General features: G+C 33.6%; 1 protein-coding gene across 1 annotated transcript; it reads right to left on the bottom strand.

The window, feature by feature from the left end:
* Positions 1–319: 319 nt before the first annotated feature.
* Positions 320–1,003, bottom strand: LOC140452632 (uncharacterized). Its single transcript, XM_072546951.1, has one exon. It carries the CDS (start codon positions 1,001–1,003, stop codon positions 320–322), a length of 684 nt encoding a protein of 227 aa, XP_072403052.1.
* Positions 1,004–72,089: the final 71,086 nt, after the last annotated feature.

The raw sequence follows: 72,089 nt of genomic DNA, 5'->3' as shown, positions 1-72,089 counted from the left end.
CCACCCTCAGTATCTCTTTAGCATCGGTTCTTACTTCGTGTATCCACTGCTTCCTTGGATTTTATACTGGCCGACGTCCCATCATAGTTTCACTAAGCGTTCTAAGATCCTACTAGGTGATCTATTATTATCTAAAAGCCGCCCAAAATAAGATGGAAAGAGTAACTACTAGGGAATATATCAAAGATACTTGATGTTTATGAAACTATGTTTTCATCAACATAGACACTTCCTCTGTCAAATTAACCTAAAATAAATATAAAAAATAGAAGAGACATGGAAACCGTAGTAATAAGTTTTGACAGAAAGAAAAAGAAAATCAAATTAATAATGTCAATATGTTAAGTAATTTTGATAATTTTACAATACAATCCTCACAAGGATTGTGTCTAATTACATTTATAAGCTCAGCCTTAACCATGTCCTCGGAAAATGGAATTCCTTTTTGTCTTAACCAACTCTGCATATTTGCTTTTCTGGTGGCCATAGTTGGCAGATGTTCTACTAATCGGCTATGATAAGAAGCGTTATCCATCACTATTATCGAATTAGGCTCGACTCGTGAAAGAAGGGATTGAAACCATTTTTCAAAACGTTGGGCTTCCATGTCTTCATGGTAATCCCCCGTTTTCTTAGATAAAAAAATTAGTGCACTATCTTCTAAAAATCCACTCTCACTACCTATATGGGCGACAGTCAGTCGTTGCCCTTTACCCGTTGGTCCTCGTAACCCTCTTGATAAACCATCCACAAATGCTTGACGATAACTCGTTATAGTAGTATCTTGCCAGATCTTAGATACTGTGTGACCAGTATTTACCCACGTTTCGTCCAGATAGTAATTCTTTTTGTGGGCAGAACGAACCTCTCTAATAGAGCGAAGATCTCTTCGTCGCCATGAGACTATATCTTCTCTTTCTATTAAGACAGATTTACGGGATCTTTTGGCATATACAAATTTTAAATCTTCTTTTATTATTATCCTTAACGTCTGTTTGCTCATTTTTGGAATCAGACCATTTTCTATTACCTTTGTCCTAATGGATTCGAGGGTTGGCGCTTTATTCTCAAAAAATAAACAATGAATAGTAGAGCGTACAAAATTTTTCTAATACTCGTCCAAATTAATTGTTTTTCTACCACGACAATGTACTTTTGGAGCTTGCACAATCCCAGTTACCTTTTTTTCACTACAATGCGTTCTATTGTCGATACGGATACTCCCGTTAAAAATGAACACTGAGCTACAGCTTCTACTGTATGAAGTGTGCTTTTTCAATTTTCATACACTCTACAGACAATCTGCTTTTTTTCTACCGACATAAACTTCCGTTTTCTTTGTACATTACTTGGACCCGCTACGCCATCCATCTTAATGCTCTAAAAAGAATAAACATCAATCATAATAATCTGCTATGTATTTGTTGTTTACTTATCACAAAAACTATTTTAAAATTAATAAATAGTAAATAAATAATAATAAAGTTTATTTAAAAAATACAGGGATGAGTGCCTTAAGAACCGGCAAAATAACGCAAAAGATAGAAAACATAATACGTTGTGAAATAAAAAGAAATGAAAGTAGTAGAGGTGAGAAATTATCGATATAAACCTATAATTTACTTTACATTACATTAGATCTATCGAAAGTTTCCCACCTTTAGACGTTAGCTTATGAGCTGGTTGACTTCAGTCATAGTAATACGTATCACGTAATGTAAGTAAAAACAGTTTAAGTCTGACTATGTTTTTATCCAAAATTAAAGTAATGATCAATAATAAACTGTGATTTGAGACGTCGAATACACTCTTCTCAATACAGAATTATCATAGCTTGTTATTCTGTATTCGTCAACACAGAACTAATTATCAAATTACTACTAATTAAACTGTTTACTTACATTTGCTTTATTGCCTTCAATCAGTTTTTACTTTATGCGAAATTTAAAAAATGTTAATGTTCGACGTCATACTTGTAATATTATGACTGAAGTCAACTAGCTCATAAGCTAGTTTTGCGTTATTTTGCCGGTTCTTAAGGCACTCATCACTGTATATAAAAGAAAGTCACATGCACAAGAAACAGAACACACCCCACCTATGGACATATAAGAATGTGAAACGAATCAAATATGTCATCTCATTACTATTTTTTCCAAGGACGTAAATATATAGCCAAGCGAAATGTTGATAAGTTTACCGATGTTTTAAAATATTTAACTAAACTGGTCCAACTATACGCTCGAAAAACGAACTGGTATGCACAATTTATATTGTTACGTGGGCAAATGTTATGAAATTATTTTGTATATTTTAGTTAGGTATTTACATTGTCGAAGCATACACAATAAAAACGACCACGGTAAGATTTTTCTCCTGATATTTAGAATTGTTGCCGTTAGCTCTCAGTTAAATTTGTAAATGAGTCACCTTTAATTGAAATCTGTCCGACTATAAAAGAAACGGATGGTAAAAAGAGAAAAATCAAAGAAGCGGCTCTAATTATGCTAAATGAGACCAATTGTCCAAAGGAAAATACCAGTATTAGTAAGTCGGTAAAATATAGAGGATACATCATTTATGTTTTTTAAATACCAAACACATAAAAACAGAATTTGGTGTTTATTGAAAGTAAACTAAATGCACGACCACATACTTACCATGTCGGGATTGTATTATGAGGTTTTTTCCTGGTTTTTCCCTCATAATTTACTATGGAATCACAAACAGGAGATTTTCACTGTCATCACGGCATGTGTTTGTCTTTTTAAAGACGAATTATATGCTATGATTTTTTCTGACGGATATTCTCAAGTTAAAGTTGATTTCATGTAATCGAATGAACTATCTTACAAGTAAAGTCGTCCCAGGAACGCAACTCAACAATATTGGCAATATCATTTTAAAGTCGTCTACTTTAAAATGTATAATGTATGTCTGAATTGTCAATATAAATGAGTCAGATAAAATTAAATTATTAGAAGAATTTTTCACCAAGTAACAAAAAAACAAAATTTGTTTAATTAACTAATGTTTGTATTTTGAGAACGATTTCCGAAGTGGAAATTGAAACGTCAATAAACGTACTTTAACCTTTAATTGTGGCTTATTCCCATTTAAATAGTAATTAACTGTAAATAGGTAAAAAATCTGTTATTTGTTTTTTGATTGTTACAAGAAAACCATACCTGATAGAAAAAAAACAACAATAAAACAACTTTTGTTGAAGTATATTACTAAGAAATCACTAGTATAACAGACCAGCATATCTGTGTATGATTGACTTAAAGAAAGCATTTGAAAGATACAGGGAAAAACGAGGTATGTCAAATGACGGGCGAAAATGAGATAATTAGACCATATAGTGGCACAACCTGGATACTATTTTATGTAAAAAATTCACATTGATGAAAGAAGTTAGTCAGGATGTAACACATATTTTTATATTTGTTATACAGAGTAAAAAAGGAGGCATGTCCGAGCGCTACAGGGAAAAAAGGAAGGATGTCAATGTCAATGTGACCGACGCCGACGAAGCGGTTAATACATTTAGTTTGTACTTGGTTCAGAGGTGTTTAGAGGTTATGTATGTTTATGTACTGAACCTGAAAGGAGAGTTATCGAGTTGTAAATATGTCTAGTGATAGTGACGAATTTATGAAATGTGATGTTATGGACAAATGGGAAAATAATTGGAAGAAACGTAAAAAATAAGAACGAATTCATGAAGTAAATAAAAAATTAAATAGACAAAGCCATGTAATAGGACCGGATTGTAAGCACGTTAGGTTTAAGTGTTTTCTACAAATACTGGAACAAACAAGAATTCAAATTATTAGAAAGTTCCACCTCATGAAGTCGACAGATGCCCAAAATATATACTTATGCAGATTAATTACTGTACAAACTGTACAGCAATGAATACCACGAGTATCAGAGGACTCTGATGATGGACGTCTTCATGATGCAACATTTAGTTATAGAATCCGTTATAATGTAAATGACGATACACAAAAAGTCTAGTATGTCAGAAGGCCTTTTTGGCATTTCATGGAATTGGGAAAAAAAAGTTAGAAGTTCTACAAAACTCAATAAAATTGACAGGTCACGCTCTAAAAGATACTAGAGGAAGACATGAAAACCATCGTCATCAAGTAACAACAAACAAAACACTGTAAACTGTTTGGAAACAAAAAACTGTATAATGCAGCGTATAGGGTCTTTCAGGGGCAGAAAAAGTCAATACAGTTTGAAAGACTCGTCGAAATTATACTTATCTGAGGATTTAAATATTAACAAAATGTACACAATGTACGTAGAAAAATTTCCAGACATGCGTACTTCATACGAAATATATAGAAGTACTTTTTCAACTCAAATTTAATATTTTCTTTGGTTTTCCAAGGTCCGATACGTGTATGTTGCTATGATCCTCAGTAAAAAAGTAACGAGATCAGTAAGAGGCTTCGGAAAGAATTATAATGTTGCAGCTATTGACAACCCATGGAACAATGAACTTAATTCAGATTTATGAGCCAACTGCTGACAAAAATGATGAAGAAATAGAAAACTTTTATAGCGAACTTCAAAAAACATTACATCTCACAGCATCTAGAGATATAACAGTGATCATGGGTGATTTAAATGCAAAAATTTTCGAAGGAAAGTGCTAACCTAATGTAGGACCATATGGGCTTGGTAAACGAAACGACAGAGGAGATTGCTTAATAGAATTTTGCCAGGAGCATAATGTTATATCCGCAAATACATTTTTTTAATTACTCAAGCGACGTCTTTATACATGGAAATCGCCAGCTGACAAAGACAACAAAATCGTCAGAAATCAAATTGACTACATCCTAATAAAACACAGATATCGAAACACAATTCAGGCAGTAAAGGCATATCTAGAAGCAGACGTATCCTCTGATCACAGTCTTCTTATTGCTAGGTTTCAACTTCAACTAAAAAAGATGCAAAAAAGCCGCAACAACAATAAACTTAACATACAGAAACTAAAGTCAGAAGAAACAAAAGAAAATCTGAAACACGAAATGTACACAAATCTAGATAGAAACCCAAGAAATAATTGCAACGTAGAGCAGCAGTGGCAATTCTTCACAACCTCTATATTGGAGCCAAGTAAGAAAGTACTTACAACAACCAAATGTAAGAAAAAAGAGTGGATGACCGAGGAAATTTTAGAGTTGATGAATGAAAGGAGAAAAAACAAAACTATCAATACGATCCACTATAAACATCTTTAAAATCAAATAAGAAGAAAAATTAGGGAGGCTAAAGAAACCTACTTCTCTGAAAAATTTAAAGAAATAGAAGAACTGCAAAACAGATATGACAACTTTAATCTATATAAAAAAGTCAAAGAACTAGCCGGAGTCGGAAGTAGAAGAACCTCGAATATATTGCTCGACAAAAATGGAAATATTATATTGGAGACAGAACAAAAACTATGACGATGGAAAGAGTACATCGAGGAATTATTTTATGACCAGACAGAAGCTAGTACATCTGTAGACAGCCAAACGGGAGATGTAGGCCCAGAGATAACCAAATCCGAGGTTAGTCAGGCATTAAACTCAATGAAAACCAATAAATATGCTGGTCCAGATGAATTAGCAAGCTAGCTATTAAAGTTGGTCAACGAGAAAAACCTGGACATAATAGTAGAACTGTTCAACGCTATCTATACTACGGGAATCATCCCTAGAGAAATGTTGACATCAGCATTTGTGTGTTTGCCAAAGAAAGCGAATGCCAAAGAGTGCAGTGACTATCGAACCATAAGCTTAATGTCACTTACCTTGAAAACTCTGTTGAAAATTATCCACGCCAGAATTCACTCTAAACTGGAGCTGGATATTAGTGACACACAATATAAGTTCCGCAATGGTATGGATACCAGAGACGCACTATTCTCCTTCAACGTGCTAACGCAGAGATGTTTGGATGTTAACCGTCCTCTTTACGTATGTTTTATAGACTACAATAAAGCGTTTGATAAAGTAAAACATGACCGACTCATGGAAATTCTAAAAAATAAAAACCTAGATGAAAGAGATTTAAGGCTAATAACAAACCTTTATTACAATCAGCGAGCAATAGTACGAATTGAAAAAGAGACATCTGAAGAAATGGAAATAAAGAGAGGAGTTAGGCAAGGCTGCATACTATCACCTCTATTATTTAACGTTTATTCTGAAGAGGTAACTCGAGAAATTCTGGAAGATGAAACAGTCGGCATAAGAGTAAATGGAGTCTTAGTTAACAATATCAGATATGCAGATGATACAGTAATAATAGCCGATAATTTACAAGACCTAGAAAGACTTATAAGTAAAATAGTAATGTGTAGCAGGGAGTACGGACTCTCGTTCAATATCAAAAAGACGAAGTTTATGAAAATTTGTAAAAACAACCATAATACTAACGAAATCTTAATAGTAGAGGTCCAGCAGATTAAAAGAGTAAAAAAGTACACTTACCTAGGAACACTTATAATAGAAAATAATGACTACACTGCAGAAATAAAAGTCAGACTCGAAAAAGCACGTTGTAATTTTATGAAAATGAAAAAGGTCCTATGTGGCAAAGACTTAACATTAGCTCTTAAAGTACGCCTAACAAGATGTTACGTATACAGTGTACTATACTATGGAGTGAAATCATGGACGTTAAATCTAGACACAATGAGACGACTTAACGCCTTTGAAATGTGGACCTATAGAAGAATTTTGAGGGTTTCCTGGGTAGATAGATTTACGAACAATGAAGTACTGAGCAGAATAGGTAAAAAGAAGGAAGTTCAACTTACAATTAAAAAAAGAAAGCTACAGTATCTCGGACATGTGATGTGGGGCGAGAAGTATGGCATCCTGCGACTTCTGCAAGGAAAGATAGATGGCAGAAGAAGCATCGGAAGAAGACAAATTTTATGGCTTAAGAACCTGAGATAATCGTTTTGATGCAGCTCAAAACAACTATTTAGAGCTACTGCCTCAAAAATTAACTGCTACTGCCTCAAATTTCATGGCTTAAGAATCTGAGATAATGGTTTTGATGCAGCTCAAAACAACTATTTAGAGCTACTGCCTCAAAAATTAAAATAGCTATGATGATTACCAATCTCCGTAGCGGAGATGGCACCTGAAGGAGAAGAAGATTAGAAGGTAAAGTACTTACACTACCTGCCAAGTTTCATAAGGATATGTCAAAGAGTTTTAAAGTACTGAGTATAAAAATAGTCTTTAAATTTTTAAATAAAACACCCTGTAACTCAGTAAGGAGACACATTTTAATTAATTGGTTTGGGTTAAACCGTAGTATTTTGAGCCCAGGAATCTATATTAAAATTATTAATGAAATAGCCTATAATATATACATGACAAAAAAAAAGAAAAAAAAGCTTTTTTAATTAACAAAACAAAAACTTTTTAAGAGAGATTATGCAAGATAACAATAACTTGATTAATAAAACTGAAAGATTAAGATAAATATAAATGAACTCCGTATAATTATTACAGTGAATAAATGTTGCACTTGTATAAGTTTCTGGAACTCCAGCCTGTAAACCGTTATATTCTCTTTCCATTACAGCCACACCGTCAGAAATTTGGGCCATTAGTTTGTCCGCAAACTAATGGTGTAAATTTGTTAAAATTCTGAAGCATATACAGTTTCCCGAGGAGGCAAGGCAACTCTTACAAGATGTACTAAAATTTGCCTGTTCTGTTTTACCAATATTTACGTGCCTATATTTACCTATATTTTTGTATGTCAATTGTTTATTGGTGGAGGTGATACTTCAAAAGCACGCAAAAATGAATTCTGTCACTAATAACTAGTGTATATAAAGTGTTTGTGCACGATTTACTTTGGAATTGACCTGTCCCTGCCACTTATATTTTTCTCTATAACTAAAGATTAAATTAGTAAACACTGACCTTATCAAAAGCTCAAGTACTAATCGTCAAATATAGCTTAAGACTTGTTTCTTTATATATTAGGCTTCATCACGGATGCGCAGTGTATAGCAAAAAATCATTTTTCAAATTTTGTCAATTTATCAAATCAAAAATTATTGTTTTTTCTTTTGCTGTATTGAAACAGCTCTTATTGTGATTGATTTTAGTTTTTACATTATTAACATAAATGATTAACTAAGACTAAAAGAGATTAAAAGGATTAAAAGGCAAGGCAAAGTCTTGTCTGAACAAGCAAGGCAGTTGATGGCAAATGCAATTGTTTTTAAGCAGCAAGAACAGAAACCGCGGATCCAGAAATTTTTGTCGGGAGGGATGGGTCTTGAGAGTGATTTTGATATAGGATTTAGATTTTTGCACCTTTACGATTGATATGATTCGTGTCTTATGTGTAAGGGAACCATTTTCTCAATAATTATTTTAAGCGATATATTAAACCAATGAGAAGTTATTAAAACCCAAATAACCTACGGGTGCAAAGAAGGGTAAAACATTAAGGGGTCTTAAACTTAAATAAAAAAAAATAATTTAAATCCACATACTCTATGAGCGTAAAATCAAGTGTACAAGACTATTAAACCAAAGGAAAGTTATTAAAATATAAATAATGAAAAATCAAGGACTGTCAATTTAAACTGAGTATTTTAAATACAATTATTTAAACCCACCTATCCTATCCTAAAGTTAAGTAATTTAAATGCAATAACTCAATGTAAGTGTAAACATTAATGAATGTATCTCTATCTTATCGTTGGATATTTAACATCAATTTGTAAAAACATTAATTTATTCCTTATTGCTATACGGAGTGGAAACATATGCTCTCGGAATTACAAGTATGAGGCGTATAGAAGCCTTTGAAATGTGTGTTTTTCGAAGGATGCTGAAGATTTCGTGGACAGAGCACGTGACCAACAACGAGGTGCTGTGAGAAGAATAAGGACTGGGAGAGAACTCCTAAATATTGTAAATAACAGAAAACCGAGTTATCTAGAATATATTTACATAGAAGAAAAATATAACTTTCTACGACTCATAATGGAAGGGAAACTAGAAGGAAGAAAATGCACCTGGCTGAAGAATGTAAGAGACTGGACAGGCATGGACACACATTCGATACTAAGAACAGCTCAACATAGAGAGCAATTTGCTGTAGTTATAGCCACCCTTCCGTAATGAAGAAGTAACCTTAAGAAAAAGTGTAAACAGTATTTTATTTAAATTAGTTTATTCAACAAAAAACGTAATATAATTTAAGAATAGTTATTTCTACAATTAGGCATATTAGGCTACAACGGAGTGAAATAGGGTAACGGGTACAGTGATTGGCCACTTAAGGAATTGCCAATTGAATTAAAATTGTAAATTGGTATCTTTTAAAGTGAAATATATCTTTCCTTGCAGGAGTCGTAGGATGCCATACTTCTCGCCCCACATCACATGTCCGAGATACTGTAGCTTTCTTTTTTTAATTGTAAGTTGAACTTCCTTCTCTTTACCTATTCTGCTCAGTACTTCATTGATCGTAAATCTATCTACCCAGGAAACCCTCAAAATTCTTCTATAGGTCCACATTTCAAAGGAGTTAAGTCGTCTCATTGTGTCTAGATTTAACGTCCATGATTTCACTCCATAGTATAGTACACTGTATACGTAACATCTTGTTAGGCGTACTTTAAGAGCTAATGTTAAGTCTTTGCCACATAGGACCTTTTTCATTTTCATAAAATTACAACGTGCTTTTTCGAGTCTGACTTTTATTTCTGCAGTGTAGTCATTATTTTCTATTATAAGTGTTCCTAGGTAAGTGTACTTTTTTACTCTTTTAATCTGCTGGACCTCTACTATTAAGATTTCGTTAGTATTATGGTTGTTTTTACAAATTTTCATAAACTTCGTCTTTTTGATATTGAACGAGAGTCCGTACTCCCTGCTACACATTACTATTTTACTTATAAGTCTTTCTAGGTCTTGTAAATTATCGGCTATTATTACTGTATCATCTGCATATCTGATATTGTTAACTAAGACTCCATTTACTCTTATGCCGACTGTTTCATCTTCCAGAATTTCTCGAGTTACCTCTTCAGAATAAACGTTAAATAATAGAGGTGATAGTATGCAGCCTTGCCTAACTCCTCTCTTTATTTCCATTTCTTCAGATGTCTCTTTTTCAATTCGTACTATTGCTCGCTGATTGTAATAAAGGTTTGTTATTAGCCTTAAATCTCTTTCATCTAGGTTTTTATTTTTTAGAATTTCCATGAGTCGGTCATGTTTTACTTTATCAAACGCTTTATTGTAGTCTATAAAACATACGTAAAGAGGACGGTTAACATCCAAACATCTCTGCGTTAGCACGTTGAAGGAGAATAGTGCGTCTCTGGTATCCATACCATTGCGGAACTTATATTGTGTGTCACTAATATCCAGCTCCAGTTTAGAGTGAATTCTGGCGTGGATAATTTTCAACAGAGTTTTCAAGGTAAGTGACATTAAGCTTATGGTTCGATAGTCACTGCACTCTTTGGCATTCGCTTTCTTTGGCAAACACACAAATGCTGATGTCAACATTTCTCTAGGGATGATTCCCATAGTATAGATAGCGTTGAACAGTTCTACTTTTATGTCCAGGTTTTTCTCGTTGACCAACTTTAATAGCTAGCTTGCTAATTCATCTGGACCAGCATATTTATTGGTTTTCATTGAGTTTAATGCCTGACTAACCTCGGATTTGGTTATCTCTGGGCCTACATCTCCTGTTTGGCTGTCTACAGATGTACTAGCTTCTGTCTGGTCATAAAATAATTCCTCGATGTACTCTTTCCATCGTCATAGTTTTTGTTCTGTCTCCAATATAATATTTCCATTTTTGTCGAGCAATATATTCGAGGTTCTTCTACTTCCGACTCCGGCTAGTTCTTTGACTTTTTTATGTAGATTAAAGTTGTCATATCTGTTTTGCAGTTCTTCTATTTCTTTAAATTTTTCAGAGAAGTAGGTTTCTTTAGCCTCCCTAATTTTTCTTCTTATTTGATTTTAAAGATGTTTATAGTGGATCGTATTGATAGTTTTGTTTTTTCTCCTTTTATTCATCAACTCTAAAATTTCCTCGGTCATCCACTCTTTTTTCTTACATTTGGTTGTTGTAAGTACTTTCTTACTTGGCTCCAATATAGAGGTTGTGAAGAATTGCCACTGCTGCTCTACGTTGCAATTATTTCTTGGGTTTCTATCTAGATTTGTGTTCATTTCGTGTTTCAGATTTTCTTTTGTTTCTTCTGACTTTAGTTTCTGTATGTTAAGTTTATTGTTGTTGCGGCTTTTTTGCATCTTTTTTAGTTGAAGTTGAAACCTAGCAATAAGAAGACTGTGATCAGAGGATACGTCTGCTTCTAGATATGCCTTTACTGCCTGAATTGTGTTTCGATATCTGTGTTTTATTAGGATGTAGTCAATTTGATTTCTGACGATTTTGTTGTCTTTGTCAGCTGGCGATTTCCATGTATAAAGACGTCGCTTAAGTAATTAAAAAAATGTATTTGCGGCTATAACATTATGCTCCTGGCAAAATTCTATTAAGCGATCTCCTCTGTCGTTTCGATTACCAAGCCCATATGGTCCTACATTAGGTTAGCACTTTCCTTCGAAAATTTTTGCATTGAAATCACCCATGATCACTGTTATATCTCTAGATGCTGTGAGATGTAATGTTTTTTGAAGTTCGCTATAAAAGTTTTCTATTTCTTCATCATTTTTGTCAGCAGTTGGCTCATAAATCTGAATTAAGTTCATTGTTCCATGGGTTGTCAATAGCTGCAGCATTATAATTCTTTCCGAAGCCTCTTACTGATCTCGTTACTTTTTTACTGAGGATCATAGCAACATACACGTATCGGACCTTGGAAAACCAAAGAAAATAATAAATTTGAGTTGAAAAAGTACTTCTATATATTTCGTATGAAGTACGCATGTCTGGAAATTTTTCTACGTACATTGTGTACATTTTGTTAATATTTAAATCCTCAGATAAGTATAATTTCGACGAGTCTTTCAAACTGTATTGACTTTTTCTGCCCCTGAAAGACCCTATACGCTGCATTATACAGTTTTTTGTTTCCATAGAAACTTGATGACGATGGTTTTCATGTCTTCCTCTAGTATCTTTTAGAGCGTGACCTGTCAATTTTATTGAGTTTTGTAGAACTTCTAACTTTTTTTTCCCAATTCCATGAAATGCCAAAAAGGCCTTCTGACATACTAGACTTCTTGTGTATCGTCATTTACATTATAACGGATTCTATAACTAAATGTTGCATCATGAAGACGTCCATCATCAGAGTCCTCTGATACTCGTGGTATTCATTGCTGTACAGTTTGTACAGTAATTAATCTGCATAAGTATATATTTTGGGCATCTGTCGACTTCATGAGGTGGAACTTTCTAATAATTTGAATTCTTGTTTGTTCCAGTATTTGTAGAAAACACTTAAACCTAACGTGCTTACAATCCGGTCCTATTACATGGCTTTGTCTATTTAATTTTTTATTTACTTCATGAATTCGTTCTTATTTTTTACGTTTCTTCCAATTATTTTCCCATTTGTCCATAACATCACATTTCATAAATTCGTCACTATCACTAGACATATTTACAACTCGATAACTCTCCTTTCAGGTTCAGTACATAAACATACATAACCTCTAAACACCTCTGAACCAAGTACAAACTAAATGTATTAACCGCTTCGTCGGCGTCGGTCACATTGACATTGACATCCTTCCTTTTTTCCCTGTAGCGCTCGGACATGCCTCCTTTTTTACTCTGTATAACAAATATAAAAATATGTGTTACATCCTGACTAACTTCTTTCATCAATGTGAATTTTTTACATAAAATAGTACCCAGGTTGTGCCACTATATGGTCTAATTATCTCATTTTCGCCCGTCGTTTGACATACCTCGTTTTTCCCTGTATCTTTCAAATGCTTTCTTTAAGTCAATCATACACAGATATGCTGGTCTGTTATACTAGTGATTTCTCAGTAATATACTTAAACAAAAGTTATTTTATTGTTGTTTTTTTTCTATCAGGTATGGTTTTCTTGTAACAATCAAAAAACAAATAACAGATTTTTTACCTATTTACAGCTAATTACTATTTAAATGGGAATAAGCCACAATTAAAGGTTAAAGTACGTTTATTGACGTTTCAATTTCCACTTCGGAAATCGTTCTCAAAATACAAACATTAGTTAATTAAACAAATTTTGTTTTTTTGTTACTTGGTGAAAAATTCTTCTAATAATTTAATTTTATCTGACTCATTTATATTGACAATTCAGACATACATTATACATTTTAAAGTAGACGACTTTAAAATGATATTGCCAATATTGTTGAGTTGCGTTCCTGGGACGACTTTACTTGTAAGATAGTTCATTCGATTCCATGAAATCAACTTTAACTTGAGAATATCCGTCAGAAAAAATCATAGCATATAATTCGTCTTTAAAAAGACAAACACATGCCGTGATGACAGTGAAAATCTCCTGTTTGTGATTCCATAGTAAATTATGAGGGAAAAACCAGGAAAAAACCTCATAATACAATCCCGACATGGTAAGTATTTGGTCGTGCATTTAATTTACTTTCAATAAACACCAAATTCTGATTTTATGTGTTTGGTATTTAAAAAACATAAATGATGTATCCTCTATATTTTACCGACTTACTAATACTGGTATTTTCCTTTGGACAATTGGTCTCATTTAGCATAATTAGAGCCGCTTCTTTGATTTTTCTCTTTTTACCATCCGTTTCTTTTATAGTCGGACAGATTTCAATTAAAGGTGACTCATTTACAAATTTAACTGAGAGCTAACGGCAACAATTCTAAATATCAGGAGAAAAATCTTACCGTGGTCGTTTTTATTGTGTATGCTTCGACAATGTAAATACCTAACTAAAATATACAAAATAATTTCATAACATTTGCCCACGTAACAATATAAATTGTGCATACCAGTTCGTTTTTCGAGCGTATAGTTGGACCAGTTTAGTTAAATATTTTAAAACATCGGTAAACTTATCAACATTTCGCTTGGCTATATATTTACGTCCTTGGAAAAAATAGTAATGAGATGACATATTTGATTCGTTTCACATTCTTATATGTCCATAGGTGGGGTGTGTTCTGTTTCTTGTGCATGTGACTTTCTTTTATATACAGTGATGAGTGCCTTAAGAACCGGCAAAATAACGCAAAACTAGCTTATGAGCTAGTTGACTTCAGTCATAATATTACAAGTATGACGTCGAACATTAACATTTTTTAAATTTCGCATAAAGTAAAAACTGATTGAAGGCAATAAAGCAAATGTAAGTAAACAGTTTAATTAGTAGTAATTTGATAATTAGTTCTGTGTTGACGAATACAGAATAACAAGCTATGATAATTCTGTATTGAGACAACAAATCCCCTTCGTTGGCTCAGTGAAGATGTTCGTTCAGTTGTAATGGAAACACCAAATAATAGTAGCAGAGTTTATTGTTGAGACGTACACTATGGGTGTTGACCCGGGATTACTTTGAGTAGAGACAGATGAAGTTGATCGTTGAAGACTATCAAGTTCGTTGAGTGAATATTGATTGAATGCTTTTCTAGGCAAGAGATATTAGTTTTATATAAACTTTAATTGGGTCAATATTTTGGCGGAGATTTGATATTGGACATACTGCGGAATCGGAAAATCTGGCCCAAGTGTCAATACTCAAAGTTTACATATAAGTATTACATAACATAGTAAAATTCAAACATGATAAATTATAAATAGTTTAAGAATAATCAATAATCTTCCAACCGTACCCTAGCTATCAATGTCCGACTCTATCTCTAGATTAAAATTAGGGCAATTGGATGAAATGTGGAAAGTGGGATGTCAACTTGGGAAGTCGACGGTACATTGTTGTGCCGATTACTAACTAATACAGGCACTTCCTGTTCGTTAATCTGAGTTTGTGGATTCCCTGAACGACATAGTGGTGCAACAGGACGGTACTTCCATAACGTGAGTATCCCAATTATTACCATTATAGTAATGATCCCGGTGGCCACAAAATAATGCCAATTAGATTCGTGAATCGATCGCCACTGCGTATGCGTCATTTCTTGTTCCAGGCTCTCCTCCTCAAGTAACACATAACGTAGCTCTCCTCCTGATATGTCAAGGTAGGTGTTTAGAGGCGTGTTAAACTTGCGGGGTGTCCTCGCCACCAGTTGGGCCACGGGAGTGATTGGCGACTTCAGGTAACTCGTCACTGCTCTGTCCACCCCACTGCTAGTGGGGAGTAATGTAATATTTTTCGTTTGGGCGATACATTTGGGTGAAAGCTTCAGGAATGTGACTCGTTCCAGTACTCTTTCGCTCCGATTTCCATCGCAAATAATGGATATGTGTATCGTGACTGGCGTGATAACTAGCCAGAGGTTGGGAGTACCCATCTTACTCCATTGAGCTGTCTGTATTGTCCTGGCTACCACTGGACATGTGCTATTCTTAGATCGCTCATAAATTTCTTCAATTATGCAGTTTGGTTGGGTATCCATGTTTCTTATAGCCGTTGGTGAGCACGCTATCTGCGCCTTTGTCAACAGTAAGCACCTTTCTCTATCTTCCGCGGTCAATTCGAAGTAGTGCAGTGTGTTATAATCTACGACCAGTAGATTCCTTGGGGCGACAAATGTGCGCAACACCGACCCCTCAACGTTAAGTGGTATGGCCGTGACTTTGAGCATGCTGTACTTATTTTTCCCTGTCACTATGAAGTAGCCGATGACTGTTATATCTCTGTCGTCATGACTGACTTCTGTTTCTATAATGGGTTGTCGTCGTAATTCGACCCCTTGAGGCAGTATCTGCCCTGCTTTCCCTATTAATTTGGTTATTTCACCCGGTTTCACGATATCAATGAAGTGTCTGTGGTTATAGTGAAGGTTTAATATTCCCTCGTAAAATTGAGTATATTCGTTTATGAAGTCCATAACTTGTAATGCTATCGTTTGTATTCGTAACGTGCTATATTCGGTTTCTAGTTTTTGTGCTTTGTCTTCTACTTCGTTAAGTCCTTTAGATATTTCTTGTAGACTTGTGATTAGTGCTTTGTTAAACTTGTTCATTTGCTCGTTTATCCTGTTCTCTGTGTGATTGATTGATGTTATTGTTTCTAACATTATCTTCGCCTGGTGCTGTGATCCCTTTATTAGCTCCTTTTGGTTATTATCTAATGCTTCAATGTTACTGTAGGCTTCGTCATTGACTCCAAATACTGAGGTTAATATTGTTCCTAATATTCCTCTTCTTTCCCTTCCTTTTATTTCTACTGTCAACCCCTCGCTTACTGACTCCACCTTTCTTTGTCCTTCCTCTAACTTCTCTATTATATCCTTACAATTCACGATTTTTATCTCATGACACAGTTCTCGTACGCCTTGTATCATATTTCCTATTAGTTGGTGCTCTGTTCGAATTCTTCCTTTTTCGAGTAACACCTTTATTCGAAATGTTCCCCGGTCTATGACGACCTCTCCAAGGTCTTCTGTGAAAAATCCTGGTACCGGATTATATATTTTATACGGTTCTGCCTTTATGGGTTTTAACATCGTTAAAAACATTATAGCTTCTAGTATTTTCTTCCATCTTAGTGCTGCTGCCTTCTTCGGCTTTTCCTGTTTCTTTTCTTCCAGTCGTATTAGTTTATGTATGGGTCTTTTAGTCAGTTTCCCGTTTGCCTTTCTCACTGTTACTACTCTGGTTAATCCCTCCGCTCCAGGGTGTGTTTCTGTTACCCTCGCTAATGGCCATCTGCCTGGAGGTGTATCCTCTTCTTTAATTATAACTATTTCTTCTTCTTTTATGTTAGCGTGCGCCTTATGCCATCTATTTCTCTGTTGTAGTTGGTGCAGGTATTCCTGTTTCCAAATTTTCCAGAAGTCTCTTTTTATTTTCTCCAATAATCTCCACCTCGTCGGCATCTTCAAATAAGTCGTAAGCTCTTCTTCCCGATTTGGTGATATAATTTCTCTCCCTATAAGGAAGTGAGCTGGTGTCAGGGCTATTTTCCCTTCAGGGTCTTCTGATGACCCACATAATGGTCTCGAGTTCATACATGCTTCTATTTGTGCCAGCACCGTACTCAATTCTTCATATGTTAGAACTGTTTCCCCGATGATTCTTTTCAAGTGATATTTCATTATTCGCACTGCGCTCTCCCATAATCCTCCGAAATGTGGTGCATATGCAGATATGACATGCCACTGGGTACCTAGTGCCAGTAATCCTTGTTTTATCTCGTCATCTATTTTTTGATTTTCTTTTTTCAACAAATTTGCTGTTCCTACGAATGTGGTTCCGTTATCGCTGTATACGTTGTTGCACTGTCCTTTGCGTGCCGTAAATCTCTTGAACGCTGTGATGAATGCATCCGTAGACATATCGCTTACTACCTCAAGGTGTACTGCCTTCGTTGACAGACACACAAATACTGAGATGTAGCCCTTATAGCTCCTCTGTCCTCTGCCTCTCGTGGTACTTATTTTTATTGGCCCGGCATAATCTATCCCTGTGTTAGTAAAGGGATGACTCGGGTTCACTCTGTCTTTCGGTAGATCTCCCATTAATTGTTGTGCTGCTTGGCTTTTATACCTCCTGCACCTTAAACATTTTGCTAGATGATCTTTCACGGTTCTTCTGCCGTTGATTATCCAGTATTTCCTTTTTATGTACTGTAGTGTTTGTTGTAATCCGCTATATAGATTTCTTGCGTGACTATCTGTTATAAGTAACTTTGTTAATGCACTATCCTTTGGCAAAATTATCGGATGTTTTTCTCCGTACTTTAGATTCGTGTGTCTCAGTATTCCGGTGACTCTTAGAATTCCTTGTCTATCCAGGAATGGTACCAATGACGCTAATTTATTTTTCTTGTCTAATTGCTGTTTCTTCTTCAGCTTATTTATTTCTTGTTTGAAGTAGGCTTGCTGTGTGTGATTTATCACCTTTAATAGCGTTTCCTCTAATTCTTGGACTGTAAGCTGACTTTCTCCATTGTCCTTCTTTTTTCTGCATTTGTCTGCAAATCTCCTACAATATGAAAGTACTCTTCTCATTCTTTCTAAATTTAAGAATCTCTCGCATATGTCCTCCTTTATCGTTGTCGTGTGCACCGTTATTTTCGTTTTGACTTCCTCCTCATTTGTCTCTGGTATTTCTTCTGATTCCTGCGTTAAAGTTTTGTTACTAGTCAGCCAAGTTGGTCCCTTCCACCATAGCTCTGCTTCTAATAATTCTGATGCGGTACTTCCACGTGAGAGGATGTCCGCTGGATTTTCCTTTGTATCTACCTTATGCCAATTTTTCGGTCCTATAACGCGTCTTATTTCCTCTACTCTGTTGGCGACGAACATTTTCCACCTTTTTGATGGTCCCCTTATCCAAGCCAGGGTTATCGTTGAGTCCGACCATGCATATACCTCAATGTTTTCCCTGTTCAATGCTTGTAGGGTTTTGTTCATTAAATTTGCTAGTAGTACCGCGGCACACAGCTCGAGCCTCGGTAACGTCGTTTTCCCTTTCAATGGTGCGACTTTCGATTTTGCTATCATTAGATTCGTTTTAATTTCTGGGCCTAATACCCTTGAGTAGATTACCGCTCCATATCCTTTCATAGACGCATCTGCAAATCCATGTAGTTCTACTCTGTTTATCTTGCTTAAGTTGTTCCACCTGGGCAATGTTATTTTCTCCAGATTTACTAATTGCGCCTGGTATGTATTCCACCTGCTTTGTTGGTTGCTAGTTAATTCTTTATCCCAACTGGTCTTTTGCTCCTATAATTCCTGTATGAACATTTTCGCCTGAATTACTACAGGTGCTATCCATCCCAGTGGGTCGTATAGTTTTGCTACTTCTGACAGTACGTGTCTTTTCGTTATTTTCTTTGCCGTCGTTATCCCTATTTTGAATGTGATTATATCCTCTTTAGGTGACCAGTGTATTCCTAACGTTTTCCGTACTTCTTCTTGTTTGAATGCCTTGGAGTCTACGTTCCTCATATCCTCCGGTACGTTCTCCATTATTTTTTCTTCGTTGCTCAACCATTTTCTAAGAATGAAACCTCCTTTTCTGAACATTTGTATTAATTCCTTTTGGGCTGTTTCTGCTTCCTGCACTGTCTCAGCTCCTCCTAGTATATCGTCTACATACATGTTTTCTTTTACAATTTTCGATGCCAACGGGAACCTCGCTCCTTCGTCTTCTTGTAATTGTTGTATTGTTCTTAACGCTAAAAAGGGTGCTGCGGCCGTGCCGTATGTCACCGTCGTTAAGTTATACTCTTGTATGTGGTCCTTTGTGTCCTTTCTCCACAAAATTTTTTGATATTTTTGGTCTTCTTCTGCCATTCTGATTTGTCTAAACATTTTTTCCAGATCCGCTGAGTATGCTACCTTATTGGATCTCCATCGTAATAGTATATTTGTCAAATCTTGTTGTAATTTCGGCCCTGTGTGCATAATATCATTCAGGCTTACTGCCGATGAGCTTTTGCTTGATGCATCAAACACGGCTCTTATTTTCGTTGTAGTACTGTCCTCTTTTCTCACTGGATGATGAGGTAAGTAGTACCCATCTCCCTGGTTTTCTGCTATTACCATATGACCTTGGTTTTAATAATCTTCCATGAATTGTCTGTAATTCGCTTCTAACTGTTTGTCTTTTGCAAACTTCCTTTCTAGTTGCATCAATCTGACGAATGCTTGCTGTTTAGATTCTCCTAACTTTGCGACGTCTTCCCTAAACGGAATTTTTACTTCGTATCTCCCTTCTTCATTCCTTTTTACAGTCTGTCGATACAGTTCTTCACATTCTTGTTCTTCCACTGAGAAACTTGTGTCCTGATTTACTTCTTCTAATTCCCAGAAGTTCTTTATTTGTACGTCCATTTCTTGTCTTGATATCATACAGCATACTTCCGCTTTTATATTCTCCCTTTCTCGTGCTATTCCCGAAACTATCCATCCTAGTTTGGTGTTTTGACTCAGGAGTCCATTACTTATTCTGTGCATCCCTTCTGTCAATATGTAACTGTATTCTTTTACTCCTAGTAGTAAGTCTATCTTCCCTACCTTGTAATATCTTGGATCTGCCAGTATTGCATTTTTCTCGTTATAGTCCGGTAGAATTATATCCTGTTCCGGTAAATTCCTTGTTATCTTCGGTAGTACTAGTGCTTCTATTTCCATCTCGAAGTCACTTTCGTAATGAGTTTCGATTATAAGTTTCATACTCCAGTTGGCTGTTTTTTCTCCTGACGAGCCTATCCCGGATATGGTCGCCCGTATGGGCTTCATTGTTGTTCCTAGCGTCGTCGCAGCTTGTTCCGTTATAAATGCGCATTGTGACCCTTGGTCGATTAGTGCTCTCATTATGTGTGAATCTCCTTTCGCATCTCTTATGCGTACCACAGCTGTCGCTAGTAATGCTTCACCTTCCTTATGGCGTGCACAGTTTACTGAATTCTGCCCTCTTTGTTGGTCGTTGCTATTCCTAGGCCCATTGGTATCTTGTGTATTTTCTCGCCTTCCGTTATTTTGTTCTCTGGCGTTGTATGGATTATTATTTCCTCCTCTGTACCTATCAGCTTGGTACCCGTTTCTTCTAATGTTTGAATCTCTTCCATTTCTTTCTTGTGTTTGTTCTCCTTTCGTTCCATTGGAGTTTCTTTTGTTGCTTGTATTTCCTTTTTCATAATGCAACATATGGTGGTGGTCTCCGCCACAGTGTCTGCACCTATATTGTGAATAACATTGTTTTTCTTTTTTATGTGCTAGGCAGTTTGTACACAATCCTTTTTCTTTTATCATCCTGTTCCGGTCTCTTACATTGAGTTCCTGAAATTCTCTGCAGTTCGGTACTCCTTGATCTCCGTTGCATATCACGCAATGTGTTCTTGGTTTCCTAAGAGATCCTCCTTGCTTCTCATGTCTTTTTTCTGACTCCAGCAGTTCCAGTGTCTGAAATCTTCGCTGTAAGAATGTTTGTGTCGATTTGTACGTCGGTATCTCTCTACTTTCTCCAATGTGGTTTTCGTATAGCCTCCTAGTTTCATTGTCCCATTTCGTTATGATAATTCGGGCTATCAATGGGCTCCACGCTTCCGTGTCTGTTCCTAACCCTCCTATGGCTTCCAGACTTTCGTGGAAGGTGTCATGTAGTGATTTCAATGCTCTAGCAGAAGATTCCTTTACTTCCTGCGCTAGTAGCATCCTGTCTATTAATTTAAACAATATCATCCTTGGGTTCTCATATCTATCTTTTAGCATGTTCCAGGCTACTTCGTAGTTGGCCTCGGATATGTTTAAGTGTTGTATCATTCTGTTGGCTTCCCCTCTTACTTGAGTCTTTAGGTACTGCATTTTTTCTGCGTTTGATAACTGGTCGTTTTCATGTATTACTTTAGTAAACAGATCATGGAAAGTTCTCCACGTTTCATATCTGCCTTCATACACAGGGATTTTTACCTGCGGCAATGTCACACCGTCCCTCCTCTGTGTGCTTTCTGGCCGTTGCATTCCTGGCCTTATTTTCTTTAAAACTTCCCTGACTTTCCTCTTTAGATGATTTATTCTCTCTACTTCTCCATTATCTGTAGCGTCTAGTTCCTCATTTACTGCTGCTTCAATCATTAGTGTATTCACCTTTTCCATGTATTCTCTTAACTCTGACTGCAATTCTTCATTCTCCTGCAAGTCTTGTTAATTTTCTGGCCGTAATAATTCCTCGATTCTTTGTTTTCTTATCTGTATCTCCTTTACTTTCGGTGCTTTTCCTCTTTTCAGCACCCTTCCATATTCTTCCAACAGGGTTTTCCCCTCAATGTATAATAATAGTCCCCTTAAATACCTGATAATAGTATTTTGTGTCAAAATATTTTTCTTTCCCCCTTCTAGCAGCTTTTTGTGGTTATTTAAAAATTTTGCCCAATATTCTTCTAATTTTTCCTGTCTATCCCGGATGTATTGTTGATTTTTCCGAGATTGGGAATCCTTTTTTGTATTTGAAACGAGTTTCGTTATTTCTGTTCCTATTTCCGCTTGCTTAACGTATATACTTTCCATGATTATTTTTATAAATTTTTACATTCAGCGGTAAATATATTAGACAATACGAAATGTACGTTATTTATTAAATAAGTATACCTGTACTATAACACTTTCTTTTCTATCGGAATGTGCAATTTAGCGAAATATGAGTTTGACCTTGCCTGCTGTGCTATTCTTTGTACTGAGGTAGGTCAAGATGTAAACGACACACTCTCACAATGATATATATCAAAAGAAATGAAATTATTTGCTACGTAATTATTTTAATTTTTCGAAATAAAGTATTTAATTGAAATTAAAAGCAAGCTATATGTATGAACGTTTCTTTTTCCAAATTGTCATACAAAATTACTGTTTAGTAAATTATAGTTGTGAATGACGTTTATTTTTGTTTTATCAATTCTCTGTATTATTTAAATGGTATACATTCTAAAGTAGATTATTATACGATTGATAGAGTGGAGATTTTTGTTCTAAATTGTTAAATTGTAATAAAAAAAAAACTTGTTAAATTGTAAGATTGTAAAAGTTGGAAGATTTTGTAATTATTCAAAAACTTACGGTTTTTTGTGTTCTTAGACGTTGAGGATCCCTCGCTTCTGGTGGGTTCTGCAATTGGTCCTGTCCTTTGGCTGCTCTGCGGCTCTAGTATGGCTCTCGGCTTTGGTACTGCTCTCGGCACTAGTATGGCTCTCGGCTTTGGTACTGCTCTCGGCTCTAGTATGGCTCTCGGCTTTGGTACTGCTCTTGGCTCTAGTATGGCTCTCGGCTTTGGTACTGCTCTCGGCTCTAGTATGGCTCTCGGCTCTGGTACAGCTCTCGTTCTCCCGGGTCTAGTGGTCTCTCTCTGCTACTGAGGGTGTTGCTGGCGTGGACTGTATAGGCTCTCTCAAACTTCCTTGAAGTATTCTGTTTCTCGATAGGACCATGAACAAATCCCCTTCGTTGGCTCAGTGAAGATGTTCGTTCAGTTGTAATGGAAACACCAAATAATAGTATCAGAGTTTATTGTTGAGACGTACAATATGGGTGTTGACCCGGAATTACTTTGAGTAGAGACAAATGAAGTTGATCGTTGAAGACTATCAAGTTCGTTGAGTGAATATTGATTGAATGCTTTTCTAGGCAAGAGATATTAGTTTTATATAAACTTTAATTGGGTCAATATTTTCGCGGACCTTGCGTGACATGTGTATTTAATTTATGTAAATTGTTTAACTTTGTCAGCACTTTTGACTGATGTCCAAATTATATTATTGATAATTGACCTAATGTGTATGTAACCTAATTAACTACGTGTGTGTATTTAATAACAAATGGATTCATTCGGTCTACTGGGTGATAAAATTATACTGTCCAATTTCGGATATGAATTCTAAAGATTTGATATTGGACAAATCCTATGTTGAATTGTCAATATAAATGCGTCAGATAACATTAAATTATTAGAAGAATTTTTCACCAAATAATAAAAAAACAAAATTTGTTTAATTTACTAATGTTTGTATTTTGAAAACGATTTCTGAAGTGGAAATTGAAACGTCAATAAACGTACTTTAAACTTTAATTGTGGCTTATTCCCATTTAAATAGTAATTACGGTAACATGCTACAAGAAAATAGCTTTAAAACAATACTATTTACAGCTATAGTGAAGTCGCTTTACCCTGTCGTATTTAGGATTAATGGCCGAAAAATAATTTATGACTCTAGTTACAGTCACTCTGTTATGCTTTCCCTTTTCTACCTGCTTTGTGGTACCGAACCTCCTACTGGTCGGCTGTAGTACTTGAGGATAAATCAGCGCTACCAAAACATCTTTTTTATAAATCGTGAAAAAACGCAAATTGAATGCTTTGTGATGATAATTTATTGAAAAACTTTTATAATTTTATTTCAAATGAAATTGTCTTGAGGAGTGCATCCATTTCTTGCGGTCGCATACCTGGATAATTTTAGTTGTTATATTTGCAAAAATAGTAAACAGTCTGCGGAGTCGAGGCTCTCCATTGACCGGACTCATCGGCCAATGACCGACGCGCACTGCCACCGAGGCCCCGCCCCCTCATGTATATATTCAGAGAGCTCCGAAAAATCTCGCTATTAGTATTCAACGATCGCCGGTTTTCAATAGTGACAATGGATAACGTACAAGAAAACGATAGAACACCTAAATATAAGTTTTTATCTCCAAGTGAGCGTTGAATTGTGTTGAAAGTGGAAAATTATTTTATTTTAGAAAAAATTAACATGGGACCAATTACATCAGTACTGGCAGTCCAAAAAAGGACAAGTGCAGCTTGTGGAATTTCAGAACGAACCTTCCAAAGAGTTCGCAAAATGAGTGAGGAGGAATTAAGTAAGGAAAATAAAAGAATTCGTTTGCATCCAAAAACCCTCGACTTGCCACAAGGTATTAAAATCTCAATCAGAAATATCATTTATGACATGTACAAAGCAAAAGAACATGTTACAAGAAAGACACTTATTCAAAAAATAAAGCACAGAGAACTTTGTGATATGGGTTTGACCAGTTTATCAAAAGTATTAAAAGCTATGGGTTTTAGATACAAAAAAATCAATAATCGTAAAGTGTTGTGCGAGCTGTTCAATGTTGTTGGAAAGAGGTGGAAATTTATAAGAAACTAATTAAAAAACAAGAATTCCGAATTTGCCAGATAATTTGTGTGTCTTGACGAAACATGTATTTTTGCGAAAGGAAATAATATCAAATCATCCTGGCAAGATGATTGTACCAAATGCTATTCGAGTACTAGTGCGAGTAATGGCAAAAGATATATTATATTGCATGCAGGAAATACGGAAGGTTTTATACCCAATGCTAGTCTTATATTTTCTTCGACAAAAAAAACTGATGATTACCACGGAAATATGGACGCCGATATTTTTGAACATTGGTTTGAGGAAAAATTATTAAAAAATCTGGAAAATCCGTCATAGTAATAGACAATGCTTCGTATCACACCAGAGAGGAGGAAAAGTTTCCCACAAGCAGCTGAAAAAAAAAGACTTAACCCTGCTGTACCGTTCGAATCAACTATGCAAATGTACTGTTCGGGTCAATATGACCCAACTATGGTTTACGGTCCTTAATCAAAATAAAATAAGCTAATGGTGCTAAACAAAACTTTATTAACAAAAAATTATTATGTTGCTAATGTTAAACCTTAATACCCAAATTAAACCTTATTAACAAAAATGTAAGACATTTTTTTCTCTTTAGGCTTTTCCCAGAAAAGCCTAAGAACAAATATCTACAAAATTTAATTTTAATTTACAACTGGGACAGTAATAAAAAGAATGGGTTTTACAAATATGTTTGTGACATCCACAACATAAAATATTAGTCTTGTTATCGTTTTTAGAGCAAAATTTACAGCGTGCTCGTTTAGCAGGCGGAGTTGGATTGTTCATAGACGATTCACTAGAATTTCCATCTTATCTACTCGCTTCTGTTCGTGTTCTTTTTACCAGTTCTTGTGAGTCTTTAGTTCTTGGTAAATTTTTTCTGGAAAAGATAAGTGGTTTCAGTGTTTTTCCCAATTCCTCAAGAAAAATTCGCCGTTTTGTAAGTTTTTTGGTGTTCCAACAATCAATAAGCTGATCTAGAGTAACCACTGCTCCCTTACTGGAATTGTAATCTAAAATAATATGGGGCTTTTTTTCATTTCTGTCAGTTATAGCCTTATCATAATGCAAAGTACTCATACGAATAACATTTTTATTCTTTTTAGGAATATAGTTAACAGTGGTATCTTGCGTGAAGTAAAAAAGACGAACTATGAACTTCTTTATTCGCAATTTGTGCTGGAAGCTCTGGCTTATTTTTTCTTATAGTCCCTAGCATTGTATTTTTTCTTTTTAGAAGAAGTTGTCCTAAATTCTATGATGTAAAAAAGTTATCACAAGTAATATTGTGGCCTTTCAAATCACTACACAAGTCGCACACCACACGCATTCCCTGATTCCGTTCTGGCGCGGCACCTGGATCCTTTCCTGTATAAATCTGCAATTTTAGAACATACGAACTTTTACTGTCACATAAAGCTCAAATTTTTATGCCATATTTTGCTGGTTTGCTTGGAATGTACTGTTTGAAGGGACAGCGGCCTCTAAAGGCAACTAATTGCTCGTCGACGGTAACATTTTCATCAGGGTTAAAAAATTTTGGTAATTTTCTACCCATTATTCCCAAATTTCACGTAATGCAGCAAGTTTATCAGTACGTCTCCTATCATGTCTAGTAGTCTTGTTGTCAAAACGTATTACTTGCGAAATTTTTGTAAATACTTCCAGGGACATTGTGGCTCGAAATACACTACGACCCGTTTTTTTATTCCACAAACTTTTAGTTGATTCGCCATGGGACTTAAAAACTCCAGCTTACAATAAAGACCAATGTATGCTTGAAAACCAATTTCATCCAAGTCTTTCCAGTTGGTTTCAAAAAACGCTGTCCTTCCATGTTGCTGATGCACTCATCACTCTCTGACACGTTTGCGAGTTCGCGAAGCTCATCTTCGGTTAGCGTTCTTCGATGCGACATTATCAACATGCAAACATAGAGTGAAATTTAAAATGTAAAATGTAAGTAAATGCGCTTGGCATATCAGTGTCCTACCAGCCTGACAAACTGTTAGAAAATATATACAATACTGCCAACTAAACATACGTACACAGGTCATTTTTAACGGTTTAAATACGTGGGTCATATTGACCCGTACGAACAATTTAATTTTTATCAAAAAATTAGGAAGTTGATTTTTTATCTCGCATGCAATTGAAAGACCTCATAATAGGTAATAAAGTCACGAAACACCAAAACGTTACGCCGCGTAATAATTTGCAAAATTAGAAATAAATTTTTTTTGGGTCAAATAGACCCGAACAGGACAGCAGGGTTAAGAAAGTGGCTGTCGGAGAAAAATATAGAACACGAACATCTAGTTTTAAAAGCTGAATTATTAAATAAGTGCAAGGAACACATTACTGAGAAAAAATTTGTCGTTGACCAAATGGCACTAAAATATGGTCATAAGGTCCTAAGACTACCACTGTATCACTACCAGTACAATCCATTTGAATTGGTGTGGGGCATCACTAAAAACTACTATGATAAACATGCATGTAAGACCACCGACGAAGCCAGCGTTTTACAACTCTGGCAAGATGCACTAAACCAAGTCAATGAGGAACAATGGAGAAAATGTATTGAGCATACTGAAAAAAAAAAAAATTTAGAGTCATATGAAATAGAACAAGTTATTGATGAAGTAAGACCTTTAATTATTCGTAATTATGAAGATTCAGATGAATCGGATAGCGAGTCAAATAGTGATGATACCTGTCCATAGATTAAGACGTAGATAGAAAAATTAACACAAAAGGTTACCAACCACCAAAAAAAAAAAAACAAAAACAAAAAATAAAACAAAAACCGCATGCGGGAGAGAGCCGGAGGCACGCCGCACGACGCTCTTGAATGCAAGCACCAAAAAAATTAGATTAGCAAGTAAGGTAGATTAAGGACATGACTGGTTATTAGACGACGGATGAAAGGATTCGATGCTTGCTCGCTCTCGACTGCACTTGGTGCAGAAAAGGGAAAGTAAGTATCGGCACACACAACCATCATTAGACCGCCGAACAATTGCTTTGACCGGTAGTGATAAAGCCAAATGGGCTAACCTACCACTTAAATGTAAATACACGGAAATTTCCCATTGCCTGACGGGGGATATCGCGAAATAGTCGAGACCTGGCTCCAAAGACCAGGGGCCGGAGGAAAGCCGGGGCTGGTTGTACCGCAGGAGGACAACCTACCTCAGTGGGTTTGGGAAGGTGTGTTTGGGAAGTAGGAATAAGTCTTTGTTTTATATAGATATATGTATATATATATATATATATATATATATATATATATATATATATATATATATATATATTATAGATATATTTATAAAATATATAAAAATAAAAATATAATACAAAATTTTGAACACCCAGTATTAACATTGGCAATTTTTTTTATGCTTAAATAAAAATAGAGTTTAGTACACGCTGAAAAAGAATTTTTGTTTTTTCAGCATAAATATTAACCACAATATTAATTTTTGAAGTTGCATGTGTAATATGAAAAATTTTTCAAAAACTTTAAATATCTCAAAAACGGCTATTTTTTCCAGAATAGTATCCCAATACAAATCGATCCAGAATTTTACGTAGATTCTAAAAAAAAATAACAAAAAGCACAGTTTTTATTTAAAATAAGAAACTTAATGGCGACTTTTGGTACAACCGGAAGTGCTAGAAGAATGCAAATATTTAAAAAATGAAGAATGTTTTGCGTAACGCATTATTCCAAGTTTGCAGAAACCAGTGACGACCAGAACATTGAAAACTTTTAACCAACATGTTGCGTGAATGACCCTGTATATTTTATACTCAATGTTTATCAATTTACATTATGATATTCAATTATTATAAAACATAATACAAAGTTGTTTTATTAAAAAAATCCCTAATGTCGTATTATCAAATTAAGAAAACCGTACATTTTTAATTTGAGAACCACTGACTACCTGAGGCAAATCTGAACAGACACTTTTATTACTTATGCGACAGGCTAAAACGATCCTACTTTATACGGATATGGTTTACTAACTACATTAAAAGGTGGCTGTGACAGATTTTCTCGATTATTTTGCTTCTGGAACATCTGCTTTAATAATTGTTCCGCCACCATTCTCGAACTTCATTTTCATTGATATCGTTTTCGATAGTTAAAATATCTTGATGGAAATGCTTTCCATGTTCATCACTAAAGTCTCTTGAATTTTGTAGGAGAAGACTCTTTAAGAACCAAGAAAAAGGATTTTAAGAGATATGTTACAACCCAAATTACCATAGGCTTTCAGTATATTAAAAATAAAAGGACTAGGTTTTTGTACACACTTATCACAAATGAAAGAATAGAAAAGAAAAAAAATGATCTTTAAGTGGATTAAAATTGTATATCTGACAGTAGGGATAAAATGCACACCCATGAACATAGTGTAAACAAGTACATACAGTCTGTCTCAAACCCTTTTTTCAGTGCGTCACTAATTTTGACGTCATATAGGATTTTAAGAATGTCGAGAATTATTGCATGACATTTGAGGACAATTTTAGGTTAAATTTTTGAGGTTAAATTTGACAGTTGCAGGATCGTAATCTCTCTTTTTCTAATTTAAAATAATTTAATAATTTTAATATGAGTCTTTGTTCGTTCTCGATATATATCGGCATATTTAAAATATTTTTATGACAATAAATACAAAATTAAATTTTCACTGTAAAATGTCTGATAATACTAACCTGGAATAATAATTATCATTGTTAAACTACTGTCACGATCGAGACAATCTGTGTCAAATTATATTTATGCGCATCATTGATTGGATATCTATTTAGCGTATTCTAAACTCCAACCAATTATACATCCGTAAAGAGAATTAGCTTTACGATCAATAATTTTCTAAGTTCTATGTATAATAATCACAGACTCATGTTTTTTTCTGTCACCTCTAGCTTAATGTGTTATAGAGAGGTCGATCAACTATGACGCACTGAAAGAAGGGTTTGGGACGAACTATACATGTTTAAAGTCGCTGCACAGCGGGGGCTGCCTAGGAATCTCCGGGTCACGTCTGGAACCGGCGCTGGACGTGACAACACGTGGTATCTCTGTGATAAGGTGTTAAAGAAGTGATAAAACTAACAATTATGTTATTACTATTATTACTTGTGACCTGTTAACTTAAAAAAATATTTTTAGGACCACAGATAGAACCAAATCTGCCAGTTATTATTTGTTCAAATTATTAAATAAGCTAATTGTAACCTCATTTCCTGATAAAAGGAAACATAAGGATGAAATATTGAAATGAATTGAATCTCTAAGGCGCCTAAATATTTAAATTTTATATTTACCCTTATCATAATTGATTAACGGTGCATTAACAGATTTGAAAGGTCTGATTGGCAAAAGTTATTTTCATTGTGCTGATGCGAAAATATAATTCGAATTCATTTCAGACTTTTTACTTGAAATGTGCATTTTAATGAATTTTATTTTCGAGATCGATATTGACATCGAAATTGTATAAAATTGGGAACACTTTTAAGTTTAATAGGAATAAAACTATCTGTTTATTAAATAGAACATTTAGAAATAGCAATAGTGTAGAATATATCGATAAATAACAATGTAGTATTATTATGGGTCAAAAAAATAAATATGCACATGATAGTAAATCTAGATTGTCTATAATATTAGTGATATTAGTTATAGTTTAGTGATTGTGGTTGAGTTTACCGAAAGTAAAAGCTCATTATAGCCGCAAATGTCAAACATGGAACAAAAAATTTCGGTATAGCAGTGCTGGCATGTTTTTTAATGTAGATGCTGTATGCTTCAAATATAAAAAGATAAAGCTTTAGAAAAGTACATTTTGTTTATATTATGTTATGAATTCTGCAATTTTTGATTTATATAAAACAACAATGAGTAAATATCTGCTTTTTTGGAGATTAATCGCAGTTAATTATTAGAAATTTTCTTAGCAATTACCTTTTGATAGATTAGGGGATAGATTTGGCAATCGTCAAATCAGCAGTTGCCAGATTACAACAGATGTTTGCAATTAATATCGAAAGAGACAAATATTTACTCGTTATTGCTTCATATAAATTAAAAATTACAGAATTCATAAAATAGTATAATCAAAATGTACTTTTTAAAAGCTTTATCTCTTTATATTTGAAGTATACAACATATGCATTATACAAATATGCCAACACTGCCAAACCGAAATATGTTTGACGTTTGCTGCTATATTCAGCTTGTACTTTCGGTAAACTCAACCGTGATTGTTATTTATACAGACTACAGAGTAGTCTGTACATAAAGTCCAAATTAGAGCAGGCCTTGGTCCTATTAGTACTGTATAACATATACAGTAAGCGGAAACGCCACTCTAGTAGAAAGACACAGCGGTACCTAATTGCTAGACTTATTTGATGTACTGGGCTAATCCGGCAGTTCTCACGTGTGACTGTCAGCCGTCGGACTTTTACATATTTCTGCTGAGACTGAGAAGCACATGAGAATCGAAGCTATTCAAAATTGTTTTTTCAAACAATTTTTGAAGTTATACTTGTATACGCACGGTCGGCGTTGGAAATTTGCATGAGAGTGAATCTGTGAAACCATTACATATGTAAGATAATGAGTAAGAGAGAGACAGAAGATATATTTTCTCTCTCTTCCTCTCTCGAGAATAAAAATGTTCCTTTTGTATTTAATATTATATATATATATATATATATATATATATATATATATATATATATATATATATATATATATATATATATATATATATATATATATCATCATCATCATCATCATCATGTGCAGCTTTATCAACCGTTTCCAATTACGGTGCAGCCTCCCTTATTTCAATGTTATTCTATATTCGACGATGTCGTAGTTATACGTTGTTCTAATAATTTGCGCTCATTTGCGCCCATATTTTTCTATCTTGTGCTATTCGAGACCACGTTGTTCCTGTTAATTTTCTAATATCATAATCCCATCTGAGATTTGGGCGCCTCTTTGGTCTCTTAGCGTTCCTGGGGTACCACATAGTTGTTCTAGTGGTCCATCTGTTATCTGTTCTTCTTGCCATATGTCCTGCCCATTGCCATTTCAGGGATTTTATTCTTTGGATTACATCAGTCACCTGGGTTTGCCTCCGTATCCATTCAATTCTTTTACGATCCCTCTTTGTTATCCCTAGCATACATCTTTCCATTGCTCTTTGAGTTACTTGGAGTTTCGACGTTATTTCTCTCTTTAATATCCAAGTTTCACATCCATATGTTAAGACGGGTAATATGCATTGATCAAATACTCTCTTCTTGAGGTATAGTGGCATTTTGGACTTGAAGACTATGGAATTTCGTCCGAATGCTGACTACGCTTGTTTTATTCGTCTGTTGATTTCCGGAAGTAGTGATCCCGATTTATGTATGAGCTGTCCCAGGTATATGTATTCATCTACTACTTCTAGCGAGGTTTCATTAATTTTTATTTCCACGTTGGCGATCAGATCATTGCACATTATTTTAGTCTTTGCTAGGTTCATTTTTAGGCCTACCTCATTGCTGGCTGTATTAAGGTCATTAATTTGCAGTTGTAATTCTTCAGGACTTCTAGCAATTAGAATGATGTCATCAGCGAATCTAAGATGGTTTAGGTATTCTCCATCTATACATAGACCTTGGTTGTTCCAGTCTAATTTCCGGAAGATATTTTCTAAGGTTGCAGTGAAGAGCTTAGGGGATATGATGTCTCCTTGTCGGACTCCTTTCTGAGTGGGAAATTCTGGGGTATTTTCATATATGCTTACTCTAGCTGTGGCCTCTTTGTATATATTTGCTAGCGTTTCGACATATGGTTTATCTACTCCTTGGTCGACAAGAGCTTCTATGACTGCTCTTGGGTATACGGAGTCAAATGCTTTCTCAAAGTCTATGAATGCTAGCGCCAGTGGTAGATCATATTCTTTTGTTCTGCTCATTACTTCCCTTAATGTTTGAATATGATCCATTGTGCTGAAGCCACTTCTAAAGCCTGCTTGCTCTCGGGGTTGTGCAGCGTCAAGTGTGTTCTGTATTCTGTTGTTAATGATTTTGGTGAATACCTTGTATATCACAGGTAGCAAGCTGATCGGTCTATAATTTCTAATGTCTTCCTTGCTACCTTTCTTGTGAATAAGGATTATGTTGGCTGAATTCCACTTTTTTGGAATATGTCTCGATTTTAGGCAGTCTGTGTATATTTTTGCTAGAATTTTTCAAGTTGTTTTACCAGCAATCTTTAGAAGTTCGGCTGTAACACCGTCATTACCGTCAATCATATATATATATATATATATATATATATATATATATATATATATATATATATATATATATATATATATATATACATCTAGCGGTTAATGTAAGCTCCGTTCTAAAACGGTATTATACTAACTCCAGTAGAATATACACCGTGTATATTATTATCTGCGAAGCGCTTTATGTAGACTCCGAGCAACACGTAGGATTAAGTGAACTCTGTAATAGGTTAAAACACTTTTGGGATCCGTATGTATACCTTCGCGTACACAACTAAACTCTTGCGATGCTGCCAATAATTTGATTAGTCGTAGACTTTCAAATTTTACAGCAGGTACATTTTGATACTTCAAATTTATTTAAATATCAATCAATTTAGTCATCGAGAAATTTCACAAATACTTGGTTAATGCAGTTAAATATTTTAGAGTGGTAATTTATATTACTTGCTTTAATTATTTTTAAACTTAAGTAGTGTCTATTATAAACTTGGAAAAGGCAAGAGTTTATTTTTATTTATTAGTATTTTTTTTTAAATGCGTTGGCACTGAAATATTTATTATATAAATGAACGTTCCGATGTTTCGATTGCTACAGTTTATGACGTATAAAATATATGTTTCATGGAGTAGTAAAATCTAAATTATAACAATTTATAAATCATTCTTAAAATTCCAATTTTTTAGAGTCTTATTTCAATATTTCGATTTTTAAATGTAGGGAATTCAATATCCTATATACTATATTTTAGATACACATAAACACATGGATACTCTTATAGCAGATACTAAAAGAAGAAATATTTGGGTTCCTTAGGGTATCTTGATTCTCGGCAACATATCTATTACAATTACATATAATATGTTCGGTCTTATTGTTTTAAATGCTTTGTTGCTTGTACAAGCTATTATTATTTTCAACTTTATATAATTATGTTTTTGTATCTTTCGTTGTCAGGCATATCAAAATTTAATTTCTAATTAAGAAGTAAATGTATATATAATATTCTTTTTTCTGTCACTTAGTTTAAATATAGATCACTTATATTCTTCTTGCTTATTTATTTTTATTCGTAATACTTATTAACGTACGTAATAACGTACCTGTTTTTGTAAAAAGCAACAACGAGTACGAAAGATATCGGGTATCAGGGGTGGTATTTGTCAATCTAAATGCCACTTACGACATATTAAATAAGAGAACATTTCTCCAAAGCTGCATGACATCGCCTTGGATAAAAACATTACTTGTTTTATCCGCGTATATCTACAGAATAGAAAATTTTTCGTATCATTCAATGGTAAGATGAAGAACGCAGATGAATGGTCTCGCTTGGGGTAGCGTAATGGCACCTACACTGTATTACATTTACATAAATGATTAACCGATAACAGTAGATACTAGGACTTTCATGTAGACGATACATTGCACAACCAAAACTTTTGTTGCTGAAGTGAAAAAAAATCTAAATGATTGCTTTAAATATAATAAAATAAACTACGAATTAATTTTAAGCCAAACCCCGAAAAATCTTAGGAGCGCTCCTTCAATTTGTCTAAGACAGGCGCTTTCACAAAACTGAATATCTAATCTAATATAAATCTAATATAATCTATAGTCTAATATAAATACCTTTTTTTTAAACGCATCTACCACGCAGAGGCATTAGCGTATTAAGATTAATGTTACAGTTGATACAAATAGTGTATATACATTGGTTCATAATTAATAATAATAATATGTATGTGTATTACAATGTATGTTTTAAATTATATGAAGAAGTTGACAGTCTTTAAGATAAGAAATTATTCTTTTAGTATCTGTATTTTCTTCTAGGGCAGTCTTCTGTCTTTTATTTTTGGTTTCCAAAGATGCGGATGTTTGTTGACTTCATATAGCCTTGATGGAGTGTTGTTCCAAGTTTGTTGCCATTTTTAAATTATTTTTTGTAGTATAAGTTTATAGTTTAAATCGTTTTGTACCAATATGTTACTTTCTTCGGACATTAGGTTATTTGGTGCGTTTTTAGCTAGTTTATCTACAACTTCGTTACCTTCAATTCTGACATGAGAAAGTACCCATAAAAAATGAACTTGGATTTTCTTATTTGAAATGTTTTTATGTTCTTTTTTACTAAGAAGTAGAAGGGAGTTGTCACAGTATAATTGAGTCAGTGAGGAAAATGAATTTAGAGAATCTGTGATTATTATACATATTTCTTGGTTTTTGTTTTGTATTAACGATAGTGCTTTTAGAATTGCAAATAATTCAGCCGAAAAGATGGTTGAAATTGACGACAATTGGAAACTAACTGAGATGTCTTCCGAATAAATTGCTGCTCCAACTCTGTCTTCATTTTTTGATGCATCGGTGTATACGCTGTAGGTATTGCCATATCTGTTTAATAGTGTACGAAACTTTTGTTTAATGACGGTTGACGATATCTCTGATTTCTTAGGTTTTTTTGATGTCGATAGCCGGAACAGATATTGTCCATGGCGCAGGGTTGTGGATTGAGGAGGTATCATAAGTTTTTGAAAATTGAAAATTTAATTTGGATAAGTACGAAAGTAAAAAGGATGATCAATTTGATGTGTTTGTTAAAATTTACTTGTAAATCGATCAGCAAAAACGTAATGCACAACTGGATTATTTTGGTTTGATGACACTGCTGCTTCTTATGTTAGGCTTAGTGGAAAATATGAATTTTACTATAACGAAATATAAACAAACCATGAAAATTTGATGATTTGAAGAAAGAAAATGTCAAATTAGGCTAGAACAATAACTGAAACAAAAGAATCAAGTGGAATAATGTCAGTCATCATATATTTACTCTAAAAATAATTAACAAAAGATAGACATTAAATGAGAAGTAAAAATTAAAAGAATAATATGTCACTAAAAGACTTGATTTGTCGACGATTATCAAAATTTAATAAAAGTCACAAATGTCATCCGATTAATAACAACATTAAATCGTCTGTCAATAAAAAATGTGACGAACAATTGGACAACACATAGTTTGGATTTAGAAGTCGATTGGGAACAAAAGAGGAATTGTGCGCAATGATGGTACTATTACAAAAATGATTATAATGAAAACGTATTCATATCTAATATAGATTTTCAAAAGTATTTGACATAGTTCAACCTGGTAAGCCCTTACATGCATTAAAATACATACACCTAGATACCAAGATATTAATTTACTAAAAAATCTACTAAAATCAAACAGTGGTCATGCGGGTGAAAAATAGAGAGACAAATCAAGCAGAAATTCAAAAAGGAGTCAGCCAGAGATGTGTGTTGTCAACTAATATTTTAGGAGACACTATGGGAAAGAAGTAAGGAATGGAGTGAGCATCATTAATAACATAAAATTTGCAGACTAAACCCCAATTATGACAGAAAATATAGAGGATTTACAAATTCTTATAGAAATCATTAACAGATAAAGCAAAATGATAGGACTAAACTAAACAGATAAAAGTCAATGTTTACAAATAAGAAATTGAGTGTGGTTATTAGACTGAGATCGTCGAATGTTATGTATGGTCGCAACTGCTATATGGGGTAGAAGCTTGGACCCTGACAGCCAAATCTGTAAAAAAATTAAAGGCATTCGAAATGTGGCTATATAGGCGTATTCTTAAAATTCCTTGGACTGCAAAAGTCTCAAACGAAGAAGCGTTAAGACGAATTGTCTATCTGGACATCGTATCTGGGCTACAGTTCGAAACGATAAATACTCTATTCTATGCGTCATCATGCAAGGAAGAGTAGAGGGATGAAAAGTCTTGGGAAGAAAGACAAAATCTGGCAGAGAAATATCAGAGATTGGACTAACTTCAGTGTTGAAGAAATAATATATCTAAAAAATCTAAAAGAATATCTAATATATCTATACCGGATCCTGTAAAATTTTAAATACATTAAATTAAATCTCGTAAATTATAAAGCCTATTCTTAGATTAAAATAACAAATTTCTTAGTATTATGATATGTAGTATTGTGATAATGTGTAGGTGTCAGTATTCTTGTAAAAGAGATTTATAGGTTGGTATATAAATTTCACGGTTATGTGTCATACGGTTTCATCTTTCATACAAACATTAAAAACCTTAAAAAGTTTCATTTTACATACAATTAGCACGTTGGCTCTGGAAATGCGCTATAAATATGCATTGTTAAAAATGGTATACATTTATATAGATTATTATATATTATATAGATTTTCCTTTGTCGTCTTCTGATTATGTATCTCAATTCGTTCCTAATTAAGCACATGTTGTTCACAAGGTACCTCTTGTATGTATGTAAAACATACATCAACAGTATGTAAAATTTAAATTTTTAATGAAAAGTTAAAGATTAGCCATTTATTATGGAGTTCAAAAGAGAAGCCTTTACGAAAATTTAAGTACTAATAAGACCACCGCAATCGGACGTACCCTGGGTAATGAACAATTAATTAATCGGCTAATCACCCGTTCAATATGATTTTTGTCAGATCGGCCTTTTTAGGACCAACTATTCTAATTAGGTCTATAAATATTAAGGGTGCTTAGCACAAATGTGACGTATTTCTAGTGCAGGAAACATATAGAGGGCCAAATCTAGGGTATTTGGTATTAATATGATTCCTGAAAAACACATAATAAATGTAAAAGTGCTATCTCTGCTGGCAAATAAGTAAAGAAAAACTTAAATGAGAGAGGACAAAACCAGTCAGCTGAGGGAACCTTTCAACTATGTTGAGCTTGGATCCACTATCTACCTATATAATGAACAATATTACGGTTACTGACTGAAGATTTGAGCACAAAGCTTATAAAATTTGTACCAAAAACACAACAATTACTGATATCCAAAATCTGCAGACAAGCAAAGCAAAGCTAAAGTTGTTACCTTGCTTAAACCTTCAAAAACTCCAACGACCACAAAAGCTATCGGTCAATATATTTATTTTGTCAGCTATATAAAATACTTCTGCACATAATCCTTAATATAATTTTACCGATAATAGAACATTAACACACCCCGTACCAGTAAACACTAGGACTTTTATTACGTAGACAATACATCTCCTGTTGCACAACCAAAAACTTTTGTTGCTGAAGTGGAAAAAAATCTAAATCATATCTTAAACACAATAAAAAAAATAGATACAAGGTTGAATGCTCGAATAAATGAACTTTGATAAAATAAAGGCAGATATCGAGCACAGTTTTATTAATTAAATCTTGCCCAAGTACTTTCGCTCCCTAGAGCATCTTCAGGGGTATCTGAAATAAGCCAAAAAACGTTTTTTTAAAGGAAGAAATTAATTAACCGCGATAAAGACTCGAAGTTATTGGATAATAAAAGTTTTTTGTGATTAACGTTTTAGACTTACTTCGTCAATTTTGGGCTATCCAACAATAATTGCAGAATGTCATAAGTGAAGAATATCAATTTGCTATCCGGATTTAATCCATAAATTAAATAATGGGATGCTATAAAATAATGATATTAGCTAAAAAAAAACGGTCTAATAGTCAGTAATAAAGCATATAAATGTTCTTTAACATACAAAAGAGATGACGTAGAGAACGGCATAACGTAACAATAAACCCATATAATTTTAAAGAATTGAAACGTTTTAGATATCGTAGATAACTTTGTAACATAAGAAATAAAAGGAAATATTCAGGTAGCTAACTGATGTATACATAACTCTTATAATACTTTTAAATTCAGAAGTCTAATACGACTCTCTTAAATCAGGATATATAAAACAGTGATTAAACCAGTGCTAATGTGTGGATATGTGACGAGAACGCTGACAAAACAATGTACGTGAAACTCAGGTATTAATTAGATCAGGATTGCTAGAAAAGCCATCAGAAGTATTTTCCGACTTACAAAGGTCCGCGTACTAACCATTAACGAACGGAAATAATGCCAAGGTCAAACACGTATATAAAGACAGCAACGTCGTACAAGAAGCTAAATCTCAATGCTACAGTTGCGCTGGCTATATCCAAAGGCTTTATAATAACTGCATTGCCAAGTTAAATTGGGAGGATGCCCCAAGAGAAAAAATGTCCTTAGGACTTCCACAAATGAAGGGGGAAGGTAACATGAGGTCAGATTTAGGAATCATGAGACTATCTACCGACCCATCATATTTATCAACACATGCCTGTTCAACTACCTGCTATCCTACCTATAGTCAATACTCATCTGTTGGGGACTATCAAATCAATTACATGTAATTAAACAAACCAGAATAAAAAAAGTTATCCCAGGAAAGGCACTTCAGAAATATTGACATAAATTTTTAAAACGTTATTTACGTGGCTTATTAAAATTTAAATTTTTAATGACAAGTAAAAGATTAGCCATTTGTTATGGGGTTCAAAGAAGAACCTTCACGATGTTAATTTTTTGAGATATGATTGGATGTTTTCTCTTCATTGCATACTGAGACGCCCAAGTGGCATTCTTCTGTGCTAACTTCCTTCCATACCAGTTTTACAAGTTTGACATCTTGGCGTCTATGCATGTGTCCGATCTACGTTAAGCAATTTATTTTCCTAAACAATATCGTTATAAGAGCTTTCTTTATTCAGTATGTGTTCTTCTTCTATACGGATTTGTAGCGATATGATAATGAGGTTAAAACAATTTTCCTATTATTTTCCTTTCAAATATTCGTAGTTCTTCTTTATCTGTTTTAGTCATTGTCCATGATTCGCATCTATGTATTAAAATAGGTAAAAAGTTTAAATTATGATCTGTATTTCTTTAGTGGCATTATTGTTAACCGTGATTATTTATCTAAAATATTTAAAGTGTTCCATATTAATGAAATTGTAGCTGTTAACTTTAATATTTTATCAAGATTTATTAAATTGGTCTCTTCTGTTGATTCGCTTGTATTTGGTTTTCATTTCGTTGATTTTAAGTAAAACGTTTTTCGTGCTCTCTTCACTTTATTGAAGATTTTTGCGGACGGGAGAGTTTCTTATGAGATCTATATCATTAGCACATGCTAGGAGTGCTTTGTACGTTGGCCCGTTAATGGATTACATCTTAAATAGGCCTCATTTCTATTTTAGTAAGATGTTCATAAATTTTTTGAATATTTGAATCGAGAATTTATATTTTATTCGACTGTTTTATAACTCAGTGTTTCTTGGTGCATATTTTCATCTTTGGTTTTTTGTTTCCCGTATCATGAGTATAAGGATTTTGCTGGATATCCACATAGGGAACCCGGTGGTATGTACATGATATTTCCATAACCAACAATCGAAAATTTGTCTTATTGTAAAGTCATGATGATTTTACTAGTAAATATAGTGTTATTTAATAATGTGTTTAATTAAACACATATACCAAAACGCAATAGCCAGTGTTAGAGTGGGTGATCGTCAAACCCAGAAATTCCCGATACAACGTGGAGTACGCCAGAGGGACACCATATCACCGAAACTGTTCACTACGCTTTTGGAATATATATGTAAAAGGGCAAAACTGACCGACAAGGGCATAAATATAAACGGAGAAAAGCTTAGCCATCTAAGGTTTGCAGATGATATTGTACTAATAGCTGATAGGATAGATGAGGCCAAAGAACTTTTATATCAGCTCTACCTTTCCTCGCTAGAAGGGGGATTGAAAATAAATATATCTAAAACCCAGATGATGACAAATCTTGTAGTCAGCGAAGATATATGCCTAGGAACAAGATCCATAGACCAGGTAATGGCCTAGAAATACCTAGGTCATGAGATTCGCATAGGAAAAGATAACCAAACCGTTGAGCTTCTCCGTCATATAAGACTGACTTGGGCAGCCTTCGGCAAGCTGAACCATATTTTCAAATCGTCTGATATACCAATATGCCTTAAAAGAAAAACGTTTAATCAGTGTGTTTTGCCAGTGTTAACTTACGGTGCGGAAACGTTGACCATGACAAGGAGAACAGTTCAAAAGATCCGTCTGTGTCAAAGGGCGATGGAGCGTGCTATGTTGGGCATTTCACTACGAGACAAGATCCCAAATCGCCAGCTACGACAAGGAACCGGAGTGGCTGATGCAGTAGAGAGAGCAGCAACACTGAAATGGAACTGGGCAGGTCACGTGGCTCGAATGACAGATAATAGATGGACAAGCGGATACTGAAATGGAGACCAAGAGATGATGCCTACCGAAGCAGAGGTCGTCCACCAACACGTTGGACTGACGATCTAAAACGTTGTCATAGGAATTGGATGCAAGAGGCACAAGATCGAAATAGATGGAAAATTATGAGGGAGATCTATGCCCAGCAGTGGATAAGCGAAGATTAAATAATGTTAATAATAATAAAGTTCGAGCAACAATTTCTATATGCATTAACTTGGTAATGATATTTCTGCTCCCCGATACCTGGTGCAGTCCCGAAAGCAATAAAACTGCTAGACTCATGCTTCCTATTATCCAACAATTAGCCAGTCCAGGACTATACGCCTTATTTTGGTACTGATATTGCTGCCCCTCATAAGTGAACAGAATATGCAAGGAAGGTTTTGGCAATTTATTAATTTTGTGTGTTAGAATAATATTTCTTCGAGAAAGTGAAGAATATCTACTTGCTATCTGGATTTAATCCATAAATTAAATATTAGAATGCTATAAAATAATGCTATTAGCAGCAAAAAACGGTCTAATAGTCACTAATAAAAAAATCAAATAAATGTTCTTTAACATACAAAAGAGAGGATGTAGAGTGGGACATAACGTAACGCCATACGATAAAGCCATATCATTTTGAAACATTGCAGCGTTTTAGATATCGTAGATAACGTTGTCACATAAGAAATAAAAGGGAATATTCAGGTAGCTAATTGATGTATATATAACCCTTATAACACTTTTAAATCCAGAAGTCTAATACGAATCTCTAAAAGCAGGATATATAAAACAGTGATTAAACCAGTGCTAATGTGTGGATATGTGACAAGAACGTATTAATTAGATCAGGAATCAGGATTGCTAGAAAAGCCATCAGAGGTATTTTCCGACTTACAAAGGTCCGAGTACTAACCAATACGAACGGAACTAATGCCAATGTCAAACACATATATAAAGATAGCAATGTCGTACAAGAAACTCAATCTCAACTCCAACGTTCAGCTAGCTATATCCAAAGGCTCTCTCAATAACTGCATTACCAAGTTAAATTGGGAGAATGCCACGAGACGATGTCTACAAATGAAGGGTGGAGGTAACATATGATCAGATTTAGGAATAATGAGACTACCTACCGACCCATCATATTTATTAACACTTGCTATTCTACCTACAATCAATACTTCTCTGTTAGAAGCTATCAAATCAATTACTTGTAATCAAACGAACTAGGCTTAAAAAAATTATCCCAGGAAAGGCACTTCAGAAATATTGACATAAATTTTTAAAACGTCATTTACGTGGCTTAGTTTACAATAGAAATGAGGAGACAAAAAGAAGAAAAGGCAATAGAATCTTGCTGTGTTTTGACTATGCGATGACGATGATCTTTATATAACATAGAGGGAGATAGAGAGAAGAATGTCTATGTTTAATCTAGAAACCGCTGGTTTTCTCCCTTTCGAATTGGGTATGTATATGTATTACCATAGATAATAAAAGCAAGAGCACTATAATTATGAAACTTTATCTAAAAAGTAAAATCAATAAACAAATTATATATACAAAAAGATTATATAAGTAAATCCCTAATATTTACACAGACTGCTTTACAAAAAGTGAACGGATGAGCATAAAAACACAACTGTTTTAAAAACATAATATTATTAGACGAATTGTGGATTCATTTCACGCAAACTAAACCGGTTTAGTTAACATACTACAAAATAAATCAGAAGACTATGCTAAAATATGATACGGCAAAAAAAAGGCAATGACTTTTACAGCTGATTGTCGTATACATATCAATATAACGCAAATATGACGATTTGTCCACAGCATATGAATATTGTCTCGTAATTTTATATGGACGGCGTAATTCATCACTTGACCAAGCGCCAAAATATGATTTTGAGATATTTGACTTTAAAGTTTTCACTCTATTAAAATTCACTATATGATACAATTGTCGTAATTTTTTGTTTTCGAATACAGTTTTTTATGTTTCTTATAAGTGCGAAATAGTAACTTGTCCAATAATAAAGAAAAACAAAAAAAAAAGTCTTTTGGTCGACTTACGATTTTCGCCACATTGTGTAATTGTGTTATACATCAGTAGACCAAGCGACAGGGAGGTCGTTTGGTCTAGTGATGAGTAACTAAAATATAACTTTTAGTGAATTATTGGTAGGCCACAAGCTATTATTTCTTTTTGGGTATGACAAAAATAGTCGTTGTTTTTGAATATTTTATATTACTTAAGAAATTAATCAAAAATATAAAATCTTTTAATGTCGTCTTCTATTGTATTGTTTCTGAAAAGAGAGCAATACAAAGGTTTTGCATCATTTAGTATTAGGTGCGTTAAATATTGTCGTTAAGCTTAGGCACAAAAAGTGGCTTGCCTGTGGGCCGAAGAGGAATCAAGTGGTTACTTACGGATTGCATTGCAACAGGCCGTCCTTTTTAAAAATCCTTGTAAAGATTTACTTCAACTTCACTAGTGTTAAGTTTTCATAAAAATAATGAGTGGTATATCCTTTCTTTTTTAAATTTCTCTTGTTTTAAACCAGCCTTACTCTTTTCTATGTCTGACTTACGGTTTGTAAGTTTGTAAACTTCTTTGTTCCAACGAATTCTTTTTTTTTTTTCATTCTGTGAACTACTAGTGGTTTCTTTTTACGGGATTTTTTCATCACGTTTATTTAATCATCAACGATATATAAACGTTGTTGAAATTTTAGGGCATTTTCAAAATCTCCAAAATCACTACCATTGGGTAGAAGCTATGACTAGCAAGGAAATAGCGTAATGTAATTTTTTCAATGGTAGGATGAGTTTCCAAAATCGTTTTCAGAATCAAAACTATTTTGATGTTGCGGTTTTGGCCGCCACAAGAGTCTGACCAAAAAATTACATGTCTTGCAGAAGTAACATTTTCTTCAATATGTTTCTTAAGACAAATGCCTACGTCCTGGGCTCCCCGACCAGCTTCACCTTCTATCCAAATATAACAATGACCTTTGTTATTCTTGGCGCTATGGATACCAAGATTGTAAATACATAATTGACGCTTATAATATACAATATTTATTAGAATTCTCGGAAGGGGAAGAGTTTTTCTTTAAATCAAATCAAAAGGTTTCCACTTCTGGTTGATAGTTGCTTATCTTCATGTCTAGTTTTCTTCTAGATTGTGCATTTTCAGCTTCTTCTAATTGCACATTTTTTCTTTTTTTAACTTGTTTAATTGTTCGTTATCTGCGCAATTTTTAATTTCTAATTCGAAACAATCACATCTACTACAAGTAACTTTTTTCAACTTTTTTCTTTGAAGATTAAATCGTGTTAAAAACATTTTTTTGTAAAACGAAAATTTAACAAGGTCATTATCTGCTTCTTTAATATATAATTCATACATTTTACTTAGTGTTATGTCTTTTGTTAGGTATTCTCTTTCTGTGTTAGCTCTTCTGTAATGTGACTATTATAGAAAAATTTAAGCAATAACTGCCACTACTTCTTAATCTAAACGCCTCAACAAGTTGCCAACGTCACCATTGTTAACAACGTTTATGTACATAATATGTTGCCAAATATTCGATTTACAATCATTAAAACGCTCGCAAGAGGCGCTTGGTCTACTGATGCAAAACTAATACGCAAAAATTAGTCGCTTGCTCTAGTTATGCAAAATTCAAAATCCAAAATAAAAAGAAAGGCACTTAATCTTTTTAAATATATCTGGTTATCCATTACTAACAGGTTAATGGGATTTATTACGTAGATAGTTTATGCTATTTTCCACCTTCTTCTTTAAGTTCCATCTTCTATCGAAGGTTGGAAATCACCATGGCTATACGGACTCTGTTGACTGCCGCTCTAAAAAGTTCTGCACTACTGCTTTCAAACCATTCCCTTAGGTTTTTAAGCCAGGATATTTTTGGTCTATAACTATTCTAATTATGTGTATAAATATTAAGAGTATATCTAGAGATAAAGACACTCCACTTTACATATGCACTTAACAAAATGCAGGAAGCACATAGATGGCCAATCCTATGGTATTTGGTATTAAGCTTATCGCTGAAAATTACATATTAAATGCAGGCAAAGAAGCAAAGAAAAACTTATAATGAAAGAAAACAAAACCAGTCAGCTGAGAGAACCTTTCAACGATGTTGAGCTTGGATCCGCTATCCACGTATATAATGAACAATATTACGGCTCCTGGCTGAGGATCTGAGCACAAAACTAACTCTAAAATTTAAACCAAAAATACAACAATGGCTAATATCCAAAGTCTTTAGACAAGCAAAGCAAAGACAAAGTTGTTGCCTTGCTTAAACCTGGCAAAAACTCCGACGACCACAAAAGCTATCGGCCAATATATCTATTTATTTTGTCAGCTATACAAAATACTTCTGCACATGATCCTTAATATAAATCGATAATAGAAGAAAAACTCAAATTAAAAAAAAAGTGGCTATATATGACAGGTTAAATCATATACGTCACAAATACTAAATCTTGCCCAACACAGCAAAGAGAAGTACGAAAAATATCAGGTATGAGGAGTGGTATTTGTTAATCTTAATGCCGCTTACGACATCTTAAATTATAGGGTATTTCTCCAAAATCTATGTAATATCCCCTGAGGTAATAAACTCACTTGTATTATCCGCGTATGCCTACACAACAGAAAATTTTTCGTATCACTCAATGGTAAGAATAGCAGATGGAGAACGTAGAATAACTGTCTCTTTGGGGTCCTGTAATGGCACCTACTCTGTATAACATTTACACAACTCATACCAGTAAATACTAGGACTTTTATTATGTAGACGATACATTATCTATTGTTGCACAGCCAAAAACTTTTGTTGGTGAAGTGGAGAAAAATCTAAATCATACCTAAAAATAGATTATAACTCAATTTTAAGCCAAACCCCGAAAAAAGTCAGGTGTGCTCCTTCAATGTCCCTAACAGAGACACTTTCACAAATCTGAATATATACCTGAACCAATAGTGTCATGAAATCCTTAAACTCTGGACTTGCTATAAATAGCTTGAAGATAGTTTCTATCACACTTTGTCATTCACAGAACTTTTTTTAAAATCAAATGCCAAACTAGAACCAGAAAATAATATTCTCTGCAAACTTGTCAGCTAAAAATGTGAAGCACATCCTTCCACCCTTAAAACGTAGACGCTTGAACTCTATGCTTCTGCTGCCTAATATACCTTGATAGTATAAGTGACACCAACACATACTTAACACGTAGATTTAGTTATAAATTAGTCAGCCAAATTCAGCAAATATTAAGACTCGCATCCATACATAAGCTCTATAATATCGTAGCTATCAATCCACCTAATATCCGAAGATAATTAGCTAGAGAGCAAAAGAAACAAAGTCCAGATTCGTAACATCCACTCCACGAATATCAGCCCATTTTATGACTAAAATCAAGAAAAAAAAATGGCTATATCAACAAATCTGCAAGATATACAAACAAAAATAAGCTGCTCCTCGCCATCTGATCCCTCGAAAGGAACTTCCTTATGGTAGTTATCTTTCTTAAATCTGCCAGGAGGACTCTGGCCTGCAAACACCGGTTAACTTGTGTGCATGTGGGGTGGTATAAGACTTATTACACTTTCTTAGTAAACTTTACCATTCTAATCGCTCTTTTCTGAACGGACAAGGTTTATTTATGTGAACTGAACATGTAAAGAACAGTCAGTAAGCTATTACTTATAAAGATCATTGCAAATTTGACACTAACTCCACTTATATTGATTACATATTACCCCTAAATAGGAGATAAAACATTCAGAAATATGTACTATTGGTGAAGTTGTATAATTCGTGTTAGATAAATTAATCAGTCTTCCCTTTTTTGTGCACTACTACCCATTTTAACAAAAAATATCTATTTTAGCACTTAAATATTTATTTTGAAATAACCTTCTATCCAGAATTATATGTAGTACACAGATAAAAAAATAAAATAATAAAATAAAAGAAATAAAATAATAAAAAGCTGTATATAAGATATCATGAAACAATGGATGAAATAAAAGAAGTTCTTATTAACCGGATTCTTAAATAAAACGTATAAAGACATACTCACGTTAACAAAATACATTAGGAAATTTTCGCATATGAAAAAACACATCCAACTTGGTAATGAAATCCTTTTGTATCTATAAATCTATTTTTAGAAAAGCACGTACCTACTAAAAACAGGTATTTGGTAGTACACATATCTGTTACATACTGTAATGCGTATGAATGATAACAAAAGTAAGGAGTCCATATGAACCGTTTAGAATATCCGCTGGAAATAAACGGCTTAATCCCATAGTTGCCAAACTATCAGAGCTTACTTAAACCGATATACTTATGGTTCCAATATACACGGAAAAAGATCTGAACGACCCCTATAATATATACACGTGAACTAAGCGATATACATTCATGATACAGGGGTAATTAGGGGCTCCACAAAATTTTTAAAAATTATGAAACTATACATGTTGACGAATCGACAGAGCCAATATTATGGAATGGTCAAGTGAGCTCCGTATATCGGTGGCCACTTGACCATGGAGCTCACTTGAACCTGAATTTTAACATGGGAGGAGTCCACTTTATGCCGTAGATATATATATATATATATATATATATATATATATATATATATATATATATATATATATATATATATATATATATATTGATATGATTGGTGTTTATAGAAAATAATTTATAAGTTACACTACTAGATATATTAGATATAAAAAGTATTTGGTTATTTTAATAAGTTATATACTAGAGAATTTTATAAAAATATATTTATGTGAGGGCATTTTTAAGAAATTAGCATATAAAAAGTATTTTTTTTTATATAATTATAATGTTGTAAAATATATTAAGTGAGCCATGTGACTAGGCAACCAGATATACATACTCTGAAGTGACATTTAAGGAATGGTTGTGAATATAAGTGGGGTTATAATAATAAAATGTGTAGTTTATTAAATTAGAATGTTAAGTTAATGATTTAAGTGTATATTCTGATCTGAAAAGCCTAAATATCAACAAAATTAACAATAGAAGATTAAAGAATTCTCCAGAATAGAAAATTTGACCTGTGTTTACGGTCGAACATTCTGGAAATAATGGTTATGTCTGTCGATCCAACATATACTTTTTTCGAGAACATCCATATAGAAGAAATAGAACTAAATCGAACATGACTTCTTACCAGATGGTTCTGGAAGATTGAAAAGATATAAATACCCGTGATTTGGATTCAAGATGGCAGTTAGTAAGAAAGTTCATTCAGTTAGTCAATCAGTTATGAGTTTTTTAGTATGAAAATTAGTTAGAGGCAGTCAATCAGTTACAATTGTTCAATATAGTGAGTTAAATCAATATTAAGAAACAGTATAAAGAAAATAATATTGAAGATTAAAAATTATGTTATGTATAAATGATGATAATGGAAGAAGTATTAATTGAATATTAAAATTAAATAATATTTTTGGTGATTGGATATTGATATATTGAAAAGAAGAATAAAAATAAATGCTGTTTGCTGGTTTGCTTGGTGGTTTATAAATGCTGTGAAGAAAAATATCTTAAATTGGTGGAAGCTGATAATTGGAAAAAGTAATTTCACAAAAACAAGGATAACCGAAGCTGAGAAGAAGACATTTGAGTGGTAATTATAATCTATATAGTGGGAAACAGTTCATTTAGGCATTCAGTGACAGAAAGGTACAAAATTTTGTTAATATAATTTAGTTAGTGTCATAACAATTTCAATTTTGTAGATAGTTTGTTTAAATTTTACATTGTCTATAGAATTTAATTAGTTTCATAAGAATTTTAATTTAAAGATAGTTTATTTTAAATTTACATTGGCTAGGTTAGATATATATTTGTGTTTCATAGTAGATCTAATAAAGATAATTTAAAAAAGTACTTACAAACTAATTCTTTGAGAACCGCGATAAAAAAACCTATATATTATATTATTAAAAATACCCATTGCTCATCATTCAAACAATACATCATAATAATTTGGCGCCCACCGCGGGGCTCTCTATTTAAAAGAATTAGTTTGGGAAGATAAGTGCTCTCATACAATTAAATTAATTTTCATTAGAAAGAAAAAATTATAGATTTTATTTTTAATTATATTTTAACAAGTAAAGTCTCAAAATGTCTCAAGGAAAGAAAGGTACAAGAAGCAAAAAGAATGAAGAAGATGTGGAAGTAGAAACATAACCTATACAAGAGGAGAGTTTAGTTCAAGTTCCACAAGATACTGCAGAAATGAATCCAGAAAGAGAGGAAAATGTCAATATGGCAGCTTTGATGTCATTAATGATGCAGATGAACAAGACAATGGAAGAGAATACGAAAAAAATGGAACAAAAAATGGAAGAAAATTCAAAAGAAGTCAAAGAAGACATAAAAAAAATAGAACAGAAAATGGAAGAGAATACGAAAAAAATGGAAGAGAACACGAAAAAAATGGAAGAGAATTATAGAAAATTAGAAAAGAAAATAGAAGATAATAATAATAAAATTGTAAAGCAAATAGAAAAACAAATGGATAAAAAACTTGAAACTGCAGAGAAAAAAGTAGCAAATGAAATAAAAAATATACGGAATGACTACAAGAAAAGGATAGAAAATGAGAGGACAGAAGTAAAGAGGATTATTCAAGATAATAAGATAGATATAGAACAGAAAATAGAGTTACAGAAATGTAACTTAGAAGTAAAAATTAACGAAGACAGGAGAAACACAGAAGAAAAATTAGATGATATACAACAAAATATCCAAATAAATAGTAATCAAATAAGAAATGTGGAACAGAGAATAGATGATATTTCACAAATGAGAGACATAGGGAGACCTTACTTAAATTTAACAAATGAGACTGGGATTAAATTCTCTGGTAATATAAAAAATTTGCATCCTAGAGTATACATAAATAGTTTAAAACATAAATTAAGATTTGTGAATAATATTAATGATATTAAAGATTATATTAGAGTGACATTAAATGACAATGCAGCAACTTGATTTGCTAGTATTGTAAATGATTTAGATAATTTTCAAACATTTGAAAATAAATTTTTAAATTATTATTGGGGTGAATTAGAGCAAGCCAAATTTAGGGAAGTTCTATATTTTGGAAAGTATAATCACAATTTAAAATCAAATATGGTAGATTATGCATTGAAACTGATAACAGTTGCAAAATATTTAGAACCACCACTTAGAGAGGAAGAAACAGTCTTAAATGTATCTAGACATTTTGATGCTGATGTTGTGCAAAGAGTAACTGTACAAAATATTCAAACAATAGATAGTTTTATTAATTTTATTCAAAGAATACAAAGAGGCAATATGATAAGTAATAATAACAACAGAAAAAACAATAATAACTTTCAATATAATAAAAATGATAATCAACAATATAGACAATCATATAATAATTATAGATATGGTAATAATTTACAAAATTTTAATAATAATAACAGTAATTATAATAGACAACATTTTAATAACAGTACTAATAATAATAGACAAGATTTTAACAATAGAAGAAATACAGAGCGACCTAACTATAACAGACAGGTAAATTGTGTACGAAGGAATAGAAGCTGCGAAGACAGGGAACGAAATAGTACAAGGCAAGAAAATGTGAGTAGAAGTCACAGTAGGGAAAGACATAGGACATCAGATCCAAGTGGTCAGATACAATCTGACAATTCTAATAATCAAAATTTTGTTCAGTAAACTTTCTGAATTACAAGTTAGGCCATTGCTATTATAAAAAACCTTCTGAATTTATTTCTCTAGATGAAGATAAAATTATTGAATCTATTAATTTAATTTATATAAATGCTTTGGCCAAAAATAAAATGATTAAGATTATGATAGATACTGGTTCAGAAAGTACTTTAGTCTCGGAGAATTACATTTTTAATACATTAAAACTATCAGATATAATAAAGATTCCAAAAATTAAAATTGTTGGTGCAAATAATAAGAAGTTGGGTGAAATTGATAAACTAGCCAATTTTAAAATTAATATTCTTAATAAAGAAATTAATATGCAAGGATTTATTGTCAAGGATTTATGTGTTGATATATTAATGGGAAATGATGAATTGGAAAAGAAGAAAGTAAAGATAGATTTTGAAGAAATAATGGTAACTTTGGAAGGGCAAATAATTAAATTTATGCAGAAAGATGCGGTGAAAGAAGGAATAAGAGTTGATAGGATATTATTAAAAGAAAATAATGATGTTTATGAAGAAGAAATGTATTTTGATGATAGGGAAATGTCCCAAAAGAATGTAAAGAATAATTATTGTAGTGAATATATAAGGAATGGAAATTTTAAGCAGATGGATGCCTACGAGGTGGAGTGCGTAAAATTGGAAGCAAGGAATAATGAGTACATAATGAAGAATAATTTTATTTGCAAAGAAGAAGATGTGATAAAAGTTAATTGCCCTGAAGAATATAAATCAATAGTCGTTTCCATATTGCAGCAACACAAGGGACTTGTCAATAAAGAAAATATAATTGCAAAAAATTATATCCATAGTATAAAAGTTAAAGAAGAAAAAGATTTTAAAACAAAATCATACCCAATACCATATAAATACAGAGAAGAAGTAAATAGAACAATTAATAATATGTTAGAAGATGGAATCATTGAGAAGGCAGATACACGTTTTATCAACCCAATAGTAGTAGTACGTAAAAGATCAGGTGAAATCAGGTTATGTTTGGATGCAAGGAATATTAACAAGATCACTGAAAAGCAATTTGAAGCACCAATGAGTATAGATGGAATACTAGGAAGAATTACAGGAATGTCATTTTTCACTAAAATTGATTTACAGCATAGCTTTTGGTTAATACCTCTAGAAAGAAAAAGTAGACAGTATACAGGATTTCAGATAGATGGAGTAGTATATCAATTCAAAGTAGTACCATTTGGACTTCAATCATCTTGCAGTGCTCTATGTAGATGTCTTCATGATATTTTGGATCAATATGAACATTTTGTAATTCACTACATTGATGATATATTAATTTTTTCTAAAACGGCTGAAGATCATGAGAAACATTTAAAAATTATAATAAATAGACTAAACAAAGTTGGACTAAAAATAAATCAAGAAAAATGTACATTTTTTCAAAAAGAAGTAATATATCTAGGTTATAAACTTAACACTAAGGGAATCGAAATGGATCCAGAACGGATACAAGTCATTCAGGAATATAAAACACCACACAATTTAAGAACTTTAAGAGGATTTATTGGAATAATTTATTATTATAAAAGGATGATACCAGATCTAAGTATAAAAGAAATTCCATTACTTGAACTACTGAGAAAAGGTGTAAAATGGAGATGGGATCAGAGAAGAGAACTAGCATTCCAAGAAATTAAAAACATTTTTCTGTCAAATTTAAAAATATACTATCCTGACTATACACAGCCATTCATATTAAGAACAGATGCATCCACAGAGAGATTATCAGGGGTATTATTACAAATACATGATGGGGTCGAATACCCAATACAATTCATTTCAAGAATTACAAAGCCACATAAAAAGGGTTACTCAGTTTCAGAATTAGAACTAGCAAGTATTATACACTGTGTCACAAAATTAAGATTTTATTTGTTGGGTAATGAATTTACAATAGAAACACATCACCAAGCTTTAACATCTATATTAAATAACAAATATGGAAACAGTAGAATACATCGGTGGAGTCTAATATTGAGTGAATACTCCTTTGAAATCAAATACATTTCTGGAAAATCCAATATAGTGGCAGATGCTATATCAAGGTTAGAAAATACATCACAAAAAGGGCAGCGAACAATAAAAATTGGATTAAATCAATTAGTAGAAAGTACTGGATTATATTCTAAAGAAGAAATTATAAGAGATCAGATCAATTTGAGTGAAAAACAAAAAGTCCTTAAGAAAGATGGAGTTTATTATAAAATAATAAATGGCATAGAAGTATATGTAATAACTAGAACTTTAGCAAAGAAAATATTGAAAAATTTACATAACAATTACATGCATATTGGTTCAAGAAAGCTATGGATGCTATTTAGGGACAATTATTTTGCAAAAAATGACATAAGTATAGCAAAAGAAATTACTACCCAATGCCAAATATGTCAAATAAACAAAGAAAAGAATTTCAAAAACCAGAACACATGTAGATCTAATGTTGTATATGAAAAACTAAATACAGTGTCCATGGATTTTATCTCAAATTTAGTTCCAAGATTTATATACAAAATTTATTAAACTATATCCCTGCTCAAGAACAAATGTTAAAACATTGAAATTATATATTAATCAATTTTTCGAAGAAATAGGACCATTTAGAAATTGCATAATAGATAATGCTACATATTTTAACAACCAAAAATTTCGAGCATTTTGTGAGAAAAGGGGAATCAACATTTATTTTACAAGTATCAGACATCCTTAGGCAAATCCTGCAGAAAGATATATTAAAGAAGTTATAAAATATTTAAGAATAGTGTGCCAGAATCAACATGAAACGTGGCAGCAACATATACCACAAGTAGAATATTTTTTAAATAATACACATAATTTAAATACAGAGAAAGTACCAGAATATTTAATGTTTGGCCATATAGGAAACAGAAAATGAATTAGTGAATATAATCAGGATATGTTAGAACAAGTAATGCAGAAAGTAAATAACCGAATTAGGAGGAAAGCTGAAAAATATATCAGAAGACAAAATCAAAAAATAAAAAAACCAATCACATTTCAAAAAGGAGACAAGTGTTAATTCGTTCACTTAGAAAAAGTAATGTTAAAGAAAACCGTTGTAAAAAATTACAACCAATGTTTGAAGGTCCATACAGAATTGAAAATCAGAATGGACTAAATAGTTATGTCTTAATAGATACAGATAACAGACCTAGAGGAATTTTTCATATCAACGACATCTTTAAGTATTATGAAGAGATTGAATAATGTTTTCTATACCTTTTAACACTAATATAAAAACACATTTACAGTTCACTGATATATCCATTTTATTCAATAGACTTGATTTGTTAAATAGATGGTAGATTTTATTGTTGTGAATCAATTTGACATCATATTTATTGTCTGATACATATGGAAATTATTTTGTACCCTAAAAATCATAATTTGGGGTTAGATACAAAATTGATTCTATAAATAAATGTCTTTCTAATATAATAAAGTATAAAACTTACCAATTCATATGGATGAAAGCCTGTTGAATTGAAGGAATTCCTAGATTTTGTCTATAAATAAACTTAAAACAATATGGACACTTAGATTATCTTTATACATTGTAATTGTAAAATATAAACACAAAAACTTCCATTTGACATGACAGTTTCACATAGACAGCGAACAGGGATGTATCTAATAGAACACATTTTAAATAAAAAAAATTGAATTATTAATTTACTAAGGTATGTAGATAGAAAATTAATATTTAAAAAAATATTAAGTAAATTATTTATTTTAAATATTATTTTGGGGTATTGATATGATTGGTGTTTATAGAAAATAATTTCTAAGTTACACTACTAGATATATTAGGTATAAAAAGTATTTGGTTATTTTAATAAGTTATATACTAGAGAATTTTATAAAAATATATTTATGTGAGGGCATTTTTAAGAAATTAGCATATAAAAAGTATTTTTTTTATATAATTATAATGTTGTAAAATATATTAAGTGAGCCATGTGACTAGGCATCCAGATATACATACTCTGAAGTGACATTTAAGGAATGGTTGTGAATATAAGTGGGGTTATAATAATAAAATGTGTAGTTTATTAAATTAGAATGTTAAGTTAATGATTTAAGTGTATATTCTGATCTGAAAAGCCTAAATGTCAACAAAATTATCAATAGAAGATTAAAGAATTCTCCAGAATAGAGAATTTGACCTGTGTTTACGGTCGAACATTCTGGAAATAATGGTTATGTCTGTGGATCCAACATATACTTTTTTCGAGAACATCCATATAGAAGAAATAGAACTAAATCAAACATGACTTCTTACCAGATGGTTCTGGAAGATTGAAAAGATATAAATACCCGTGATTTGGATTCAAGATGGCAGTTAGTAAGAAAGTTCATTCAGTTAGTCAATCAGTTATGAGTTTTTTAGTATGAAAATTAGTTAGAGGCAGTCAATCAGTTACAGTTGTTCAATATAGTGAGTTAAATCAATTTTAAGAAACAGTATAAAGAAAATAATATTGAAGATTAAAAATTATGTTATGTATAAATGATGATAATGGAAGAAGTATTAATTGAATATTAAAATTAAATAATATTTTTGGTGATTGGATATTGATATATTGAAAAGAAGAATAAAAATAAATGCTGTTTGATGGTTTGATTGGTGGTTTATAAATGCTGTGAAGAAAAATATCTTAAATTGGTGGAAGCTGATAATTGGAAAAAGTAATTTCACAAAAACAAGGATAACCGAAGCTGAGAAGAAGACATTTGAGTGGTAATTATAATCTATATAGTGGGAAACAGTTCATTTAGGCATTCAGTGACAGAAAGGTACAAAATTTTGTTAATATAATTTAGTTAGTGTCATAACAATTTCAATTTTGTAAATAGTTTGTTTAAATTTTACATTGTCTATAGAATTTAATTAGTTTCATAAGAATTTCAATTTAAAGATAGTTTATTTTAAATTTACATTGGCTAGGTTAGATATATATTTGTGTTTCATAGTAGATCTAATAAAGATAATTTAAAAAAGTACTTACAAACTAATTATTGAGAACCGCGATAAAAACCCTATATATTATATTATTAAAAATACTCATTGCTCATCATTCAAACAATACATCATAACAATATATATATATATATATATATATATATATATATATATATATATATATATATATATATATATATATATATATATATATATATATATATATACACACACTCAAAAATGTTTTGCATATTATCTGTAACGCCACTGAACGTTTCTCATTTGAAATTTTTTGCTCTGTTTTCTTTTTGTCTACTAAAATAATGTATTTTATTGCTTGTTTTTTGTTTCTTAATCGTCGAAAAGATTCTCAGTATTCATATATTGTGTTCATCTGTTTTCGAAAACCGATATTTGTAAAAAATGGTTTGCGTTTTATTCACTTTGTAGTAAACAAGATGAATAGACAAGTGATATCTGAGTTCAACAGAGCTATAATCGTTACTTTGATTGAAGAAGGCCACACACAAGTCGACGTTGCTGTCCGGGTTGGAGTTAATCAGAGTGATGTGTCTCGGATTGTGAAAAAATATCGAGAGACGAATTCTGTTAGCGATCGTCCAAAAAGCGGAAGATCCAGAATTACTACCAATGTCCAAGAACGCTTTTTAACGTTAACTGCCCGGAGAAACCCCACTATGACTTCCCCAGCTATTAGAAGAGAGCTCCAGCAAGCTCATAATATTGTAATTTGCGATCAGACTATTAGAAACAGGTTACATTCGGCGAATTTATTTACAAGAAGACCATTGTTTGTACCAAAGCTTACGTTAGAGCAGAAAAGGACTCGACTGGAATGGTGCAATGAACATTTACAATGGCATGACAACAAATGGGGAAACGTGTTATTTTCTGATGAAACCAAAATTAGCCTTTTGTCGGATAATCGCCGAATTAGGATTTGGAGGAACCCAAATCGACAGGATAGACTTAACCAAGCTGTCCAAAGAGTCCCATATCAAGGTGGCTCCATAATGTTTTGGGGATGCATCATGCTAAATAATAAAACTCCTTTAATTCCTATTGTTGGTAACATGAATGGACAAATTTATATTGATACCATTCTTAGGCCTGTTGTACGCTTGTGGCGAGGAGCTGTTGGTCTAGAATTTATTTTTATGGACGACAATGCGCCTCCCCATCGTATGAGACATGTGGCAGATTTTTTAGAGACAGAAGATATCGTCAGATTACAATGTCCACCTTGCTCACCTGACCTCAATCCCATTGAGCACGGGTGGGATATGCTCAAAAGAAAAATTCAGTCTCATCAGCCACCCCCAAGGACACTACAAGACCTTAGAATAGCATCGACTGAAGAATGGGGTACCATGGACCAGAACTACATTAATACACTTATAAGAAGCATGGGACATCACATTCAGTCTTGCATTGATACAAGAGGTGGAAATACGGTATATTAAGTATTAGTTCCTATATCTGTACAAATTTAAAAAAATATATTTATAATACATATTATAAATAATGATAATAAATTGTTAATCCTCTAAATTTTGTTTATTGTTTTTTTTCAAAACATACAATTTTATATATATAATAAAGTATTTTGTTAAAAAAAAATAGATTTTACCAGATTAGGTGGATAATTTTGAAAATATTACATTATGCAAAACATTTTTGAGTGTATATATATATATATATATATATATATATATATATATATATATATATATATATATATATATATATATATATATATATATATATATATATATATAATATTGTATATATATATATATATATATATATATATATATATATATATTAATATATATATATATATAATATTATATTTAATTTAATATGTATTAATATTATTATTTATGTAATATGTTTTGTATTATTTAAAATTAAACGTTTATAATTATTTCAGTCTTTTGTATTTCAAAATAATCACTGTTTTGCCCAACTGTCAATTTTGAAATCCGTTAGTGTCATGTCTAATTGGCAAATCCTTTACGTGTTTGGTTCATACGCTGGTGGTTGTGAGTTCGAATCCCAATTATGAATTTCCTTTTTTATTTTTGAAATATTTAAAAACCTCACGTTAATCTTATTAAATATATGTAATGTACGCAAAAAACATAAATTTTAAAATAAAATGAAAATTTACAACATAATCAGAGTTGTTGGTTTTTTATTTTTATCTTCGTAAAGTAAGTTGATGTATATTGGCAGTTTTAAATATTTATGAATATTACATTTAAATTTATATTGTATTATTATATTGAATTATGTTGCAGTGTATCTATTGTATTGTAATTTTTATATTAATACCAAAATAAACAATGAATTTTACTGCAGAGTATGTGTAATTTTTTTGCATTCAACTCCTTTTATACATATATAAAAATAAAAATATATATTTTCATTTAAATATTGATACAATCCTTTATTTACTATACTCCTATTACAGGTCAAATGTTTAGATACAGCAAACGATGCACCATATACCTATATAACTAATTATTTTTCTCGTTCTGCTCTCTCTTACCTATAGCATTACATATGTATGATTGTGCAGATTGATTCCCATATAAATTTTTAACGGCGAACGCGTCTATAGAAGTATAACTTCTACCGGCAGTCCCACTGGACTGTCACACCCGTTTTTTTGTTGTATTATTTATTTATATTTAATTATTTTATATTTCTTAAATTATATTTTTCGTTTGAAAGAATTTCGTTGTTTTTGTTCCAAAAAATAAACACATTAGAAAGCTTATTTTTATATTCTTTTGATTAATTATTACTTATTGTAATGTACTGTAAAATAATATATCACCTCGAAATTATGTTTGGATTATTAAAATAATATAATGTACATATGAGTGGCTTTAGATCAAAGACGGACATGTGTCAAAAAAATAAAAATTTATAAGTTAGTAGTCGTTTCTTATAGAATTATTCCTGTTCTTGTCAACGGTGATAATAGTTTCCTTTTAACACACACGCAAATACGTTATTTTCAACTTCACAGTTGAAGATCGGTTTCGAAACGGACTCGTGCTATAAAGGTTTATTTCAAAAACGGACATCTCCCCAACAGCCAATGAGAATGCTGTATTGTGATCACATGACTAAAAAATGAACAATGGCCGCCATTGCTTTCAACTTGTCTGATGCTAATCGTTTTATTTGTGTTTATCATCAGTTTAAACTGTTTTTTTTTCGGCATATTATTAGTTGACGAAATAGATTCATGGAGTAAAATATATTTGTCAATCCAGGGACGACGCATAAGCGGAAGAGCGATCCCGAAAAATGGAAAAAAACACATTCAGAAACGAAAAATGTAAGTCTAATCATTGAACTCGATCATGTACTTAACATTTTATTGCTGTAACAAATTGTCAATAGGTAGGTGGAAGTTTGATATGTTAGAAGTTACTGTATATATTCATCCGAGTTATAAATAGTTTTTAAGTCATTTTAAGTGATGATAATGTCTGATTTTAAAATATGAAGCTTGAAAGTTGGCTGTAAAAACATGATCAGCTTTTTTTTTTGTGGCATAGACTTTCGTCATTCAGCCAGTCTCGAAAGGTGGTTATAATATATTCCTTAAGAAGGTATATACACATAAGTACAGATTATTTCTCTCGGACAAATGCACAGCGATATCCCTAAAACGAAATAGACGAATAATTAATAGAAGAACACGTCGAAAGAAAATACAAGGACACTCGCTTCTCGTCTTGGGGTCCGTCAAGACATTTATTTTAACAGACAAACAATACTGGACCACGGATAAGGTATTGTTACATATAGGATAAACAAAGGGTACAAGTCTAACCCTATACACGCTCTGAAAATTTTCACACACACACACACACACGCAGTGATCAACCCTGCCCCTTGGAACATGTGTATACCAATGTAAGAATGGGATCCATATGCCCGACGATCAAACCGGTCACACTTCGCTAGTCGAAGTGGTACCTATCTGACCCCCAGGCTTTTCCTCCACCCCTCCTCATCATGTTACTTACGTGAGGAGGCTTATGATCTAAAAGTTACTTAGGGTGCCCTGGGTAATGGGACACCCTCTGTTTTTAATGACTGTGGTTATGCCACCTAACTGTAGGGGTAGCCACATCTAGGCTTTTCTCCCTATTTACTTTACTGATTCTATTGAAGTTACTCTAACTTTACGTCAGGACTTGAGTCCCTAAAAAAAAAAAGAAAAAGAGCGTGTGTTCCGACCATAGAGCCGCCAGCCTGAACTGACGACTCTATGTCCGGAAAAGAGTGTGTGCTCGGTCACTCAGCCGCCGATTTGGCAAAATAAATTTTGTTCTCCTCGCCGGCTGAGCATCCGAGTGGGGTCCGGCCACCAAGTCCATGTATGCCGCACATGACCTCAGTGCTGGGATTTCGCGAGTAGATCAGTTCACTTGATCTGCCTTAAGGGCCTAGTCCGCAATGCGGTATATAGAAGGCCTGACGGGCCCCCGTCTATATTTGACTATATGAATTTGAGTTTATGTTAAAACGTTTTAATGAAAATATCAATAAGTACTAAGTTGTGTGTGTGTGTGTAGATAGTGGATGGCATTAGAACTTGTCTATTTGCCACAGAATATTTGTATTTTTTTTTTTATTATTATTATTAAGGATAGGATAGGGATAAAAACATGGCCACTCGTTTCTTGTCTAGGGACCCATCAAGACATTTTTATTAAGACAAACTAGACTAGGTCACGGGCAGGAGGTATTAACAAATGGGGTAAAACAGAGGTTTGGATTCTAATTACATAATGTTTGTAAACACATATTTATATACACATATATACATATACACATATTTAACCATATATGAGCTAAATATCTATTTTTGCTTCTAAAACAAACTTGATTAAAAGGTTGTATATTTCTTTCTCTTGTTGTGCTAATAAAGTAGGAATGTTAGTTGGTAGACTTACAAACTTTTTCAGTTCTTGGTACAGCATATCTGTATGTGCAGTATATTTTTGACACTCTAAGAAAACGTGATTTATATCGGCTAAAGGTTTTTCTGGACAGTGAGGACAACACGGAGAATCTAAGATACCAATCCTAAACAAATGTGCTGGAAAGCGACCATGATTAAGTTTTAAACGTGATATAATTGATGACTTATATCTATTATAATCCCACGAGTTGATGTAAGGAATGTTCGTCGGTAAAACCGGTTGAAGTTTAAAATAGAGGTTCTCTGATGTAGTTGAAAATTTACTGTACTGAGTTTCCCATCTAACCCTTACATCAGCCTTATATAAATTAATAAGATCTGATGGGTTGCACATGTTTACTTTCAATTCTGAGTCAAGTGCTTTTTTAGCTGCGATATCAACTGCCTCATTCCCAGTTATCCCTGAATGACCTCTAACCCAGACTAGTGTAACTCGTACACCATACTCCTGCAGTTTATATAGACTATTTTTTATAGATAGAAGAATATTTTTATTATAATGATTAAAAGGAGGGCTTTTAATGGCGTTCAAAACTGAGAGAGAGTCTGTTACAATTACAACAGATAAAGGTAAATTCATCTCGCACCAATCTAAAGCTTTGCTAATAGCTATAGCCTCTGCACTGAAAATCGATAAATAATAAGGGACTTGATATTGCTCAACATGGTTAATATTAGAAACTAAAAATGCACAGCCTATTTTAAATCTTTTTTTTGATCCATCCGTATAGATGATGATTTTATTCTCTCCTAAATTAGAGAGTATAGATTTGAAAATTAATTTTGATAGAAATATATTATCTGGATAGTTTGGAATTATAATGGTTGGTTTAAATATTAAGGCCGCAAAATTGATTTCGTAAATAGAATATTTTTTTTGACTATGTATTAGTTCTTTATGTCTCTCAGTGTCAATAAAAGCATCAGCAAGAGGGGGAGACGTTTTAATTCTCCAATATTTGTTTGTAAGATTCTGGACCACTATATTTGATATTTTTTTGACCATAAATGTACTAAACGTCCTATACTTTATTAGCTGTTTATTAGCTAAGTACTCTCTTCGAAGGCACAAAGGCGGTTCTTGTGCTTTAGCGAGAACTGCACAATTCGGTGACGACATCATAATTCCTAGACTTATTTTAATTGCCTTATATTGAATTCTGTCTAAGATTAATAAGTTTGATTTGCTAGTTGAGGCATAAATAGTACATCCATAATCTATTATTGAGCGGATGTATGACTTGTAAAAAGTAAGAGATATTTTAACATCTGCACCCCATTTATATTTAGAAACTACACGCAGAAGATTGAGCCCTTTCTCACATTTTTGCTTTACGTGTTTTATGTGGCTGGTCCATAGGAGTTTATTATCTATATGGATGCCAAGATATTTATATTCTTTCACTACGGGTATAGTAAAATCACCTATGGTATACAAATCGGGTGTTTTAAGTCTGTGCCTAGTAAGACACATAACCGCTGTCTTTTGCTGTGAAACACTAAAACCCATAGTATGTAACCAATCACGGATGCAGCAAAAAATATACTCTAAATCTGTAATACATCGTTCATATGAACTATGGATAGTATAGAAACAAATATCATCCGCGTACTGTATAACTTTTATAGTGTCATTCATCAAACTATGCAGCTCTGCTGTGTATACATTAAATAAAAGTGGACTCAATATTGATCCCTGCGGCAAACCGTTATATACTGTTCTTGGCCCGTGGAGTACATTTCTGTGGTCACGAATATAAATTTTTCTGTTTAGAAACAAATTTATTAAGTTATTTGATACCTGTTTGCTGATACCCATTTTACACAATTTTGTTTTTAAAATACTCAAATCAACCACATCATATGCACCTTTTAGATCCACAAATAGGCATAACATGTATTTGTTATCAGATAAGCATATTTGTGCATCTGTAACCATATGGGTCAATGCATCTATCGTACTACGGCCTCTCCGAAATCCATACTGTGTAGTGGGTAGGAGAGAATTGCTTTCAATAAAATGTTCTAGGCGAAACTTAATCATGCGTTCAAAAGTCTTGGCCAGACAAGACATTAACGATATAGGTCGATATGATGAGGGTAATTTTGGATCTTTAGATGGTCTTTTAATTAAACATATAACAATATTTTTTAAATCCTCAGCATAATCTTGTTTTACCCACCAGTTGTTAAAAATTTTTAAAATTATTTGTTTAGCTGAAACTGGAAGATTGTGTAGAATTTTATATGTGAAACCATCCAAACCGGGAGCCGTGCTTCTGGTTTGGTTTAATGCCAAAATTAACTCTGAATAAGTAAAAGTTTTAGACATAGTATCTGAAGTAGAACAAAAATGAAAATTTTTTTGATTGTCTACATTGACATTAGAGACCGAAGGCGGGGCCAGCTGATTCAGAACATCCTCAATTAAATCTTCGTGCAATGGAGGTTTCTTTTGTTTATGATATTTGTTTCTTATAGCTTTTACACAATTCCAAATGTTTGAAAGGGGTGTAGATCTATTGAGTTGATTAAGAAAGGTTATCCAACTATTTTTTTGTTTTAACTTGAAAATGAGTTTAGCCTTTGCTGCGATATTTTGGTAATTCAGATAATTTGTAATATTTCCTTGTCTTCTGAACAATTTAAGTGCGTGGGAGCGACTTTCAGCTATATCAGAACATTCTTTGTCCCACCAATAGGGCCTTGGGACAGAAGGAATGAAAGGTTTTTTAACGGGCATGGATGCAGATGCTGCTGAAGATATAACTTCAAATAATTTTTTTGTTATTTGACAGTTATCTGAATCATTTAGAGATAAATTTGAACTGATTTCATTTTCAATAAATGCTTGAAAGGCTGACCAATCGGCACGACCGTCATTCCACTTGGTTGCCGTATTGATTTCGATAGATATGGGAGCAATTTGAAGCTGAATCTGAATAGGGTAGTGATCAGAACCTAAAGTGTCTTGATATACGGACCAATTTACCAAATCTGCAAAAAAAGGGGAGATAAGAGTTAAATCAACTTTCAGAGTGATTACCATTGGGATTAACTCTAGTGGGCGATCCATCATTTAAAGTAATTAGTTCCAAAAAATCTAAAGCTTCTGTTAAATCCTTTCCCCCGCGATCTTCCGGAATAGGGCCCCACCTGTAATGGTGTACATTAAAATCGCCGCAAAAAATTGTACGAGAGATATCAAACTGTACCAATAAGTTTAACCAATCTTTTTTTGTGGCTGCTATGTCTGAAGGTTTGTATACTGAAACGAAAGAAATATTTATATCTGGAATAAATACTGCACATACTTCAATGCCCCTTGAAAAATTTTGAATTATTTCACTTTCTTGGTAGTTAATTGTTTGTAAGATAAATATACCAACTCCGCCATATCCGTCATCACGACACCTTTTAATGAAGTTATATCCCTTAATATTAAAATTACTATTAGACCTAAGCCAAGTTTCGGAAAGTATGATAATATCAACATGGTTTTTATTAAGGTAATTTAACAAATTATTTTTATTAGATGTTATTGATCTACTATTCCACTGCAAAATTACTAATTGGTTTTTAATTGTTTGTTTATTAGCCATTTTTAAAGTTTAATCAGTAAAATAGTTTTTCACTTGAATCTGATTCACTATATGTTTCCATGGCATCATTTGGATCACTTGGAACAAACGCACTTTCTACAAAGTCCCGGATATTAGAATCCAATGAGAGTATTTGGTGGTAATTGAAAATTTTTTTGAAATTTATTTATGAAGGAGGTAATTAACATTATAGTTTTCTCTTTATAGTCCATAAATTCTTCTCTGTAGGGGTTAGGTATAATGGGTTTAGGTTTTTGACTAGGTTTAAAAGATTTTTTTACAGGCATCGTATCTGGTGTAGGAGAGGTTGGGTGTGTTCGTTTAATTGTTTTAACAGTATTCACTTTAGAAGCTGGTTTTGGTTTTTTAAAAGTACTATTAGATGATGGACTGTCGCCAGAAGTATTCGGTAAAGTTGGAAAATTGTTATCGTTGTTTAAAATAGAGAAACGGTTATTCGTAGCCACCTTCGCATATGATGGATTATTGTATATATTTTCGGCTTCTTTAAAAGAAATGTTTTCAACTGACATAATTTGTTTTATCCCCTTTTGCTTTGCATAAACAGGACAAATACGTGAAATTGAGGGGTGGTCGTTATTATTACAATAAATACACAAATTATTTTCTTTACAATCCTCTTTTGTATGACTTGTATCTGTACACTTTTGGCATCTCTCATTTTTTGATTTACATTGTCTAGCTGAGTGGCCATATCTCAGACATTTGAAACACTGTACAACGGGTTGTATGTAAGGTTCAACATGAAAATTGCATAAATTTATTTGTATACATTTTGGAATTTCATTTCCTAAAAATTCTACTATTATCATTTGTCTATTTACCAAAACTACGTTTCCATCAGAGTCTATAATTTTCCTTTTCATACGATTGACACTTGATACCTGTTTGTTTGATTTGATAGCCGTTAATAAATATTCTTCAGAAAAGAAAGTATCTACCATCCTGACAACTCCTTTTTTGTGAGTGTAGAATTTAGGTATAACTGCTATTAACTCATTTTTTAATATAACTTCGTGGTTAACTAAACTATTGGCTATTTCTAAGGTATTAAAAATAACCTTTACCCTATTAACTCCTACCGGTTTAATGTCTATTACATCTTTTTTTTAAATTTCAGCTTTAAGTAGAAAGTGCCCTATTTTAATTGGAAAAAGTCTCCCTAAATTTTTATTTTTATGTTCCACAAACACATAAAATGGGCTATTATCTCCTGGTCTATAACTGTTATTCATATCTATTTGCTGAACATACCTGCTATTATCACTATCAGTGTTTTTTTCATCGGGCGGCTTATCGCCGCCCGTTTTTTCTTACATCACTTACGCCTTAAAAAACTCTAATATGCTCTCCGTAAATATCAATACCAAAACTAACAACTAATTACACTTCTTATATTTTACAAGAAACAATCACCAGCTAATTCACAAAACTCGAATACGTCCACCAACCTTGACTAACGAATTCGAACAGGAAGTACTAAGTTATTTAATCGGAAAACACTATTTTTTTTGTGGGCTTCCTTGGTCCTTCGGGACTATAAAATGCCTGGGCAACAATTCTTTCCTTTTTTCCTTAATCCTATAGTGTGCGTGTATTGGGGTGTGCATTCCCAGGTGTATACGGCCCTTACACACCCCATTTTATATTGTCCTTAAGTGCCTAAAAAACCTAAAAACCTAAAAGAAAAGCGTACCCTCTCGCCAGAGTTTTTTTGGTGTGTTTTCTTATTGACTGCATTTTCCTTGTTCGTTCTCCTTGCAACCATCTCATTCTTTATTTACTCGTTTGGGTTCTCCCTATATCCAGCTATCTGTTGTTTTGGTCTTCTGTGTACCGTCCTTATGTTTTCATTGTAGATAGTCAGCTCTCTTAACATTCTGCTTGGGTGGTTTCTTAGTCCGTTGAATATTTCATATGCTCTCTCGTCTAGCGTGTGTAGGATTCTTGTTTGTCCTGAGTCTCTCTATACATATCTCAGAGGTACGTACTTTAGTACCTTTAGTGCATCTCTGACTATTTGATTTTGGGTGGTCTGTATCTTTTTCCTGTTTGTTTTACAGGTGTGTCCCCACGCAGCGGATGCAAAAGTTAGGACTGGCAGGATAATACTATTCGCAACCCTGATTTTAGTTTTAAATCTTAGTTTGCTTTTTCGTCCAATGAGTGTTGAGAGCTGACTTTTCAACGCTTTGGCTTTGTATGTTTGCTTATTGATGTGCTTAGTAAACGTTAGCTTCTTATCTAGTAGTACCCCAAGGTATTTAGCATGGATAGTCCAGTCTACTGGGGTGTTTCCAATTGTAATCTCTCGGTTTGGTACACTTCTTCTGTGACTAAACATTACAGCCTGTGTTTTTTCTGGGTTTAAGGCTATTTTCCACTTTATGCACCACCTTTGAAATCTGTTCAGTACTCTTTGCAGATGATTAGCTGCATGATCCGGATTTTTTCAGCTGACAGCTATTGCTGTATCGTCAGCATAAAGGCTCAACAGAGAGCCTGGCTCTGTTGGCGTGTCGGCCGTATAGATGGTGTACAGGTACGGCGATAGCACCGCTCCCTGAGGCACACCTGCCTCCAGAGTCCCGACTTCGGATAGGGTTGCCCCCATCCGAACTCTGAACCTTCTGTTGGCTAGATATGACGCAAGGAGGCATGTCATCGCCTCGCTGTATCCCAAATCGTTCATTTATTAAGTGAATCCTTGGTGCCAGACTCTGTCGAATGCCTTTCTGACGTCCAGAAATGCTGTGGCTGTATACATTTTCTCATTAAATCCTTTCGTAATGAATTCCGTCAATCTAAGTACCTGTAGTTCACAGGAGTGTTCGCTTCTGAACCCGAATTGAGCTTCTGGTATGATGCTTAGTGTTTGGGTTTCTTCGTTGAGCCTTTTTATTATTATATCTTTCTGCTATCTTGCTTATCGATGACAATAAGCTGATAGGCCTGTAGTTTTGTGGAAATGTGCCATTTTCCCAGGTTTTTCGATCATGATTACATGTGCTTCTTTCCATCTATCTGGGAAATATCTTAGTTTAAGCATATTGTTTATGATGTTGGTGATGTAAACAATAGCTTTTGTTGGTAGGTTTTTCAGCGCCCTGTTTGTGATATTGTCAGGTCCTGGGGCTTTTTTGGCATTAGTCATTTTTATTAGTTCCTTTATCTCTTCGGGAGATGTGTGTGTAATTCCTATTCTGCCCTTTTTTCTTTTTAGTCTTCTCGCTGCTCTTTCTACCTCTTCTTCGAAGTCTATGTCTTCATTGGGGTGTTCATTGTTTCTACACGCCCTTTCTAATTCGCCTTTCATGACTTTTGCTTTATCGATTTCCGTATGGACAATCCCGTTTACTCCGTGTAGGGGTGGTATGAGTTTCTTGTCCTTTCGGAGAATTTTTGATAATTTCCAGAAGGCGGATTTATTAGGGTTTAGCTCTTGGATATAGGTGTCCCAGCTTTCATTTCTATGATTGTGTAATTGTCTTTTTACTTCCCTGTCTAGCTCGTTTGCAATCCTTTTGTCCTCTGCTGTTCTTGTGCGGTATGCTCTTCTTCTTTTTCTGTTTTCTCTTTGATTAGGTTCTGAAGTTCTATGCTTATATCCCTAAATCTTCCTTTTTGTCTAGTGATTGTTTCGATTTTGGAGCTGGCATCGATAGCATTGTTTATTGTTTGTTCTAGTTTTATTACGTTGTCTTCTAATTCCGTAATATTATTTATTGTTGAGATATTACCGATGTTTTCGCTCACAATTCTTCTGAAGTTCAGGCAACTTGTCTTCTTTCTGTTGTGAGACTGCAAATAGTTCATATATATTGCGCCCAGGGTCGGGACGATTAGATTGTGCGTCGAATCGCATTCATTTATAGAGTATATCTTATATTGTTGACCCACGTTGTGTAGGATTGCAATATTGAGGTGCGTAGGGAGTTCTCTGTGGAAACATGTCGGGTCTGTTGGTCCGATAACATAGGTGTTTGGTCTGTTTTCGAGATGGTTGCAGAGATGTCTTCCATTTCGGTTGGTCGTCCTGTCAAACCAATTGGGAGATCTAGCATTTAGGTCTCCAATAATTATAGTTGGCTCTTCTGAGTTCAGTATTAGGCTCAAATCTTCGTTGAAACTCGGATCATTTGGTCTAACGTAAGCTGACACTATTTTTAGTGATTCGTTGTGAGCCTTAAGTCGAATGATTGTAGCTTCCATTGTCACCAGTCCGTCTGGTGTTGGGATATGCTCGTGTTCGAGTCCCTTTTTGACTAATATAACTGTTCCTCCTGATAATGATCTATGATCCGTTCTATAGATATCGTAGCCAAGGAATTTTGTTTTCTTCATTTCCACTAGTTTGGTTTCTTAAAGGGCTACGATATCGAGCTCTAATCTGTTTATTATTTCATCCAGAAGGTTGATCTTTTTGAATATTCCGCCGGAATTCCATGACCAAATGCGTAGATCCTCGGTTTGGTTTGTTAACATTTTCGGACGGTCTCTCCAAATGAGGTCATCATTTTCGTCGCTTTATCCATCATGGACATCATCTCCATCATTTTGTTATTATACTCCGTGTGGAAGTTGGCGATGAGTGTGGCCGCATCTTGTACCGTTTGCGTTGGTACAGGGGCCTCTTCGATGACTTCTGGGGTTTTTTTTTTCGCTGCTTGTGCTTAGCTGACCCCATTGTTGACTGGTGCACTATTGATTGGCCTTCCTGCCGGTTTTGTGGGGGCAGTGGTCTTCCTTCTCGGTGCTTTGGAGCATCCACGGTAGTTAGCCGTATGCGCTTGTTCGCAGTTAGCGCATTTGGGGTCCGTTTCTTTGCTTTTTTGGCAGTCGTTGCTCAAGTGGTTTTCTCCGCACTTGACACATCTACAGCTGCAATGACAAGCCTTTGAGCTGTGATAATAGCCCTGGCAGTTGTAGCACTGCAGGGTGTCTTTTGTGATTTTGAATTCATCCTCCACATAGATTCGCATGTAGCATATATCAGTAATTCTTTTGATCTGTGCAACGTCCTCCTCTTTGAGGGTGACGATAAAGTGCGGCAGTACTTTCTTGTCGGCTTTTTTAGAGATCATATTGATCACCCTTGTTACTTCTATTCCTTTGTTGTTTAATTCTTCTTTAATTGCTACCGTGCTAGTGGTAGCAGATAGCCCTTTTATAATTACTCTTTTCAATTTATCGCTATCTATGGGATATGCGATGAATTCTACTTTCGGTGTGTGTTCTTCAAGGATGTGTACCATTCCTAAATAATCCTCTCTGGTTTTTGTATTTATTACTATCGATCTGCCTGATCGTGCAAATTTATTTACTGATATTATACCTTGATTAGCTGCTCTCTGCAGGATTTTTTGATGTTCTCATACAGTTTTGAGGATTATCGCCAGTGGTTTTGGCTTTTTAACTGTTGTCTCCTCGCTTATTTGCGGTGAGTTTTTTATTTCGGAGTTTTCTTTATCAACTTGGCTTTTTTCGCTAAATTTATTTTGGGCTATTTTCTTTTTCTGACTCCTTTCTTGAGTCTCTTTCGCAGCCTTGCTGAGTTCATTGTCTTTTCGCTGATTTATTATCTGCGTCTGTTTTTCGGCGATACTTATTTTAGTTTTTACACTACTGTCTGATTTCTCAGTAGTGGTGCCTGTCTTTTTTCCCTTTTTACTTTGAACTTTCGTCCAACCTGCAGGTTCGGTGATTACCTCGCTTGTTTCTGGCTCTTTGGGCTTGTCATTGCTTCCTGATGGCCTTGCGGGAGGAGGCTGTTGTATTATGTGGAGGGGCTCCATACTCTTCTTTCATAGTTCGGTGTCCATTTTTTCTTCTTCCTGTTGTTTGGTGGCTGCCAGTGACATAAAGTGACTGACTAACTTCTGTATCTCTCTGTCCTTTTTCTTGTTTTCTTTTCTCAACTCAGTCATCTGAGCGAGTAAGTCTTGGATCTGTTTGTTGGCCTTCTCCTCGCGGATTCGGCTTTCTTCTTTTAGAGATTTTATTTGTTCAGTTAGCACATTGAGCGACTTTAGAAGCTCATTGGTTTTCTCTTTTTCAGCCATCTCTTTGGCTTTCTTGTTAACTTCCTCTTCGTCTGAGGAGTCTCCTGTGGGACGTTGTCGTTTCTTTTTCTTTCCGGATTCTTGCTCCACTTCCTCGGTGGAGATGGTGTCCATGACTGGGGATGTTTCTTGGATTGGGGGCGTGGTCTCGGCATCCATGACTGCCCTCTCCATAGTGATCGAGATTGCGTCATCTGTGTCGACTTCGCTTTTTTCTTCTTCCGATTCTGGAGTGTATGAATCGTCCTCCGATGCTGGGATCTCTTCTATCGCGGGAGGATTTAAAGTTTTTTTTATAAAATTATTGTATAGCTCGACCGAGCTGGCAACTGGATGATTTGAATAAATCATTTTCTTCTTTTTTTTTGTGATGTCGCAAAAATGGGGGGGGGGGGAATATCACTCATGATGCCGTAAGGCAGTGAACAAAAGGTTCATACGATATAGAAAAATTCTACTTAGTAGACTCTGTTTTTTGCCGCCGGAACCTGCGCGGTAGTTCTCTCCCTGTGTTCACAGGGAGGAATCCTCTTCCAGTTTCTCTCACCTCAGGAGCAGGGGCCGTTGCTGTCCGACTTTGTAAAAATCAAAGCCTTACAGTGTCATCCCTAATGACACACTGAGGTGAACCCGTAATCTTCGCAAACGCGAAGCTATTAAAGCCTCCGCGAGGAGCCTATAAAGACAGCTCCCCGACGGTTCAACTAAAACTAGCCTCGCATCCGCTTTAAATGTAGAACAAGTGCCTGTGCCACGCACGGTTCTTACGCACCGGGAGCTGATAAGCTCCGTTGACTACAGGTCAGTTGCCCCCACCTAAGCACGCTTCTCTCTTCGCTCACGTCTGCACTGTTCGGCCGCTCAAGTCGAACTATCTAGTCGAAAATTTTCATAAACGAGTACCAGATTTATAAAGCTATGCATGTGTCTGACAAAAATTCTATAATTAAATTATATATTGTTACAGAAACTATGGCTAACAAGGACTGTATATTATATGGAGCGTATGTATTGCATTTAGTTAATTTTATATACAGGGAGTTTGAATGCTGAATAAATTTAGGACATTCAAAGAAGATGTGATCGAGGTCACCTAGCTTACCGCAATGTTTGCAACTATCATCATCGATGACTTTAATTTTAAATAAATGGCATGAGTAGCATGCATGTCCAAAGCGTATTCGATTTATAGTAGTAATATATTTACGAGGAGCTTTGAAATTCTGAA

This window comes from Diabrotica undecimpunctata, chromosome 11, assembly GCF_040954645.1.
Source record: "Diabrotica undecimpunctata isolate CICGRU chromosome 11, icDiaUnde3, whole genome shotgun sequence".
Taxonomy (NCBI): domain Eukaryota; kingdom Metazoa; phylum Arthropoda; class Insecta; order Coleoptera; family Chrysomelidae; genus Diabrotica; species Diabrotica undecimpunctata.
Note: the sequence above shows the minus strand (reverse complement) of the source record. Positions and strands in the feature narration are given on the sequence as shown.

What these genes read in the sequence shown, in the direction of transcription:
- LOC140452632 (XM_072546951.1), bottom strand. Translation starts at nt 1,003, where the DNA reads ATGAGCAAACAGACGTTAAGGATAATAATAAAAGAAGATTTAAAATTT.